Here is a 60,948-nt window from a genome sequence, read left to right as displayed (position 1 = left end):
TACATATTCTTATAAGAGATTATTGACAGGGAGAGAGGAGGATCAGTTCTATTAAGATCAATCCATTAAACTCATTTTTTTTTATTTTTACTATATCTGGATTTTATTGATATGCTATGTGACAACAGGTTGGTTTTGACAATCAGTATTTTCTACAATGTGCTCATTGGTGCTAAAGCTGAGTCCATCCACTTTGCTGCTGGTTACCCTCTTTTTCTTCCTGCATTATAGATTCCTGAAGAGAGCCGAGTCTTTGCATAATGTGTTCAAGGTAATTTGCCCATAGTCACTTGTGGCTTGAAAACTCTGGAATGGTCCATGGGTTTGTTTTCTGGTATTCTCAGGAGCCTTCTCCAGTACCAAAGTCCATGGTGCAAGTCAGCCGGTTTTATCTGATTCAGACAAACTAGTAGCGGCAGCGGTGGGAGGCTCCGCCCATCCATCCGGACATCATCATAACCCATTTTTGATGCTCTGCGCATGCACAGAAGGTCCTGCACATGCACAGAGGTGACGCATGCACTCACACTTGCAAAACAGTAGCGAAGGTAAGTGAATACAACCCTTGAGCAACGTTCAAAAGCTTCAATACTCTTTCTCTTCTGCTTCTTCAAAATCTAGCTTTTACTTCTATAGAGTATGGCAGGGAAAATTATTGCCTCCATTAATTCTGACTTTTGTTAAGTATAGACACATCTTGGCATCTTTAATATTTTTACAAGGTCTTCATTTGTACTCTACTGAGTAATAGTCTATGACAGCCCTTTGGGCACCAGGGACCGGTTCCGTGGAGAGAGGTTTTAATGTGGACCGGAGAGGGCGTGGTTTTATATGCTGCCTGCATCCCATGGATGGGACTTCACTTATTTGTATGGCCCAGTTTCTGACATGTCACTGCCCAGTGCTGGTCCATGGATCAGTGATTGGACCCCAGGTCCATGGCAATTTTTTTGTCATCTGGCTCCTTTACTGTTAATAGTTGATCTAACAGGAAGAAGTTATCCATCACTTTAGTTTCTTCGCTGTTAAGTCTAAGTCTGGCTGCTGTACATATTGTCATTAGTATGGCCTTTATATTTAATTGTAATCCCATTTTCATTGTGTTGCTTGACTCTCATTTTTAAAGCTTGCAGATCATCTGCATTTTAAGCTATCAGGATAATCTCATCAGCACAGCACACCAATTTAAAACCTCACTCGGCTTCTTTCAATCTAGCTTTTGTGTCTGTTTCGGGGGGCGGGGGGTTGTCTCACTCTGTGGCTGACCTGGAGCCAATCTGTTTTACCTTGCTCTTGCTCTCTGGTTTCCTTGCCTGGCTTTCTCAGTTTTCCAGCATCTATCAGTAATAATGTCTTGTGTTCCTTTGCCTTTTTAAAAGCCAGGCTGAACATCTGGCATCTCCCTTTTCATGTAGGGCCTTTATCAGTGTTGGTCCTAAGCATCATTTTGCTAGCATGTGAAATTAAGGTCATTGTCTAAGGGTTTGCATGGTTTGTTAAGTCTTTCTTTGGTATTCATGTATAGATTTGGTATTCATATATAGAACCCTTTCCAATCTTTTAGCCACTGTATAGTTTTTCAGATTTTCGTGAAATGGCAAATGAAATATGGCAAGCAATAGCCATATTCCATTCTATTGCTTGCCATATTTCTGAAGATATTCCATCAATTTCTGTAGCTTTCCAATTTGGTAGGATATTTGACCTAACTTCATCATCTACTACTAGAAGTTCTTAAAAGTAAATGTTTGGGATGTTTACATCTTTGTTGTATAGAATTTCAAGATACTGCTTCCATCTTTGTTTTTTATTTCTTTGGAATCAGCAACTATCTGTTCATTGATATCTTTTAGCTTACCAATTGAAGGTTAGAACTTCTTTCTGAGTTTGGAGATCTTTTGGAAGACTTCCTTATTTTTCTATGTTTGTTTCCCTCTTTAATGTATTAACGGGTATCGGTGCAATAATGCTTTTTAGTAGTAGCTCTCTAAAATTCTGTGTTAAGGTCCTTTCTGAGATTATTGTTTTTTTAGTTTCAGATTACCTTCTTTTGCGGGGGCAATTTCTGTCATTTGTGACATTTAATTTGTTTTCTTTTTTATATTCTTTGGTTTTCAACAATCTCTTTTCATATTCATCCTTAATAACATCTATGATTTCATTCCAAAGTTCCTGTATGGTTCCTGACCAGTGGCGGGTTTCAAATTTTTTAAGAACCTCTTCTGTAGGTGTGGCCTGCTTTGTGGGAGTGGCTTGCTAACCATGTGACTGGGTGGGAGTGGCTTTCAGGCCATGTGACCAGGTGGGAGTGGCTTGCCAGCCATGTGACTGGGTGGGCATGGCCAACTTGTAAAATGTGGTGAAACTCACTTAACAACGCTCTTGCTTAGCAACCAAAATGTTGGCTCAGAAACTCTGGCATTTGAAGTGCGCAAGTCTTAAAGCTGTCAAGTTACAAGACCCTTGCACCCCTAACCCTTTAGAAAAAAACCCCAGGGGTGATCAAACTTGACAGCTTTAAGACTTGTGGACTTCAACTTCCAGAATTCCTCCTCCAATCATATTGGCTCAGGAACTCTGGCATTGAAGTGTGTAAGTCTTAAAGCTGTCAAGTTACAAGACCCTTGCACCCCTAACCCTTTAGAAAAAACCCCAGGGGTGTACAAACATGACAGCTTTAAGACTTGTGGACTTCAACTCCCAAAATTCCTTTTCTCGCTCTTCATCTTGATGATGTGCAGATGGGCAGGGGGGAGGGAGCTGGAACTGGTTCTAAACGGCACTGTAGATTTGTAGAACCTCTTCTATAGAAGAGGTTAGAACCCATCCCTATTCCTGATTAATGTGGTCCAATACTTCAAAGCAATTTCTGATGCTCTCCTTGAAAATACTGGATATATGGTCACATCATGAAAAGTGGTTGGCTTTCTTCTTCCACTTAACTTATATGAAACCTGCATCTGGACAGTTTGTGATCTGTTCCACAGTCAGTCAAAGCCACATCTTTGCAGTTATAACTGTACCTCTAAAATAATTAATTTGATCTCTTGTACTTCACCTGGCGATCTCTCTCCAGTCCCGTTTGCCAATATAACCCCAGAATGGGAGGTTAAGTGGGAGGAATTGGGAGTTTCATGTAAGGAGCACAGAGAGGTTCATAGCTGCCATGTGGTTTGGGAGGATGCTTTGGGCAAGCAGTAAGCAGTATGGACAGATGGTGGCAAAGGCCAGCAAAGGCTTTGAGCAGGTGGGCAGAAACTACAAGAGGGCCACCAATGCTGTGGGAGGACTGGGTGCAGGTGAATAAGATGGAGTGCAGATGGATGGGGATTTGCAAGAAAACAACCAACCTCAGAGAGCATCAAGGACCCCTCATTTCAACTCTGACCTACAAATATGTTCCTTTATTGGTTCTTGTATAATTGCTAGGTAAAAGAGTTGTCCACAAAGTGTAATCAACCTGTCACACACCCCTTTTTAAAAAAAATCTTGAAGGAAATACTGATTAAAAATAGTACTGGCCTACTACTTCCTCATAGTTGAGCAAATATATAGGGAATATTCCATAGTAAAATTGTCCCACAGAGAGATGGACCACATTTCTGATATATTGACAAGGTTTCTCTCCAGGCCCACTCTCTGTCTTTCACAAAATCTGGTCCTGACAATTATTAACAAGAGTACATGTCCTTGTACACAGCCCTCCACCTTTAATAGAGCAATTTGGGAGACATTGATGTTTGTAATAATAAACAGCTCCTTTCTAGAAGCTGCTAGGAGCCAAGTCAATTATGCAAGTGTGCCATCTGCTGGTCAGAGCCATATATAGCCATAAATGCTTTTGGTAAGGGAGGAACAGCTAAATAAATTGATCTTTTCAAGACTACCGTATCTTTCAAGTTTTATTTTTTCAATGAAACTATATAAATATTATATATAGTAAAAGATAAAATTTATTATATATGTTATAAAAATCAAGATGATGTAATGAGTCTGTTCAGAAACAACTTTTCTTTGTATCTCCTTATCATGGAATCTATTAAAACATTATACCCAGATATTTAAAGGCCTTCATTTACTATCTATCTTCCAACAGTCATTATAATTAGCAAATCTTTTGGAGAAGATCCTTGGCCATTTATTTAGACCCCTGGAACACTAAAAGTAACTTTCTTTTTAAATGTGCCATTCTGAGCTGGCAGATTTTTTTTAAACTTGTGCAAGTGCATTCAAAAAGTTTGCTGAAGTGAGAGAGCCTTAAACAGAGTGTGTGAATTTATGGAGCAATTTCTGCTATACTTTTCCAACATTTCTATAGGAGATGCAGTCTAGAAACAGTTTCAAGATCAATAACATTTAAAAAGATCTTTTTTTTAAAAATCACTAAATATAGGAAAAGTTAATACATATTCTGAGGAGTGAACTATTCCTGGATATATTTTGCTCCATTTATGCTGTCAAGGAAGCTATGATTATATTTCAATGTTATTGCTCCACATTTAAAAGCTGAATTAACACCATTATGTATATTTCAGTTGTAAATTAATATAATATAGTGAAGCCAAGGCAATAAAAGGCTGGTTTGAAAGAGGGGTTAAAGAGGCCATTTATGTCAAAACTGAACAGCCCTCTCACAACAGAGGGGGGTGGGATACAACATCATCTATCTCCAATTTACAACACAGTCCTTTCAACTGTTCCAAGGTGGCTCCACACCAATTTGTACCACCCAGGTGACCCCGATGACACAGATAAACCTCTAAAAGAATGCAAATGACCAGCTGTCTGCAAGGAGTATAAATCCTTCTGTTCCTCACCATCCAGTCAGAGCTGAAGAAACTTCTTGGATGAGAAGTTGCTTCTTGAAAAAATCACCTTTGGGACAACCATATAAATCATTTCCTCTAACTAAGAAGACTTTCAATTATTCTTTCTGACATGTTGCATCTCCCAAGGGGTCTTGTTTGTGGTTTGAGAATGACCTGGGGCGACAGTGTGTGCTTGCCAGCAGAGAGGGCGCTGCGTGTCACTTCTGGCACATATGCCATATGTCCGCCATCACGGGCTTAAGGTAAAGAATTTAGGAATTTGAATATTTACATGCCAACAACTCTCTGCCTAATCACCTATTGGCCTATTCGGATTAGGTGAGAAATGAAATCTCCCTGGAGGACATATATGAGCCCACCCCCCTTAACTAACTTGCTCAGACTGAAGAAGCTACACATTCACAAATCCAGGAGGCAAACTGTTCCATCCATAACTGGCTTAATCTCTCTCTCAGTCAGGAAATTCAAATTTGAATCTCTCACTTTAGAGGTTCCAGCTACTGATTCTTGTCCTACCCTTGGGTACTAAAAAAAATAAATTTACACATATTTTCCTGTAAAAATAGTTATTTTTTTTCTTATTTCAGGATTTATAGATTCATTACAAGCCTCTAGAATCTTCTTTTCTTTCTGCCACATTATTTTTGCGTTTTTATCTAATTCTTCATAGAATAACAGAATAACAGAGTTGGAAGGGGCCTTGCAGGTCTTTTAGTCCAACCCCTTCCCCTGCTCAAGACAAGAAACCCTATACCATTTCAGACAAATGGTTGTCTAATCTCTTCTTTAAAACCCCCAGTGTTGAAGAACCCACAACTGATTAATTATTCTAACTGCCAGGAAATATCTCCTTAGTTCTGGGTTGCTTCTTTCGTTGATTAGTTGCTTTTTGTCCTTCCCTCAGATGCTTTGGAGAAAAGATTGATTGCCCCTCTTCTTGTGGCAGCCATATTATATCATATCACCCCCAGTCCTTCTTTTCATTAAACTAGACGTACCCAGTTCCTGCAACCATTCTTCTTATATTTTAGCCTCCAATCCCCTAATCATCTTTGTGGCTCTTCTCTGCACTCTTTCTAGAGTCTCAAGAACTTTTTTTTATATTGTGGTTGTGAAGCTGGATATAATAGTCTCTTGATAGTCTTTGCAGGCTTTTCAGGAAGTGTAATTTGTTCCAATATGAAATAGGGAAAAAAAGAAAGTCTTTCTGATTATTACCTCTCAGTCATATTCTGAAAGTTTTCCCCTAGAGATAAAACTTATTTTCACAACTGGTCAACCAATTTATGACTGACTTCTGTCACTAGAGAATCACCCATCAACATCGCAGATCTTTTCCTTTGCAGAACACTCTTTCCTGTCCCTGGAATTCCAGGCAAAAACCTTTCCCCAGAAATCTGCAAAAGGCAAAAGAATAAATTGAGAAATAAAGCAAATAGTGAAGGATATCATGTAAAATACATATCAATATAAAATTTAAATCAAAACTCTTTTCACTGTAATTTAACAGTAATAACAATTCTATAGTAAACTAATAAAATAATAAACTTAATAACTTTGCAATTAATATTGAAAACAGTAAGCATGTCAAAATGTAAAAACTAACCAAGTTTTAAAATATTAATTAAAATGTTTTAGTGTTTCTTAAAACATTTTCCATAGTGTGTGGTGTGTGGGGGTGTATGTGTGTGTGTGTGTGTGTGTGTGTGTGTGTGTGTGTGTGTGTATGTATGTATGTATGTATGTATGTATGTATGTATGTATATATACTTGTTTGTTTTCTGAGGTTTTAGCGGGTGTTTGTATGTAGGTCTTTGGTTATTCGGGTTTTCTTCTGCGTAAATTTGGAAGTGTCTTGGTGATGTTTCGACGAAGTCTCATTCGTCATCTTCAGGCTGGTTTGCTCAGCTTTGTGCTTCTAGGAGCAATGTGAGATCGCAGCTCTTTCTTCCTTTTAACTGCCAGTGGGGGTGTGAGCTGAAGACACTTCCAAATTTACGTGGGAGAAAACCCGAATAACCAAAGACCTACACACAAACACCCGCGAAAACTTCAGAAAACAAATATCGTACCTCTACGGGGAGGAAATCCACCATCTGATCAGGACCTATGAAAAACTTGAAGTCAAAAGAGCTTCCATTTTATGTGACCTCGCATTTCTATGCAACTGCCGAGATCAAAATTTAATCCCCACACGCTTCCAATTGAAATTCCACTCCAACTCTGCAGCCACCAAATGCATCCTGAAAAGAACAGAATTGGCCCTAATGAGAAATGAACTTCACAGAAAAAGATTCCTCCTAGACCGAATCAACAAAGATCTCCTTACACTTCACCTCAAACGCAGCAACAAGATCCACCCCGCACTTTGGGACATCAGCGAAGAGATCCAGCAAAGAATCATTCCCAGAGAGAAATCATCCAGATGCCCTAAGCTCTATGGTCTCCCCAAGATACAGAAAGAAGGAACTCCACTTAGACCCATAGTCAGCTCCATAGGCTCACCTCTACAAAATCTAGCCAAATTTCTCACCAAACAACTACAGCCCTATGCAGAATCCATCACCTCACAAGTAAAAAAACTCATTCCAGTTCATAGAGATCATAAAGAAACAAAACTTACAGCCCAGCGACCTACTTGTGAGCTTCGATGTCATATCCCTCTTCACCCAAGTGCCAATCAAAGAAGCTTTGACAGCTATCCAAAACAAATATAACCCCCCAAACACATCCTAGATCTGACCAACCACTGCCTATCCAACACATACTTCATTTATAATGGACAAAAATGCAAACAGATAGAAGGAGCACCCATGGGATCACCCCTCTCACCTGTCATTGCCAACCTCTACATGGAAAACTTTGAAATCCAAGCTCTAGAAAAATCTGATCACAAACCCAAACTCTGGCTCAGATATGTAGGCAACATTTTCATAATCTGGCCACATGGGAAAGAAAAACTGGACAACTTCCTTACACACCTCAACAGCCTACACCCCAAAATACAGTTCACCATGGAAACAGAAGTGAACAACCAACTTCCCTTCCTGGATGTCTTAGTCTACAGGAAATCCAATGGCTAGGACAATGGCTAGGACACACCATCTACCAGAAAAAAAAACACCTACCGCTATCTGCACGGACTCTCACACCACCACCCAGCCCAGATCAACTCCGTAGCCAAGACACTCATCTCCAGAACTAAACACTTAGCTGATGAACAACACCTAAAAACCGAACTATACATTCTCACTAATGTACTGACATCCAATGGAGTCCAAAGAAATAAGATTACCAACCTAATCCAAAAAGAAACCCCCACTAAAATCCAAGACAGAGAACAAGAAAACGGAAAAGCCCTCCTCCCATACATAAAAGGCTCCACAGACAGAATCAGCAAAACCCTCCACAAACACAACATCAAGACAGCATTCTGCACAAACCGAAAAATATCCACCATCCTAAGAAACCCCAAAGACAAAATTGAGTTAGAAAATCAAGGAGTATATGAAATCCCATGCACCACCTGCCGCTCCACATACATTGGACAAACCAACAGAAGAATAAGTGCACGCATTGAAGAACACAAGAACGCAATCAGAAAAGAGGAACCAACTTCTTCCCTGGTCCAACACCTTAAAACCACAGGACATGAAATTGACTTTAAAAAGACCAGAACTATCACCAAAGCTGAACACTTTAACAACAAAATAATCAGAGAAGCCATCGAGATAGAAAAACGCCCACACAGCATGAACAAAGGAGATGATACCTCCCGCCTACCAGGCATTTGGAAACCCGCCCTTACTGACAAATGAGCCCCAAGCACGAGGAATGACACCAGACCCACACTCACGAGAGCCACACAGGATGTCACCACCACACATCCACACAGAAAGCAGACTCAAACCCACACTGATGATGAGGCATGACCGAGTCCCAAAGCCAAACCCCAGCTGCATCATTAGCCACTTTAAACCCCTCCATTCCATACATGAAGCAGACTGACACCCACCATGAAGACCTTACATGGCCACAAACACAAAGCCAAACCACAGCAACGCAGCTCACCAGCTCAAATCCCCCAGCAACCCAGACTAAGCCGAGCACAAACCCCCCCACCCAATCAGAATACAGCCAAGCTCCCACCCAATCAGCTCACACCCCCATTGGCAGTTAAAAGGAAGAAACAGCTGCGATCTCACATTGCTCCTAGAAGCACAAAGCTGAGCAAACCAGCCTGAAGATGACGAATGAGACTTCGTCGAAACGTCGCCAAGATACTTCCAAATTTATGTGGGAGAAAACCCGAATAACCAAAGACATATATATATATATATATGTGTATATATATGTGTGTGTGTTTGTATATACACTATATGTACTGTATATATACAGTATGTATGTATGTATGTATGTATGTATGTATGTGTGTATGTGTATGTGTATGTATGTCTATCTGTCTGTCTGTTCCAGCATAACTCTGGAACAAGCTATTTCAACCAAACATCATATACTGATGACTTACTCTCTGGAAGACATACTGTGGGGGTAAGAGATCCCTAACATCCCTCGGGGTGTGTTCTGTTAAGATACAGCCTGTTGTGCCTTAAAATGGCTTCTACTGTACAACACAGTAGAGCTGCCATGGTAACGACTTCACAGAACTCCACAAGGGGGTCCCCTCTGGTAAGAGGGAAAATCCGACATTAGAAATTACGCTTCTGGGGGCACAGGGGAAACATTTTTAACTAATTTAACTAATGTAATTGCCGACGAAATCAGGGAGAAGTTGCTCTTGCCACCATCTCTTCAGGAATTGCTGTGATGTTAATGGAAGGAGGGAAGTCCGCACTTGCCACTTGACATCACCATTCCTGTCTAATACAGGATTGGGATAAATAAATACCTGGGCAACACCAGGTTACTAGCTAGTGTTTTATATTTTAAATCAAAAACAGTAACTGTGAGAGGGACCTTGGAATCCTAGTGGATGATCACTTGAATATGAGCAGCAGCAATCAAAAAAGCTAATACAATCCTGGATTGTATAAACAGAGGCATAGAATCAAAATCCCAGGAAGTATTAGTACTGCTTTATAAAACCCTAGTAATACCACACCTTTAATACTGCAACCAATTTTCGACGCCATACTACAAAAATGAGGTTGAGACTTTGGAAAAAGTTCAGAGAAGAGCAACTAAGATGTGCAATATGGGTACCAGACACACCCGTTGATAAAGGAGCTATACAAGTTAGAGTTACAACCAATCAGAGTCCTAGCTTTTGTTGTGCGAACTTGGTTGGGTTTCTTATGGTGTTTGAATAAAAATAGATTTGAAGAGAAGCAATACTAGAGTTATTCCTTTCCCCCACACATACCTCCTTGCCACCTCCCCTTGCTGGCTTTTATTGAGTCAGTAAAGCTCAACAAACTTCTTTTCGAAATCTTATGCTTATTTTGAAGAAGTACAGCTTCTGAACCATTCTTAAAGACATCTGCAGCTTGAGTCTGTATGTCTTCCTCCATAAATGTCCTCAATGCCAATTCCACAATAATTTGCATTGTTGAAGAAAACAACCCAAGATGGGTCTGTTTTTAATTGTGCTTATTGTTTGTTTTGTTTAGCTTTGCTTTGTTTCCTTAAAGAATAGTGTTTTAAAGGTATAGAGTTGTAAGTTCATCATATTGTAAAACATGCATTCCATATTTATTTTTGTTAGATTTTGCATCTGGGAATCATATTCTAAAATTCAGAGAAATTATTTAACTGATGTATGACCAAAGCTCCTTGTTCTTAGTAAAAACACCTCTCAAAATGAAGAAATATGTAAGAACAATAATGGGAAATTAAATATCTAATCTAATCTCTAATCTAAAATCATTGGTTATCAATAACATTATCAAAGCAAACTCTCAACTTTAGCAGAATGTAATTAATTTTTTTATAAATATTTATAGATGATATAGGCTGTTTTTTCTGTGAATGTATATTGTTGCTGTATTTAATTCATTTTAATTAACATCATATATGTAGAGGTTTTCTTTTTTTTTCTTCTTCACAGTATAAGCACTATTTGATGTGGATTGTTTGCACGTGTTTCACAATTCTTAGCAAATACCTAAGTTTCTTCATTAGGCTTACTAATGTCTGGAATTTTCTATGTTACAGAGTGTGGATGATAGGCATTGAGCAATTGGTTTCTTCCATAGCAATGATCCTTGTGAAATGACTATGAAGATTCTCAATCATCCAGGTCATAGTTGTTTTTTCAAAAGGCAACTGGACTTTCTTTATTTTTGCTTGAAGACGTTTCGCTTCTCATCCAAGAAGCATCTTCAGTTCTGAATAAATGGTGGAGAATGGAAGGATTTATTGTATACTCCTTGCAGTCATCTGGTTGTTAGCATTTTTCCATCCCATTCTCCGCCATTCAGAATTGTTGAGACGCGAAATGTTTTGAAGCAAAAACAAAGACAGTCCAGTTGTCCTTTTTAAAAAGCACTTTTGCGGTCCTTGTGATAGTGCTATTCTTTTCTTTCCCCTTTATAATATTTATTTTTTTGTCAGAACTTCACAGACTAAACCACTCTTTTCTGGAGTGTGACATTAGACACATAACCCCCTTCCCTATGGTGTAAGTATTTTTTTTAAAGATTTATTAAGATAAATCTTGAACCTTTCCAAACTTGTTTTCATGTGTTTGTGTCCGTAACTGTGTGTGTTTCACTCCATGATTTGTGATGATGAAGTATGTACAACCCTTCCTCTCCACTTTACACCTTCCTTGGTTTTCAGCTCTTTAATATTCTTAATGTTGCATTTGATAAAAACCCAGCTATTGCATAGGAACAGTGTGGAAACTGTCTTGAAAGGTTACAGGAGTAACCCTTTTAAGGGAATATATTTGTGGTGCACTTTGGTTATAAAGTACAAGTCTTTTAAAGGTTCCTATTAAGTACTAGGGTGGATCTATTTAAAGGCAGCACAAAGCCTCTGAGCCAGCACTTGCGTACTTTATGAGACAGGGTTGCTGTTGTAAGCACTTGTTTCTCCTTGAATGCTCTTGTGGTTTCATGAAATCCCATGTAAGTGGTCAAGGATAAGTAGGAGAGATCGGTAGGTAGCCTTACCCTATTCATGTGTTCCGTTCCTACGTTTAAAAACACTGTTTTTGGCTAACACTTGATACTTGAAATACAAAATCCATGGCTCACCCACTGGGATGTCCTCAGTCGGTGGCTTATTGAGTTTAGCTAAATTGTAAGTCCTCCATCAGTCCGTCTTCCTAGTGCATAAACTTGTACTAACTTCACGTTTTGCAAACAAAAGCAGGTATGATTTTTCAAGATTTTTGAAGCCTTTTCATCCCCCAGGGACTTTAATTGTATGTGTGTTTTAACTAATATTTAACTAATATTCTTAATTTATTTCCAAGAAGTCAATCAATCCAGAAATCGGAATAAGACACTGGGAGAAAATTGATTATCACCTCAGAACATACGTGATCACAATACATTGGTTATTCCTTCTGTTGTAGAATGAGCATTCTTCAAATTTAATTAATCTGTAATCCTAAAGAGGCTACAAAGGTAGAATGTAACCCAGGGTTTCTCAGTCTTGGCCATTTTAAAATAGTTAAAAAGTCCACATATTTTAAATGTGCCAAGGTGGAGAAATATAGGTCTAATCCAGTGATGGAGAACTTTTTCAGCACCGAGTGCCCAAACCGGAACACACATGCACGTTTTTGGCAGTTTTTCAGGCAGTTTTTCAGGCAGTTTTTCTGCTGTTTCCAGGCCAAAAACAGCCCCCCGCCAAAGGCCCAAAACCAGCATGAAAACGACCTGAGAACTGCCCCCCAAATGGCCTGGGGTTTTTTTGGCCATTTTCTGGCGCTCCAGTGCCTGCGAAGACCATCTGGCCATTTTGCCGGGAACAGAAGAGCAGCTGGTGATGGCACACATGCCCCCAGAGAGTGTGTGCCCCCATTGGCATGTGGGCCGTAGGTTCACCATCACAGGTCTAATCTAATGAAATTTACTTCTGAGTAAGTCTGAGTTTTTTATTTATGAAATGCTATGTAATCACAGATAATATAAATCCTGCTTAATTAAGGGGTACAGTAAGACCTGGGGACAGTATGAATGGCTTAGTTCTACTTTGTTTATAGGTAAGTTGTTCCGCTCATGTTGGACACTTGTAAATACATAAAGTGCATTTCATCCTCTTCTGTAACCCATTTGATTTTGGGGGAAAAACAGAAATTCAGTTAAAGCAGTCCAACCTACAGATACTATTGTTATGATTGCTAATGCAATTTAAAAACAAATATAAATGCAGCCTATATATACAACAGGTTGCCCTAATATCTCTATGGTTTCAATTACCTGTTCATCATGGTGGAAATTATGTTTATCATCCCTCCTAAGCAATTGTTAAGTGTGTTTGATATAATACTATCCAGCACAATAGCATTTCAAAGTGTCCATTAATTTGACTGAATGTCGTATCTGTATAAGAAAGCCATGCATTAGCATTAGTCCTTTGTCCATGAAGGATGGAAATAAAATGTATTAATATTTCATTTGTCCATGAATATCAGTTGAAATTCTGCTTGCAGATATTGCTCAAAACAACCATTTCCTGGCTAGGGATGATGGGATTTATACTCCAACCCATCAGGAGAGCACTTCATCAGAAAAGACTGATGAATGCTACTTCCTACAACAGAGTTGGATGTAACAGGAAAACAAATCGATTAGTTAGATCATTTAACGTAGTAAAACAATTATGACATAATTATAAAGAATATAATTATATGCTCTCAGTGCCTTTAATTGTATCATCCTCGCCAATCAGCATTAAAAATTCAATCAAAACAAATTAAGCTTTAAAAGTTTAAAAGCAGAAGTTAATGATAAAGATTACTCTTCAAAAAGAAAGATTATAATTATAATTACGAATTTTACCTGTTAACAGACAAACTGTTAGCTTGTTCTCCTTTTCAATTGCTTTATGAGAGTCTCATATTGATATTTCAGCAAAAAGCTATCACTTCATAATTGTCAGCAATATCACTGACTGTGTTCTAGTGGATGCCTATATTTTGATGAAAGACAATTTTCCTTTGTGAAAATTGGAAAACCCTGACAAGTTGTATGAATATACAAAAACTCAGATACCCATCTAAAGGCAGTTACCGACCTTGACAGTTAATGACTTTGATAGTTATAATATATCCTAAAGCCACCAGATTTTAGCTGCAGAAATCAAGAAGATCACTAGGTAGCAGCAAAATATGATTTCTGTGCCCACCATCCAGGTTTCTGTACCCTGGATCGTTTAGCCTTAATATTCTATTATTTCCCAAAATGGGAAATGATCATTCTTTTCCAGTCATTTACATTATCCATTTGGAACTTCCAACATTCATACATGAGCTTCAATATTCATCAAAATGTGGTCATTTGAATGGGAGACAGAAGTCAAATCCGCAGTATTCATAGTTACATTTGGATAGCAACTCTATCCATCTATATTCTTTTTATACATACTTTAATTAATTTGGGCATCCACAAAGTGTTCCGTTCAGAGGCATTTGTGTATATAAGCACTGTTCACAGTTATTGAGTGCCTGAAATATAAACTGATTCTGACATATGACCCTATATCATGAATCCTTATAAATTAATGAAATAAATAAATAGCAAAATATCTTCAAAGGCCATCTCCAGTTCAACTATTGTAGAGTTAACTTCCTCAATTACAAGCTTACTTGATTGTTTTAGTTGCCTACCATAAACCATTCATCTCAGTGCCCATTATGCAATGATGTAACAATATGTAAGAAAAGCTTTTTAAAATTCATTGAATCAATAAATCTTGAATTTTCACATAAATGTATTTCTATAATTGTAGTCTTGCCTATCAAAATTTGCCCATACTAATTGAAATAGGATCTTCTACAATTCAACCTTTGGTTGATCAGTCTACCAAGAAAAATTATTGACAACACAATTGTATATTTGTAGCTTATATTATAGTTTGGGTGGCATTTGGGGGTGATGCAATACTAGCTTTTTTAGAGCAAATTCTCGGGGAAGACATTGTACCAAATATGTAAGCTTGTTAATAATTTGGATCTCAACATGCATGACTGACTTCAGATATTGTGCTAAAATATGTATTTGGGGGGACAAAATATGTTATTGCTTTGGGACTTAGATTTAGAGGTAAAATGATGAATGGATGTATTAAAATTGCTTCATTAATATATTCACAAACAACAAGAGTGAATATCTGAATTGGCCCTTGGAAAATAATATCTATTTTTTTTCTTTGCTTACTAAAAAAAAGCAATCTCATTCCAATTGTACAAACAGAAATCCTATCTTGTTGCTGAAGTCAATAATCAGTCAAAGCGTGGGATGAATTAGAGGGGGCAGGTGGTTAAATATATAAATATATACACAAATTCTCTTTTAGTGTGAAAGGCATGATTACCATGGGGGCTGAACAAATGATGGCACAAAGCTTGCAGTGGCAATTGTGAGGAATTGTGGTGTTTGGGAAGCACTTTTCAGAACAGGAACAACTTACAGAATAACTTATTATGATTATGTGCTGTCAAGTTGATGTCAGCTCTTGATGTAACCACATAGGTGGATTTTATCCATCTGTCCCTAAACTGATCCTTCAGGTTCTTCAACAGTGCATCTTTTGCTTCTATAACTGAGTGTATGCACCTTACTGCTAATTCTAAAAGGCAGAAGTTATTTTGATATCTTTACTGCCAGTTCTGAGGCTGGTGGTTGTACTTGTTCTCATTAGTTTGGTCTTCTTTATATTTCTACTGCTCAGAAAAATCTGGTCATCAGAGAAACACTTTGATTTCCTCTCCTTCCCTCCCTCTCTCCCTCCCTCCCAAAAACTACAAACTTCAGAGGCATTACATGCAGTCATAACTTTTACTTGCCTGGGAAATAGGCAAAACAAGCCAGCATATTCTTAGGAAATGGTGAAAGGAATCAGAAAGTAATATTCTCATTGGGAGAATAGACGTCTGCTGCCACTTAAAGATAAGGCAATGGAAAATTGCTGCTGCCAGCTTCTTTTACAGTAGTAGTATTGAAAAATGGATTAGGATGGATATGTTACCCTGATAACTACTCACTTTGCTTTCCTTTTTAAAAGCTTTTAAAAATATTAAATTAGATGGTTTGTTGTTGTTAGTTGTGAAGTTGTGTCCAACCCATTGTGATCCCATGGACAACGTTCCTCCAGGCCTTCCTGTCTCCTACCATCCTCTGGAGTCCATTTAAGCTCACGCCTACTGCTTCAGTGACTCCATCCAGCCACCTCATTCTCTGCCATCCCCTTCTTATTTGCCCTCAATCGTTCCCAGCATTAGGCTCTTCTCCAGGGAGTGCTTCCTTCTCATTAGGTGGCCAAAGTATTTGAGTTTCATCTTCAAGATCTGGCCATCTAAAAGATAATCAGGGTTGATCTCCTCTAGGATAGACTGGTTTGATCACCTTGCAGTTTAAGGGATTCGCAGGAGTCTTCTCCAGCACCATAGTTCAAAGAATTAGATGGTTAAATTCAGACAAAAAGTATTTAGAATTCTTCTCAGAATGCTATTTCCCAGCATTCATGGGTAATTTTTTTTTTGTTTAGAAGCTAAAGCAAAGCAAATGATGTTTTTTTAATTCTTGCCCAGTGCTTGGAGACTATAAAAAAACTAAACGAAGAGAAACAGTCTCTGACTCAACCCTAGTAAAACTGAGCACCTTCAGTTTAGGCATCTCTTAAATCTTGAAAACTTCCATTGTCAGTTCTGGAGTACCAATCATAAGAGCCAAGGTGGCGCAGTGGTTAAATGCAGCACTGCAGGCTCCTGCTAGATCAGCAGGTCAGCGGTTCAAATCTCACCGGCTCAGGGTTGACTCAGCCTTCCATTCTTCCGAGGTGGGTAAAATGAGGACCCAGATTGTTGGGGGCAATATGCTGACTCTCTGTAAACCGCTTAGAGAGACCTGAAAGGCCTATGAAGCGGTATATAAGTCTACTGCTATTGCTATTGCTATCCAAAATGAGTTGGTGTACTATCTGGGTTCCTTCTGGACTCCTAGCTCTTGCTTGAAGAACAGGTAGCAGCCATAGCAAAGACAGACTTTGCATAAATCTGTCTTATGAGTCAGTTGCAACTCTTCCTGGATCAAAAAGCTGCCTTCATGGTCATTCGTGCCGTAGCAACTTCCTAGTTGGACTATTGCAATGTGCTTTATGTAGGACTGCACTGAAAAAGCATTCCAATGCTAAAGCTGGTCCATAATGTGGCAGCACAGGCAGTTTTGCATGTACAGTATGGCCATTGCATGACACCATTTCTACACAAGGCACACAGGCTTCCAGTAGGTTGCCAGGTTCAACTCAAGATTTTGACAGCAGGATATTATGTCTTTAATGGGCAGTAGGAATAACCTTAAGGGACAAGAGGAAGATATGCAAACAATGTAAAAGTCAAATAAAGTAATCTGAGTCAGGGGCAAAATGTATTTTGAATAAACATCTCAGACATGACCCTTCCTATTTCTCAGGAAGATAAAGGGAAGCAGAGCAGAGAAGCACATTCAAGCTTGAAAAAAACTGCTACTATAACTTTTTAATAAAGTAGCATTAACATTGATAACTCTGATGTTAAGGTTTACTTTGAAGGGCTGACAGTCTCTAAGTGTTTTCCGCACATCCCACTAGATCTGGCAGGATGGGCATAGTCCAGGTCTTTTGGCAATACAATGATTCAAGTTGGTAAGTAGTTCTCTGTTTCTTACCTATTCCAATAAATAATGTGAATAAATTTCTGGAAGCAAGATAGAGTAGCAAATAAAAAGTAGATAGTAACAGCTTAGTTTGACCAGACCCCAATCTATTTACACACACACACACACACACCAATCTTGTACTTTCCAGATATATTGCAGAAACATTTCTGTAAAAATTGAAGACCGAATTAAGCTCACCCAAGCCCAAACTTGGCTTCAGTACAATGTAAATACACTGTTGGCCTGCATTTTTAAATGAGCAAACATAAATAAAGGTACCTTTGCCCAGTGTTGGGATTCTAATCAATCAGTTCTCTGCCCCAATGATTTCTTCCAACAACCAGTTCACCAAACTGCTCAGAAAGTTAACAACTGGTTCTCCCGAAGTCATGCAAACTGGTTGAATCCCACTACTGCCTATGACCCAGATCTCAGAAAAGACAGTAGCTTGCATTGCTGTATGAATTGCTTGCTTTGATATTGCATTGGAAGCAGGAGATGCTTTCGGAATAATTGGGCCATTCCATCAATTTTGAAGCAGAGATGCAACAAGCATACTTATCTTAATGGTAATTTGCCTATTGGATCTTCGTGTATGAGGTGACTGCTCAATGGAAGAGAAAACAATTTGCATTCTTGAATATCTCAGACTTGCCAAATCAAGAGGCTCCCACATCACTATGCTGGAAAGTGTGTTGGCCTGAGACTTGTCAAATGAATTTGTCTAGCACTAGGCTGATAGGACAAATAGACAGCCAGTTTCCTAAATTTATGTCAGAAGGCCCATCAGACCAATGATCAAAAGCCAAAGCAGGTGAATTATTGAATGCGTAATACCATACTTTTCAGAATATAAGACGCACCGGAGTATAAGACATACCAAGATTTTGAAGAGGCAATTTTTTTAAAAAAGTAGGTAGGTAGATAAAGGGAGAGGGAGGGAGGGAGGGAGGGAGGGGGAGAGAGAGAGAGAGAGAAAGAGAGAGAAATAGAGAGCGATAGAGAGAGTGTAGGTAGGTAGGTATGTGGGTAGAGGGATAGAGTGAGAGCAATAGAGAGAGAAATATAGTAGATAGGTAGGGGGGAGAGAAAGTAGTCAGGTAGGTAGATAGGTCGGTAGATAGGTAGATAAAGGGATAGAGAGAGAGGGAAATAGAGAGAGATAGAGAAATACAGTAGGTAGGTAGGGAGAGTGTGTCTGTAGCAGAGGTGGGTTCCTACCAGTTCGCACCAGTTCGGTAGAACCGGTTCGTCAAATCTACCAAACCGGTTAGAAGAGGTTCCACCAGTGGACCCAGAAAGCAGGCCACACCTAAAGAAGAGGTTCCAAAATTTTTTGAAACCCACCACTGGTCTGTAGGTAGGTACGTAGAGGGATAGAGAGAGAGAAATAGAGAGAAATATAGTAGATAGGTAGGTGTTTCTGCTGGCACAGTACTTGATTAATGTAATTCTTATCAATCAGTTAAAAAGCTTTCCAAAAGGCAAAAAAAGTTTTTGCACTCTGCAAACCTCCCAAAAATGGCCCTTTTTTCACACAAAAAGGACCCGTTTTCCCACCCATAAAAACGGGCCTGTTTTTCCCCCAAAAAAGGCATGAATAGCCTTGGGGCAGTGGTGGGTTTCAAATTTTTTGGGAACCTCTTCTGTAGGTGTGGCCAGCTTTTGGGAGTGGCTTGCCGGCCATGTGGCCAGGTGGGAGTGGCTTGCTGGCCATGTGACTGGGTGGGAGTGGCTTGCCATCCATGTGACTGGGTGGGAGTGGCCAACTTGTAAAATGTGGTGAAACTCACTTAACAACGCTCTTGCTTAGCAACCAAAATGTTGGCTCAGAAACTCTGGCATTTGAAGCACGCAAGTCTTAAAGCTGTCAAGTTATAAGACCCCTGCACCCCTACCCTTAAGAAAAAAAACCCAGGGGTGATCAAACTTGACAGCTTTAAGACTTGTGGATTTCAACTCCCAGAAATCCTCCTCTCGCTCTTCATCTTGATGATGCACGGATGGGCTGGGGGAGGGAACTGGAACTGGTTCTAAATGGCACTGTAGAGTTTGTGAAAATGGGCCTGATTTTTTGTCAAAAAATTGCATGCATAGCCTTATGGAGGCTTATAGAGTGCTACTGGGAGCTGGGGGGGCAAAAAACAGTCTATTTTTTGCTCATTTCTGCCCTCCCCAGCTCCCAGGAGCTCTCTGAAAGCCTCCATAAGGGTATGCACAACCATTTTGGTGAAGGGGATGGGGCTTCAGGAGACAAAAAAATGCTGTAGTCAGTGTATAAGACGCACCCAGATTTTCAGCCTCCTTTTTGAGGAAAAAAGGTGCGTCTTATAAAGTTCATTAAGTGGGCAATAGTGGTTATGGGGTTGAGAACTTATGTATAAGTTTATCAAAAAAATACATTAGGCTAAAATCCTTTGGAATAATTCTTCCAATAGCTTGGAGTGTAAACCCAATTTGCTAGATCCAAATTGTGAAATCAAGATATGTTTTATTTGACTATATAGTACTAACATTTGTCAATCAAACAAATCCCAGTAATTTTGAAGTTCAGACACAGTTTGCTAGACCTAAATTGTGAAGTCAAGATATGTTTTATTTGAATATGCTGTCATTTGGCAATCTAAATTCCTCTTTGCATAATTCAGATTTGTCAGGACTTGATTGGCAATAAAATGACCTAAAATATTAATATTCTGTCCATGGTATTTTTAAAATAATGATTTAATTGCCGTTTTCAAACTGGAGTTGTGTGAAATGAAAGTATATCATAAAGTCAAAATATTACTTCTATTCCAAGATCTTCCAAATATGCTCTGCCACTTTTAATGGAGAAAACAGTAAAACTGTGGTTTGAAGTAGAGCTCTGTATTATATCAGAGGAATCCTACACTAATTTTCCAAATTTGCAATACTTTCTATGTACATGAACTAGATTTAGGTGGAGTAGAATTCCAATCAAATAAAGATTCTAAAACGTAATTGAAATTTTCAGGCACAATTATCTGATCCACAGAGAAAGTAAAGAAATGTGCAAAACATCTATTTAATATATCTTTAGAAGGACCATAATAATTGATAAATGCAGTATTTTGATTAAAACTGTCACCAGTATTATAAAAATATCCTTCTGGGTTACTTATTTCTTATTCAACCGTAATTGTTGAGTGCTTTTTAAATATAATCACTACACCTTTAGTAGATTTTGAATTTCAACTAATATATACATAACCAACCCAGACCCTAGATAAAAGTTTTTCCTTTGTGGAAAAATATGTATTTCTTGTACAAAATCAACTTTATGTTCTAATTATGCTAATTTGGTATGCAAATACCTCAAAAATGTCTATGACGAAGTATAGACATGGACTGGGATTTCCATTGGAATATATAAATTTTGAAAAACCAAAAACCCATCAGGAAGTAAAGGTTCCCCTCGCACATATGTGCTAGTCATTCCTGAATCTAGGGGGTGGTGCTCATCTCCGTTTCAAAACCAAAGAGCCAGCGCTGTCCGAAGACATCTCCATGGTCATGTGGCTGGCATGACTAAACGCCGATAGCGCACGGAATGCTGTTACCTTCCCACCAAAGGTGGTTCCTATTTTTCTACTTCCATTTTTCTGTGTTTTTGAACTGCTAGGTTAGCAGAAGCTGGGACAAGTAACGGGAGCTCACTCTGTTACAGGGATTCAAACTGCCAAAATGCTGACCTTTCTGATCAACAAGCTCAGTATCTTAGCCACAGCCACCGCACCCCATAAAGTAACACATAGGAACAAAATAAATCAAAACTCCCAAAAAACAAACAAAATCTAAAAATAAGATTATAACAAAAACAAAAGAATTATTTTTTTTAAATCTCATGCTGGTTTGGCCATGAACCTTCATCAAAGCTGAATCAACTTCACCTTTCCTTTAAAAGTGAACCATTTGCAAAGACATATAAAATACCACTCTTACTTTAGCTTAGGTGAGTCCCTAACAATAAATTTCTCAGCAAATGCAGAATCAAAACCCTTTTTCATACCAGTACTAAGAAAAAAACCAGATTTGATCTATTTTTATTTGACTGCCAAACTTTATTGAATTGCTCAAACCTCTGAACTGTATGTGGAGGAAGGGATGGAAAAAACATTTTCGTATTTGTTTTTATTCAGGCTTCCCATTTTCCAAGAGAATGCCAGAATATGATCCTCTGAGGACAAAACTTAAAATAATGGAATTTGGGGTTTTTTGCTGGATAAAAATAGACATTCTCACAATAAGCAGTTTCAATTTTCAGCTTATTCTAAAATAGCAGTGATAATATTTGTTGTATCCAGGGGTGGCCTACTACGGGTTCGCCCAGTTTTGGGAGAACCTGTAGCTAACATTTTGGCCAGTTCAGATAACCTCCAAATCCCACCTCTGGCTGCCCAGGTGGAAACAGGCCCATTTCTGGCCTCTGGAGGGCCTCCAGAGCCCAGGGAAGGCAGTTTTTGCCCTCCCAGTAGCTCAGGGAAAGCCTCTGAAGCATGGGGAAGGTGAAAACACCCTCCCACATCATGGTGCAGAAGGCTGACTAGGCCACGCCCACCATGGCCACGCTCACCCAGCAACCAGGCAGAGAACCCATTGCTGAAATTTTTGAAGCCCATCCCTGGTTGTATCATATTTTTTCATGAACACTGTTATATGTTAGTCATGCCCAGCATTATAGTGAATTTTAGAAAATGTTGATTATTTCTGAAATACAGGCGCTGTAATTAAGTGTCTTCAGACTGAGTATCTCTGTTTCTTTCAAAGCCTTTACCACATTCATTGCAAATTGTTTATTAGCATCTTTAAGCTGAATTGTTCCCACCAAGACTCTTAAGCTTGGTGATTCTAAGGCATCAAATTTCTGAATCAAATATTGTTCTTTCTCATTCAAATTCTTCCCTATATGTATCATGGTAGATCAATTTCAAGGCAATGAGGAACTTAGTGTTGTTTCCAGGCCAAATTCAGCTGAAGCCCTCATTTGGGTTTCTGCCAGCTGAATAAGCTGTTCTTGTTCAAATGCAGGTAGTCCTGAAGTTATGCCATCATTCAGCAACCATTCAAAGTTGTAAGTTCTGAACAAGAGGGACTTATAAGCAATCCACAAACTTGGGGCAGTCTCAGCATTCCTGTATTATGTGACCATGATCCAGACATTAGATACCTGGGCTGCCCTTACAATGTTGCAGTGAGTGATTACCATTTCTGACTTTCCCTGCCAACTTCCACCAGGCAAATCAAGTCAGTGTGGAAGCTGACAGGATATCTGAAGTCACTTCTGCTGGCCCTGCTTTTCCACCTGCATACTCTCTAGTGCCTACCCGTGACACTCCCATCTCATCCCCAAGGTACCTGTGCCCCTGTTTGCACTCTCTAGTGTCTACTTGTGATGCATACCCATCTCACAATGGCACCCATGCACCTACCTGCGCTCCTTAGTACTTATCATCAACCACCCCCTAGTCTCCAAGCTCCTGCTCACATTATGGTGCACCTGTCAATGGAACCTTGTCCCCCCCTGAACCCACACATCCACCTGCATTCCAGACAGAGGGGAAATTCAGCTGATTCAGACCGGTTGCTAAAATTTTTGAATCCCACTCCTGACTCCAGAACACCTGTTTACCTGTTTTAAGACCTTTCTACAACATCTGTGCACCCATTGGTCTGTTTGTCTGGGTCTCCCACCTCTTCTCATTTAACAACCTACACAGTCCAGGGTTTATGAGGCCAACTAGAAAGGAAGAGGAGAAATGCCATTGCTAAACAATGTGGTCACCTGACATAACGCTTTATGATCCCATCTCTTAGCAATGGATATGGCTGCAGCCAAGCAAACAACCCCAGTCTCTCTGCTGCCCCAGTTGTTCATTCAGTTGGAAAATACTTCCCAGGATTTTCATTGCACTCATGATACGATATGCTCACCTACTTAAATAGTTTAGAAAATAATTCTTTGGATCAGTCTTATATGGATTGGTACAATTTTTAGCCGCAGAAGCATATAAATCCTTTGCTTCGTCCCATTTTTTTCTGTCTTGCTCAGGATTGTATAATTTGTTTTAGATTTGATCTTTGAGTAGCATGTTGGAGACCTACTCCAAAATATGCGCCATTAGGGGGAAAATGAGCAGGGCCAGGGGGAAAGAGTAAATTTGATTTCTTACCTTTTAAATTAAATTAAGTTTAATTTAAAATAAAGGAATGTTAGTAATACAATTATTTCCTACATTTACGGCAAATTTACTGACAATATTTTATAGAGGTCTGGAGCCCACAGCCAAGATTACAGGGATCCACCAGTGGTGTATTAACCATTAAGCAGATTAAGCACGTGCTTAGGGCACCAGGCCCAAAGGGGGGCACCACAAAGTTGAGAAAGAAAAAAAAAACCTCAATGAAGATTTGTACAGTATGTAGAAAGGAAAAGCACCAAGATTTGTCAGTGCTTAGGGCACCAGTGAGCCTTAATCCGCCGCTGGGACCCACAGTCCTTTGGTTCTCCCCTTAACCCACCCTAGGCTAGTTTTTCTGGGGAAGTTACCTTTTTCTCCCAGATGGTTTTACTTCCAGTACTGAAGACCAGTTAAGCAGAAGGAGAAACCAGGAAGAGAGCTTCAGTGCAATAAGCCTTGGTGAAGTACAGTTGTTTGCATCATGAACAAGTATACACTGGCCTATCCTTTTGATGTGAAAAAAAGATGTGATGGAGTAAAAACACTTATTATCGTATCCCGTTTGTCATACAGTTGGTTATGTTTTCCTTATTTCCACATTCAGATTCTATACTAGGAAAGTACAATACTCTGAAAATTATTCCTCACTTTAAAATGATTTTCAGCAATATTGGCAGCAAATTTTGTTTGGCAGCTTGATTGTACCATATTTGTAAAGACACCGTGGCAGAAGCAATTGAGTCTGAAATTTACAAGCGTACTCAAAATCAAATGCCGTTCCCATAACTACTTCCCTTGTCCTTTCATAACAAAATGTGGGTGAGGTTTTTCTGTTATATTGATGAGCAATGAAGCAGCAAGCATTTAGTACAAAATGTAACGGGGACACTTTATATAGTGGCAGAAAATAAGGAAGAAAAAAGACATTCCTTATTAGCAACTGAAGTCCGTCCCAATTCTCTTTGGTCAGAGTATCAAGACCCTGCTCAGTGCCATTGTCAAATACAATAGGACTAATTTTTAATACAGTAGGATTAATTTTTAATACAGTAGGATTAATTTTTAATTCAGTAGGATTAATTTTGGTTGTATAAACAGAGGCATAGAATCAAAATCACCTGAAGTAATAGTACTGCTTTATAAATCCTTAGTAAGACCATACGTGGAATACTGCATTCAGTTTTGGTCACCACATTACAAAAAAGATGTTGAGACTTTGGAAACAGTGCAAAGAAGAACAATGAAGATGATCAAAGGCCTGGAGACAAAACATATGAAGAAAAATTGCAGGGATTGGGTATGGCCAATCTAGAGAAAAGAAGGACTAGGAATGGCATGATAGCAGTATTCCAGTATTTGAGGGGCTGCCACAAAGAAGAGGCGGTCAACTTATTTTCCAAAGCACCAGAAGGCAAGAGAAAAACAAAACAATGGATGGAAACTAACCAAGGAGAGAAGCAACCTGGAATTTAGGAGAAACTAACCAGTGGAACAGCTTGCTTTCAGAAGTTGTGGGTGCTTCATCACTGGAGATTTTTAAGAAAAGACTGGACAGCCACCTATCTGAATTGGTGTAGGGTCGCCTGCTTGAGCTGGAAGACCTCCAAGATCCCTCCAGATCTATTCTGATTGGTTGATTGATTGAATTGATGGCAGCATATTAGACTAGATCCATGGATATCAGCAAGATGGAAGTTTAATCAAACATTCCTGCTTAAATGTAGCCTATTAAAATTATACGGATAGTCCTCAATTTATAACCATAATTCAGCCCAAACTTTCCTTTGCTAAGTGAGATATTTGTTAAGTGAATTTTGCCTCATTTTATGATCTTTCTTGCCACAATAGTTGAAGTGAAATCACTGCAGTTTAGTGAGTCTGGCTTCCCTATTGGCTTTGCTTATCAGAAGGTCACAAAAGGGGATCACATGACCCCAGGACATTGCAACCGTCATAAATATGAGTCAGTTGCCAAGCGGCTGAATTTTGATCACATGACCATGGGGATGATGCAATGGTTGTAAGTGTGAAAAATGGTCATATAGGTCACTATTTTCAGTGCCATTGTAATTTCAAATTGTCACTAAATGAACTGTTATAAGTCGAGGACTACCTGTATTGTTTTAGCTGTTGATTCACCACTAGTGTGCTATCCAGCTTTCTAATTAATGGTACAGGATATTGTTTCATCAGTAGGAACTAATTGTTCAAAGATATTTTCCTGAACAGGAAATCTCTCTTTGGGTGATTTACTATATGACCAAAAAGACATTAAGAGGAAAACAAACGATCCAGAATATTAAAAAGGAATTAAGTATCACCCTCCACTTCCAGCTCAAGCAATGCATTTTTTTTAAAAAAAACTTTAATAATTATGATGTCTGTTCTGATTCTAATTTTGCCCATGCTGCCCTGTCAGTGAAACGCCTACACAGCAGAATTCTAGAAGAATTCAAAACAGAGGCACTAAGATATGCATGTGTACGATAAAAGTCAAGATGGCACCTGTTAGATCAGGTGAACGGATGAGACAGGACTCAGGCTTCAGTGACAACGAACAGCTCTTTAATAGACAGCTATTTACAAATCCAGCTTGGCCTGCCTGAAAAGCTAGCCCTTTTATAGGGAGCTGTCAGACGGCTCAGCCAATCGGCTTTCAGTATTTTCCCTCCGGAATGGAGGACCTTGGTGGAGCCTATTGCTCCAGTCTCAATATATAACAGCGGCTGCAACTGCATAATCCAGGCCCCACTGCGTTTTTATTATTTGTGCTGCATGTGAGACTTTGTAGTCACCATCTTGATTTTTTTTTTATTAAAAAAAAACTCCTCCCTCTTAAGGACACCCTTGGCTTGATTCCTGAAGTGAAAAATGATAAGAGTTCATTCTGCTCTATAAAGTCTTTTTCCAAGTCTGAGAGATTTCATTCACTAGTGTTAACCAATGGTAGGAAATGCAATTCTTGTGCTCTTGCATAAGAAAAAGTTCAGCCAAGCTAACACAGGAAAGGAAAATACTCCCCGTAGGTAATCCTTTTACATTGCTTTTCTGACATTTGTTGTTGTATTTCATTGCACAGTTAAAAACTATAAGTGGCTTCAAGAGATTTGCTGGTTTCTCCTCACATCATATAAATCTTTCACGTTTTACTAAAGAGATTTGCTGAGGGATGAAGCAGTATCTTTAGAAATCTGTAACATGGGCCAAGCTTCAGGTAACTGGGCAGGTATCTCTATGTTCAAATAGAACATGAAATACAAGTTGTCTTTGAAATTTGGGGGGGTTCTAGAAGGACATAATAGCAATAGTTATAGCAATAGCACTTAGACTTATATACCGCTTCACAGTGCTTTACAGCCCTCTCTAAGCGGTTTACAGAGTCAGCATATCGCCCCCAACAACAATCTGGGTCCTCATTTTACCCACCTCGGAAGGATGAAAGGCTGAGTCAACCTTGAGCCTGATGAGAATCAAACTACTGAACTGCAGGCAGCCGGCAATCAGGAGAAGTGGCCTGCAGTACTGGATTCTAACCACTGCCCCACCGCAGCTCTAATACTCTATTGCTCATTATTAATAGTCATGCCAGTTAGTACTGACTGCTCGATTTATCAAAAATAAGACTCATCGAACATTTTTTCTAATTAGTTACTTCTTAAATAACATGGATGGAATATATCTGACTTCAACAAAGCATTGATAAAATGCCTGTACTTTAGTAATTAGCAAGCTAGTTAAATATGGGCTGGATGTCATGTCTATTAAATTAATCCAGAGCTGGCTTGAAAACCATATTTTAAAAATGTGATTAGGTGTACAGTTGACAAGGCAGGTGCTATACCAGAATATTCTCTTCAACATGAACACTCTTCCCAGTTGCCACAACATTGGCTGGGATATTCCCATTATTCCTTCCTTCCTTCCTTCCTTCCTCCCTCCCTCCCTCCCTCCCTCCACCTCATTTTTGCTGTACTGTAACTGAATGGGTTAGATGTAAGTTTACTCTCTTTCCACCAATCTTTTTCCCTCCTTGGTCATGGGGGTGGGAGAGGAGAGAGAGACAGTAAGAGAGAGACAGGTAGAGAATCTACACTTAGCTCCTGAGAACTGAGAAATGGATAAGGAGCCTCAAGCCTCAATAATGTTTATTAAAACACGGGGGGGGGGGGTGTTTAACCTGTTTTATGCTGTAAAAGAACAAGAGCGCTTCTTGTAATGCAGGTTCAGATATTCTCAGGATTCAGTAAAGGTTAGTGACATTTTGGTCTGTGTTTGCTTTCCTTCAGCTAATCACATATCCTGCAACTGCAAGAATTCCAACTGGGCTTAATTCATAACCTTTTGCAAGTGTAATATTATCTTGCAGCAGGTCTTTTTAGACTAACTTTAGCAAAAACCTGCAAAAACAAAATTACAATATATTGCAGATTCTATAATACCTTTGACCATCAATCCTTAAAAAATATACCTGTAAGGCTAAATACAACTACAGATTTATATTACAAAAGGTTGGCTAAACAGAGCTCCACTTCACATACCAAAGGGGCTGAATGAAAATTAATACCTCTATCAACAGCATTTGGATGACTTAAATTAGGATATTTAAAATAAATAAAGAGGAAAGTGATCCTTGAAATAAGCTCTTTTGTTACTTATATTTAATTCTCTACATAATCACCATAGTTTGCTGCACACTTCTGCCAATGATGGATACATTTCTTAAAGACATTATGAAAGAATTTCTCCTTTTCTTTCTTCAACAAGTCCTATTAAGTCATTTCCAACTCTTCAGTTCAATCAAATGGAAGCCCATGAAGTTATTCTTCCAGTTTTGGGAAAAGGCAGACATAGCAGTCTAGAACAACTCACCATGGCCAACTTGCCACACTCATCACAGTCAACTCGCCATGGCCAAGTTGCCATGGGACAGCTCATGCAAGGCAAGAGTTACACTAATATCAAGGATAGAATCATTAAAGAAAAGATGCCAAAGAAAGGACAAAATGAAATGTGAATGGCAAAAATTAAATATTTTTAATTATTTTAAATAATTAAACTGAATTGTTAAATTGTCCCATGATGAGTTGGCTGTGGCAAGTTGGCTGAGGCATTCTATTCTGGACATGGTATCGCACCAGGTCTGCATGATATGGCAGCATGGATAAGACATTGAGATCCAACTTTTCAATTGCCTCTTGGGTGAGCATTCTCATGTTGTAGTAAATTTTTCTTGTGTTTCTAAACTCTGTTTAAATATTGTTTCAAAATTCTGAGTGTGTTCAAAAGCTTGGTTTTGAATTATTTTTTTCACAGGTGAAGCTTTGTAATAGTCCAAGGATTGACACTTTATTTTTAGAGTTATAATAAAATGCCCAGTTTCATTGATTGTCACAATGCTGTGAAGAAATTCTTCATTCTCATTGGGTGAAAACAATTGCTGGCAAATTTCAATTCCTGAAATTTTCATCTCTGCCACAGTATTTTGCACAAACCTTCTGATATTAAATAACATTAATAATGCAATAATATGATCACACATTGTCTATAAAAGCCCAGCTCGACAGCAATTTTCTAAGTGACTCCCAATTGTCCTTAATCAATTTATCAATCTTTTTCATGTGGAACTTATCAGCTGCTGTTATAAACCATTTATTTTGTTTTTGCAAATCATCTCTTTCCTTTTCACCATCTTTACATATTTTTGAAGGATCCAACATGCACAGGCATCATGGCATGTAATCATCATAAAAGGTGTCATAGATTCTCATGATACACACATCTTATATACTTCTCAGGATAACCAACATTACAAAAAGCAAATTATAAATTTAGCACCAATATTTGTCTGTAAAATAATAATAAATCATGAGTTTAAAAAGAAATATAATTGAACCCATATATCATAATCATACCTCTCCATGGTTTTCTAATTTGGAACAGCTTACATTCTTCTTTAACATTACAGACAACATCTGCCTTTCTCAGGTCCTTGGGAAGCATTTGATAGGTGGATGAAAATGCCAAATCGAATCTAAACATTTGACTTACTGTGTGTGGCAAACCATGATTTTGTCAATGGTGTTCAAGTGGTTCTCTAGATGTTTTGGTGTTTCAGCCAAGCTATCTATTACTGTTGACACTATTTTTGCTTTCTTTTGATACAGTCATTCTACTTCTGATGTTGAGACTCTAGAAAAAGTGCAGAGAAGAGCCACCAAGATAATTAGGGGACTGGAGACTAAAACTTATGAAGAACGGTTACAGGAACTGGGCATGACTAGTCTAGTGAAGAAAAGGACCAGGAGAAACATGATAGCAGTGTTCCAATATTTGAGGGGGTGCCACAAAGAGGAGGGGGTCAAGCTACTTTCCAAGGCACCTGAAGGCCAGACAAGGAATGGAATGGATGGAAACTGATCAAGGAGAGATTGAAATAAGGAGAAATATTCTGACAGTGAGAACAATCAACCAATGGGACAGCTTGCCTTCAGAAGTTGTGGGAGCTTCATCACTTGAGACTTTCAAGAAGCGATTGGACTGTCATTTGTCAGAATGGTATAGGGTCTCCTGCTTTGACGGGGGGGGATTACTTACAAGGTTTCTTCCAACTCTGTTAATCTGTTCTATTAGCAGGTCTTTATATTATGTGATTTTCTCAAATTCTTTCTCTTCTCTTCTGCTGTCTCCAGGTACTGTCATGTCCACTTTCCAGACTTTTTGTTTTTCTTATCATTGCTTGTTAAGTCTGAGATGTTAGCTGGCTAGTGCTTGTCTGTCTATTCTAAAGTCCCAGAACTCTTTAACTTCTTCATTTTCTATTACTTTGTCTATTTTGTGGTCCCAGCAGTTCTTGCTTACAGGCAAATGGTATTTCTTGTGAATATTCCAATGCGTCATTGTTGCTACTTTCTCATGCCATTGTTTGTATTCAGTCTGTGTGATCTTCTTGCAGCAGCTATCTAGGTGGTCCACTGTTTCTTCAGCTTCTTTGCAGAGGCAGCAAAGAAGTCTGCTGTTGACTTCTCTATTCTGGCTTTGTGTGCATTTGTTCTTAAGGCTTGGTTTTGTGCAATCAGAATTAACCCCTCTGTCTCTTTCTTCAGTTATCGTATTCTTAGCCATTACTGTACCAGGTCTTGTTATCCGCTTTGCCTGCCTTAAAAAAAAATGCACTGGCCATTGCCTTGCCATGTTTTTTTCCCTTATTCTTTATTTGATCTTTCTCGTAAGCCAGTTTAGTCTTTTCAGTACTTAATAAACCTTCGTGGTACATTAGCTTTAGTGCATCTTTTTCTCTGTGCTTCAGATATTCTCCCAATACATTTTTTTTCTTCTTTAATTGTCTGGTATACTTGCAATATTCCACACCCACCTATTTTCCTTATTATGATGTGTGAGTAATCTACAGTTAGATTCACAATCTAAAACTGGAGGAAACAATAATTCAAGCCCTAATCAAGGACTAAACAATAGTTAAAGTAGTGTTTAAGAACACAGGCAGTTCCAAGTAGCATGGGTTGGTTTGGTTTTGTCTTTTTTGTAAAATTAGGTGTCAGGCTTGATAAATTCAATGTTTCCAGATATCAAGGACATCCTTTAGGTATATTATTACTATTCCGAGACTCATACAAGGGATGACCTACAGTACTTTCCCCAGTCATAAGGAACAACTGGTTTAAAATATTATAATGTTAGGCCTAAAACCAAGAATGATGCATAGTGATGCTTCCAAGCTGCGTTCTTTATCCTTTTCACACTTATAAACAAAATCCTGCCAGACTGAGGAATCTACTATCTGCATCTACAATATGTTCTGTAAACTATTAGAGAGGGGCTGTCTTCCTCGTCTTTCTCTCACATGTAGTAACATTCATATTGTGTTGCCTCATATTCTTCTGAAATATATTCGCTCCCTCCTGGGACTCCACCTCCTTACTACATTCCATCATATATGACAAGATAAAGGTTGCAGCTTTTCGTAGACTTTAAAATCCAGTCAAAGGTGTTCTGTTAGACACTCTGTCATCTTGGTGCTGGCACATCATTCATTTCATTATGGGTTCTAATTTGGTTGGTATCACAACACTATTACATTTATCTCTATTTCAGCTTAGACTAATTTAATTGATAGAATTCTGTGTCCTTGCTATTACAAGAGACAATTAGCTCTCATTAGTTTACATTTCACTCATTTTCTACTGACTGATTGCACTACATACTGATACTTGCTAATATCAATATGTAATGCAATCAGCCTGAGGAAAATGTCGGTACAGAGTCTCTACAAACTATCACACTTATTCTGATTGTCTTCAAAGTACCAATATTTGCCTACAATTTAATAGTTTCATAATGCAATATTTGGTATTAAGAGTTATCATTTGAAGGTCACATCCTTCATCATAATTGCTCAAAGCAAGAACTAATGAAGATTGCAACATATTCACATGTTATATTTCCAGGATGACCTTCAAAGAAGAGGAAGTGTTTGACAGAAGACTTTTTGTTTCTCTCTTCCTCTTTCTTCCACTTTTCCTCCTGGATTCATCTTTCCTCCCCTTTCCTTTGTTCAGGTCCTACAGCCACCCAAATGGAGAGCTTTAGCTGAGCTGGAATAAGCAGCTGATGCTTTGTAGTCGAGGTGAAGAGGTCATGCAAGTTGTGCTACTGTTAATTTGCCCTCTAAGCCCTTCCAGCAGGGAGCCTATCGTGGCAAGAAATGGAGCAAGGAGATTTGCCTACCAGATTATTATATGAGAAATACTAAAGATTCAAAAGAAAAAAAGGGCAAGTAGGTTTTTTGTAACTCGTTTAGCATAATCCACTGAGCAGTCAAGGACGCCCCTTAATAAATGCCCTGTAACTTTAGTCCAATCAAATGTACTTCTGTGTCCATGTTTCTTAATGTCTTGTTTTTGAGACAAATATGTTGTTGCGTGACACCTTGGGCGCATTGTATTCTTTTCTCTCTGTCTATCTTTCTCCCCAGGTGTGTATGTGGTGTTGTGTTTGCATGTCGTTGAAAGCTTCTCACACCGTATTAGAGATTATGTGGCGAATAATGACTGGAAAAATATACCTTTCTTTAATAAGCCATTTCATGATGGCAAATATCTTTCCCTCAATCTTCACAGTTGGTTTTGTGCAGGTATATAAAAGTAAAATACTTAGTCCCGAAGAAACCAGAAAGCATAAAATAAAGAGCTTTAGGCTGGAGAACTAAATACATGGTTTCAAACTAACATTTTTCCCCCTTAAGAGCAAGCAAAAATCAGGATGTTTGAATGCCACAGTTGCTAAAATAAATCTATGAATCAGGGCTTCCCTCAACTGGGCTAAGCCTTTAGGCAGAAACTAATTGCTGCAAACACTAATTTTCAGCTCCCTTTTGTCTCCTATAGCAGGCACCTCTGGATGCAGAAGGTACCCAATTAGCAGAATTCATGGGCCTGATTGTGTATTGTGGGGCAAGTGTGTGAATAGTATAAACACTGCTGATTACTATTCCACTGTAACACTGTAATGGCTGATTTTTTTTTTGTTGATTGCTTAATAAGGCCATCTATTCTACATCAGTCTCTGGCAAAGCTGCTGGGAAATCAGCTAGGTCACTTTTCCTGGTCATACTAGCAGAAGAAGCCTTGTGATGCTAACAGATGACTAAAGGCATAATTACAGGCTATTTAATCACATCTGTTTCCCCACTTAACATTGTTTGCTCAAGTTAGATGTAGTTTTAAAAAAATCAAAAGGACAATAATGGCATACAGACTAAAAAAATTACCATTGCATGGTTAAAACTCTAGGGCTTGTTATAATTACAGAAAACAGAGTTTACTGTGATTTTAAAAGGCATTAATTTATATTAGTGTGTTTCTATACACATATTGAGGATGACTGGTTGTTTGGAGAGGAGGGAGAGGAGGAGTGTATTTCACTTGTACATGCACTCTTGTGGGTGAAATGAAGTTTTTAATAGTATTATTTAAATGGAAGTGCTGCTGAATATGTTTCATTTGGAAACTAAAATTAAATTCAAGTTCAAGATGACAGGTATTTTCATTAAGCATTCTGAGAAAAAGTATTCCTTTTTATATCACATCTAAAAAAAAGAGGGTAGCCATATATTATTACATTATAAGGTGGGTCACCACTGGAAAAGCCATGCCTTTCTGTGGGGAGAGCGTCTGGAATAGAGCAACATTCAAGCCCCAGTCAGTAGGTAAGTAAAGAAATATATTAAATTCTATCTTCATTCTATCTCTATCTCTCTTTGGCTCCCTTCCTCCCCCCCCCTCTCTCCCTCCCTAACTCAGTAACTTTAAGAACCCCCAATCAGCATGCTGGGACTTAAAGTCTACTCATTAAGTTGCTGAAGTTGAGAAGCAGTGAACTAAATGATATATAGGAGAGAAATCAAAATAAGCCATTCAATGAAATATTAGTTGCTGGTGTATTCTGCCTGCTGCCACAAATATTGTTTTTAAAATATTGTTTTTAAAAACATAGAAAAGATGGTATGTTTAATTTTATACAAACATCCAGGAAAATAAAGAAATATTTGTTTATAACAGACATTACTAGGTCTCTGTAGAAAATGCACTATAATGAAATGTGGACCAATGAGTCATATACTTCATAAGGATATAATCTTATGGCACCAGAATTATTTTCAAAAGTGTCCTTGATAACTGCTGAGGGACATGATAACTGCTGAGATATATAGACAGAGAGCCTTCAAGTCAATTCCAAGTTAAACTAACTGTTTGCTTACTTGCTATTGGCTGCCATAGAAACGGGGAGGGTGGGGGCATGTTATTTGAGATGAGAATAAATGATACAGGAGGTGATATGGAAAAAGGGAGTATTCTTCTCACCATCTTCTGCACATGCTGGTGGCTGGTATTTAGACCTGATTAAGGCCAACCGTCCTGCATATCAACATGATGATGCCTTTCGGAGATACAATCCACATGACACCTAAGGGAGTTGCAGATTAGACACTGGGGTGGGGTTATTGGAGGGAGGGGGCTGGGTTATCATTTGATATGTACTTGTTCACGTCTTTCTGGCTCAGATCTTGCTTTACTTTCGTTGTTATCTTTTCATAACCAGTAAAAGTATTTTAATTCCATGAACAATGGAGTTGGGATTTTTCTTTCTTGGTTATTGATGGAGATACGCCTGACAAGTACATTCTCTGCTCTACTTCCTAGTATACTTTCCCCTGTAATGTCACCTCAAGCACTCTTAGGGCAAGATATCTTACCAATAAGGAGCATATTTGTAGCTCAGGGTTGAAATGATTCTTGGTCCTCTCTGAGCTTGCTTTTTTTCTTGCAGACATTTCATTACCCTAACTAAATAACAGCATCAATGCTAGTAAGGAGTGCTAGGACTGATGATGATACCTAGTTAGGGTAATGAAACATCTGCAAGAAAACAAGCAAGCTCAGAGAGCACCAAGGATCTCTCAAGATATCTTAGTTGTAGTTTAACTCCAGTAGTTGATTCGCTAGTTTGCAGAGGAAGCCTCACTCTTTCAATTGAGTCAGTGCTTACCATGCTCTGTAATAGGTTCTACACCTCCCTTCACCAGCATTGTTCAAATAGCTCAGGGATTAAGACCTTTGCTCAGCATAGAAAAGGTGGTCAATTCAAAATCCAGCAAAAACACTTTGAGGATTTTAGTTACATTTTGGGTTTTTAAATTATAATTAAACATTGGGGTCTTTGGGGACTTGGGTCTTTTTGTTTCTTCATAGCTTTTTGATGTCTCTCTTGAATGGTATGTAGATGTTGTTGGTCAGCCTAATCATGTTACCACCAATATTGACAAGGCAAGGTACTATATATAAACAGAGAGCAAACCCCACTTCAGTGGTGTGATTCAACGGGTCTAACAACCGGTTTGCTGAGCACGCACTTTGTGTGCACTGAGCACACACACACAGTGGGTTAAAACAAAGCTAAAAAACTTGCCTTCTATTGTGGCTGAGGCTGCCAAAACAGCTGAGACACACCAATCAGCTCTGCCTTGCCTATCAGCTGGGCTAAAAAACAAGGAAATATAGGTGAGTATAGCCCAGGGGCAGGTGGGCAGGCTCACCTGAAGGTCAGAGCGAACCGTTTTTTTTATAAGCATAATCTTTATTGTCATTGTACTTAAATACAATGAAATTGGTTTGCTCTCACCTGACTTCAGAGCTACAGGTATGCCCCAAACCGGGCCGAACCGGTAGAATCCCACCCTTGCCCCACTTCCTTCTAACCCTGATGATGTTGCCTAGTTTAATAATGAAATTTCTGCAAGAAAACAACCAAGCTCAGAGAGCACCAAGGACTCCATAATGCAGCCCTGAGCTACAAGTATTCTTTTCTATTGGAACTAATAGCTTTAAATTCTGTTTCCAAAATGCACTGTATAAGGAGTATAAACAATAGCATTTTTTCTTGGTATCTAAATGGAGAAATATGTGCAGGTTTTGGACAATAATATGGAAGTGGTTTGCTGTTATTTTTAGGAATACATTTTCAATTTAACAATCCAGTTAACAGTCCTAGCTTTCCCTATTAGCTTCCTATCTCTGTCTAATCAGACTTAACTTCCACGTCCACACTACTACTGTCATCTGCTTTATACATGTTCAATTTAGATGTGAAGAAAAATGCGTAGAGTCAAGGCTATGGTGTTCCCAGTTGCAATGCATGACTGTGAAAGTTGGACCATAAGAAAGGCTGAGCACCAAAGAATTGAGGCCTTTAAACTATGGTGCTGGAAAAGATTCCTGCGAGTCCCTTGGACTGCAAGGTGATCAAACTGGTCAAACCTAGACGAGATCAACCCTGACTGCTCTTTAGAAGGCCAGATCCTGAAGATGAAACTCAAATACTTTGGCCACCTAATGAGAAGGAAGGACTCACTGGAGAAGAGCCTAATGCTGGGAATGATTGAGGGCAAAAGAAGAAGGGGATAACAGAGAATGAGGTGGCTGGATGGAGTCACCGAAGCAGTAGGCGTGAGCCTAATTGGACTCTGGGGGGATGATAGAGGACAGGAAGACCTGGAGAATTGGGGTCGTGATGGGTCGGACACAACAACAACAACAACAACAACAACAACAACAACAAAAACAGAATGTGCTAAACTTCATTCATTCGGTTTATTTTTCTTACAAACTTACCATACAAATTATAGAAATAATTGATTTTTTTTATAATTATATGTATTATGGCATAATTGTACCATAGTCACCCATGACTATTTACACCATTGCATTCAGGATTATAGCTTGCAGACTGTCTTCAAGGAATAGCTCATGTAAAGGTAATGCAATAATCTGAATGAGAGATAACCAAGGCATGGGTAATTGTGACCATGGTCTCCCTATCCAAGAACAGACATCATTTGCACCCAGTAGAGATTTGTGCAAAGCCTCTTCATGCTACAGTGTTCATCTGCTCATCAAGAAGGGATTGAGAGTCCAAGAGACCCTAAATTGCATGCCAGTTTTGTTTGGGGAAGTGAACATTGGAAACGTCCTCAAGTCCATAGGAACATTGCTAGAGTGGAGTCTGAACCTGCTTTCTCCCCATCCAAATTCCTACAATCTCCAGATATTAGGTAAGAACCTTGATAGAATTGCTTACTTGGCCCAGGATAGAGAGGTGTAGCTGAGTATTATCGGTTATAATCCTTTACCAATAGATGACTTCACCCAGCAGCTTTATGGATATTAAATAGAAATGGAGAAAGTGTAGCGCAACTAGCCATCCTCATACAGAAGGAATTTAGGACTGGGGATAGAGTTCTTTCCTCCACGCACAGCAATTGGAATCAGGCCTGAAGGAAGGAAGAGAACTACTGTAAAAGTGAGCCTCTCTTTCCCCCAATTCCATAAGCTTTTAGAAAATTATGGTGACAGATGGCATTGAAGACTGCTGATATATCAAGGAGAGTCAAGATGGATGCATCACCCCCTCATCCTGCATCTACTAGAGAGCATCACCAAGTGCATTCATCATACTTTCTTAGTAAATTTCCAGATGCTTTGCTCAGCTTTGCAAAAATGACAAAAAGAATTTTAAAAAGTAATTATGCAACTGTAGTTTATATGTGGGGAAATGTTGACTCAATTATTCATGGAGATCCATTTTAAATTTCCTTTTACCAGGGTGTGACTTCAATTCTCAGCTCATTCTAAGTGGCAGAATTGGCCATTATGGCATACTTATTTAGCAATAAGAATGCCTCCTTTCATCCTGTGGACTACAACAATGATCTATAAAACAAATTAGTTCCCATTTAAATTTTACTTTATTCTTTTTGTGGTTTCTTCTTTTCTTTTATCTATTTATCTTTTATCTATTATCCACTGGTTTTGTTATTTTATGATTTAGTTATTCAAATGCGTTTTTAAATGTATTGTGAATGTTTTAATAACTTTTCCTGTACCCTGTAATCTGCTAAGAATCATTTAAAACAGGCAGCATAAAAATGTAATATGTAAGGATTAATTGCCTTGAATTTATTATACTTTTATTTTTAAATAGGACAATCTCAGGGCACCTGCACAAAGCATTACAATTGTGATTTCTTCCTGTCCTTGAGATAGAACACAAAAACTGCTGCCTACACAGCCTACCTTTATCAATCTTTGAGGTCAGCCTGATCAAGGTCAGTCCCCGTTGCAATCCACACAAAGCAGCAATTCCCTCTACATTCCAGCATATACAGTCTCACTTCTCTACTCCCTCTTTGTGCAGGTAGGTCTTTGGGTAATGATCACAACCGGGGTCAGAATTTCCATTGCTAAGAAAGACATTTGTAAAGATAGTTCTGCCTGATTTTACAAGCATTTATGTCACTGTTTAAGTCAGGGGTGTCAAACTCACGTTGTAATGCCAGCATCACGGGGTGTATCTGGACTTTTTTCTCCTTTGTTAGATCAGGCGTGGGTGTGGCCAGCGGTTTCACCACAAAACCACGTTTGACTAAAGCGCGCTCGACGAAACCGCGTAGCTGACGTCATCACAGGGCGACAACAGCGCGGAGACAGAAGCATGCTGTAAACGCTAAACCTAAAATTAACCCCTAAACCTAAACCTAACCCCCCTAAACCTAATCCTAAACCTAACCCTAAACCTAACCCTTAACCTAACCCTAAACCTAACCCTAAATCTAACCCTTAACCTAACCCTAAACCTAATCCTAACCCTTAACCTAACCCTAAACCTAACCCTAACCTTTAACCTAACCCTAAACCTAAACCTAACCCTTAACCTAACCCTAAAGCTAACCCTAAAGCTAACCCTAACCTAACCCTTACCTTAAGTTGAATCGGCTTGCTTTCAAAGCGCTATTTAAAGCGCCCTTCTTTCTCCGTGCTCACTGTTGTTGCCCTGTTGATGACGTCAGTGATGCGGTTTAATCGGGCTCGCTTTAGTCGAGCGCGGTTTTGTCGTGCCACGGTGGCCAGCACGTGACACATCTGGCCTGTGGGCTAGGAGTTTTACAGCTCTGGTTTAAGTGAATCACAAGGTCATTAGATGAATCTCACCCCACTGACTTTGCTTGTTGGAATGTTGCAAATGGTGATCATATCTCTCAAATATCACATCCTACCGGCGAAGGGAGTGTGAGGGGCGGCGCAGCGATGTCCTCCCCGAGGCCGGCCAGGTGTGGCGCTCGCCCCCTCCCCCTCCTTCCCCCTCCCCGACTGGCGCAGGTGAGGTGGGGCGCGCGGCCTGGGCGCGCGGCCTGGGCGCGCGGCCGTTTGGCGCAGCCTGTTCCGGGGTGGCGCTGGCACTTTTCTCCCCCGGTGGTGGTGGAGGAGGAGGACATACAAAAAGGGAGGCGGAGCCCGAGTTGGCTTGGTTGGGCTCCGCGCTTTCCTCCTGTGACGGGAATCCCACGGGAAAAGCCTGCTCAAAAACCTCGCCTTTTGCGCCCTTCCTTGGAGCAGCTCTTCGCTCTCCTCCATTGCTCCAGAGCCCCGCGTTGGCGGGGGGGAAGTGGGCGGGAGCGGGGCACACGTGGCAAGAGCGCCGAGGGGCCAACGGGGCCCGACAGCCGCCAGAGCAGCCCCGAGCGCAGCGCAGAGGGGCCACCCTCCAACGGAGCCCAAGACCCTCCCTGCTTCCACCCGCCACTATTTTTAGCAATCCTGGAGGCGGCCGGCGACGAGATGCGACGCTCCTCCCAACTGGCAGCTCCTGCGGCCCCGGGGATGCGGCTGGGGCGCGGGGTGGCCTGGAGCGCGCCGCCTCCCCGCCCCCCACCAGGCGCGGCTGAGGTAGCCGGGGAGAGGCCGGCCGGCCGACTCAGCCTCTGCCCGCCAGCTGGGATGCAATGCCGGCGGGTGTTTTTCCCACGGCACACCTTACACTATGTCATGGCACACTAGTGTGCCGCGGCACCGTGGTTGAAAAACGCTGTTCTAGAGAACTGATTATTTTCTTGACTGTATTTCCTTCTGAATGGAAACAGATCTGAAAGCACACCTTATAGTAAATTGAAACATTTCAATTTTTATTAATTTCCTTCATTCATTTCTTTCATGCTTTCCACAGACTTCTTGTCCTGACTTTTTCTCCCTTACTGTTTGTTGATGATATCTCCCCCATCACCTGAATCTCCACCCGCTTCCCTTTCCCCGGGCCACTCCAAAGGCGCATCCTTTCCTCCTACCCCCCCCCCGTGGATCCTCCGCGCGCGTGGCTGGTGAGATGAGCTTGCTGGTGTGGAGGGATCCAAAAAGTAACATATATTTTTTTACCCTTTGCTTTAAAAGAAATGAAAACTTTTATCCAGCAAAGGAGAAGTTCAGAAAGGTGAGGAGGACTTAAATTCGAAGCTTTTATTCCGTGCGAGGGTTGTTTTGCTTTACTTAATATGTGAGCTTGCGTGGAAGGGGATGCTGGGCAGGGGTCTGAGCTGGGCCTGCATACAGAGGCCAAGAGACCCTCCCAGCCAGCCCCTGCCCTCCCAGCCAGCCCCTGCCCTCTGAGACCATGGGAGTGAGGATCCCACCTCCACAGCCAGCCACAGGAAAGGCTCTTCAGGGGGTCCACTGAGAACCCAAGCCCAGGGCTGCTTTCTTTTACGCACACCACATACACACACACACACACACACACACACAAGCAGACAGTTCACCAGACCAAGAATCAGCCTCTGCTGCTGGGCAAGAGCAGAGGTCAGCTGGGGCCGCATTAGCAAACGATGTCTGGACAGAGTCTTGCTTCCCAACCTTGGTTGACTGAAATAACACACACACACACAAACACACACACACACACACACACACCACTGAGCTGGCCTTCCACTGTGGCCTGGCAGGGAGGCTCCTTACTCAGTGTTGACCAGGGTGCACCATTTTCTAATGGTGGTGTGCCTCGTGATTTTTTTCATGAAAAAAGTGTGCCTTTGCACAAAAAAGGTTGAAAAACACTGCTCTAGAATATAGAAGGCTTAACCAGAACTAATTTAAACTTGCTTATAGAACATCTAATCTATCACTGCAGAATTGTAGTTGATATTATTTAGACATGTGGCCTGGCTGCAAAAAAAAAGGGGGGGGGGAGACACATATAAGTTTAGACTAGATCAATAGAACCATAACTTCCAACTCACAGGTCATAATAATTCCACTTCCGTCTGTAGTGCTATCTTGTTAAAGAAAGAGTCAGATAAATGATGTAATCAATTATCCAGACAGGCGGTAAATTCCTGTTCATCAGAATTGTTCAAGCAAAGACTGGACAGTTATCTAGTGAGATGTTTTAATTTGTATTCCTGCACTGAATGGAGACTTGGACTCAAAACTCTATGTTTCTTATGCTATACAAAAAGAAGAGGTGATCATAAAAGCCTGAGACCTATTAAGTATAGAAAAATTGAAATGTATTTGACAGCCATGCAATTTGCAGAATGAAAGTGCCACAGATGAGGAAGGCAATATAAAGATAATTAATCTCTCATACTTCAGAAGCAAGAAGACCAGTTCCTGTCCTCCAACAACTCTATCTGCTAGGTTCACAAAATATAACATAAGCAGAATTGCGCTTAGGAAAAAACGTTTTAAAAAAAGAAGGCCTGATATAGGGGACAGAAAAGATGGATCATAAATAAACAAAGGGGAAAAAAGACAGGGATCTATAAATCAGATTTGGAAAAGGAGAGAGAATCAAAGTTTAAATCACAAAAGCACCCACACCCAATGTTGCAATAATACATTCATGTCTATAAATATCATTTTAGATGAATGGAAGATGACTAGAACAGAGTTACCACACAGTGCCATTAATACATTGGATTTGCCCTAATAGCTTCAGCAAACATTCTCATCATTGACTGAACACAAAGCTATACCTTACTCAAAGCATTCTGCAGCAGTGAAAAAAAGCAGAAAATAACATGCATGTAAAAAGCTGTACCACACATGATGGTTGCCTAGATTTCTGAACTATGAAGCTTTCTGGAATTACAGAGCAGAGGGATAAACTATTCTGTGGGACCACTGGTTTTTCAAACCAATATCAGTTCCTTCTAAGGGGTTTCTTTTCAAACACTATAATTTCCAAAGCCCTTTGAACTCCTAAAATACAACACAATGCAAACACAACATGCAAACAGGACGATAAATCACTTTTTTAATACTTAAAAAAATATAGAGAGAAATATAGAGCACCTGCAGAAATAAACCATAATTACAGTACCTAAATGTATAACATGAGAATAGGGCTGTGGAAGAGAAGACTGGTCTGAAGCATAGAGTTTAAGAGTTGTACCTAAATCAGTTTTACATAATTATTGTTGAACAGAATAACTATATAGGTGGCAGATGACGCCTACACAATTCTAAGCAAAGAATGAATAGTTTCTTTTATTCTTAAAAAGAAGAAGAAAGAAAGAGGAAAAACACCACTAAGAAAATACAAAATCCATTAAAAGCATTCAAGTAGAAATTCACAACATGCTTCTATTTAGCTGGAACCGCTAAATAGCTTTCAAATAATATAGGACTCAAATTATAGGTGAGAAAACTTAAAATATTGACCCTGTTGAAGTTTATTTTATTTCCCAAGTATGTCTTGAAGGATCTGTATCAGGAAAATCCAAAATGTAGGCCATTCCTTTGACTAGGTTGGAATGGAATTTTGGTCCTCTATCACGATCAAGTAATTTACCTGCAAGGCATTGCCAGTAGAGACTCATGTCAGAGATGATTAAGAGGTAGAGATTATTAAAAACATACCAAGCCAGCATAAAATTGAAAAAACATAAGAGCATCCAAGAGAGGAACATAAGCCACTAATAAAGACAAAACCTAAAAGAAAAGATTGAACTACGATATATAATTTAGGAATGATTATGTAATAAACTAGACAAGAAATGAAAAAAGACTCAGACAAATCCAATATCACACATAGTGGGTTCTATCTTTAATCCTTCTACAGTATGTCGTTTCCATCTTTAACAAAATAAAACAATAAAAGAATAACAGAGTTGGAAGGGACCTTTGAGTTGTTCTAGTCCAATCCCCCGCTCAGGCAGGAAACCCTATACCATTTCAGACAAATGGTTGCTCAATCTCTTCTTTAAAACTTCCAGCATTAGAGCATTCACAACTTCTGGAGGCAAGTCATTCCATTGATTAATTGTACTAACTGTCATGAAATTTCTCCTTATTTTAGATTGGATCTCTCCTTGATTAGTTTCCATCCATTGCTTCTTGTCCTGCCTTCAGGTGCTTTGGAGAATAGATTGACTGCCTCTTCTTAGTGGCAGCCCCTGAGATATCGGAACACTGTTATCATGTCATTTCTAGTCCTTCTTATCTGTTTTAGCATCCAGTACCCTAATTATCTTCATTGCTCTTCTCTGTCTGGAGTCTCAACATATTTTTTACTTTGTGGCAACATTACATTGCATGTATACTCTATTTGTTAATGTTTGTCACCCACTCAGATTCACATTTGTGAAATGGGCAGTCGTATGGATTGATATTTACATGGAGCAGTCACTAGAGGCAAGGGAGGCGGGGCCTCACCAGTCTCCTCAGAGAAAGGAAAGAATTTTAAATAATTTTTTAAAAATAATTAAAGCCAGGATAGTTGCTACCAGATTTCAAGTCACAGTGGCTTGGTGTCTGCTCTCAGTATTAACTAGGAGGAGGCCAGAGAACTAGGGGCCTCTTTTGCATAAGGAATTTTTCGCCTTTTAAGAGTTAAGCAAGGGTTAACAAACAAAGAATTCCTTATGCAAATGAGGCATGTATTCTCTCGTCTCCTGTAGAGGGCATTTTTAGAGGCTTTTTAGAGTTCTCTGGGAGCAACTAGCTCAGTCTGATAGAGCTCTGGCTTTTCAAGAGGGGAGGGCAGGGCAGGGCAGGGCAGGGAGAAGCAGAGTTGAAATCATCTCTGAAACAGCTGGAAAAGGTGCCTGTGGGGAGGGGAGAGGAATTCAAAAAGTTTGATGAGAAGGCAGCAGGGGAAGTGGGGGTATGGCAGAGGAGCTGCTTTCAAGCCTTTGGAAAATATATCCAATCCAACTTCTGTGTTTGTGTTTGAGAGTGAGTGAATGAGAGAGGGATCGAAGTTCTCTGTGTGCATGTGTCTGTTTGAGAGGGGGGGAGGGAGGGATAGAGGGAGGAAGGAGGGGGAGGGAGAAGAAAAAGAATGGGAAAACTTATTTTGCAAGGGTGAAAATGCTGTTGCTTTAAATCGGAACTGAGCATGCCTGGCTGTGGAATTCTGGGAGTTGAAGTCCACAAGTCTAAAAAGTGCCTCAACAGGTCTAAAGCTGACCGCACATCACTGACATGGAGTAAATATACTCCATGTCCCATGAACCTACCGAGTAGATTTTGAGGACATAAAGTGAGAATTAAGCAGGAAAAGCTCTCCCCATCTGGCTGGAATGGCTAATTAGCTACATAAACAATGAATCAATGAATGAATGAATGAATGAATGAATGAATGAATGAATGAATGAATGAATGAACTTACATACATACTTACATACATACATACATAAATGTAGTGCAAGAGCTATAGAAGCACGCATTTCATTTTTGACTGGTGTGCTACCAAATTTCAAGTTGTACATCTTTGCTCTGCGTGCTGCACTATTAGGCTGGTTTTTAAGCAAAAGCAATTGCCAAGATTCCCTCAGTGACACCCATTTGGTTCAGCCCAATTGTGCCCATTGATATTATTACAACATTATTATTCTCTTTTCTCCCTCTACTGCATCATTAATGGCAAAGGATCACTCTCCTGTTCCCATCATGCAAATTGTTAAAACTAGTGATAGGAAACAAGCCATAGTCAGTGCTTGTTAGGGGGTCAAGCTATAGTCCTGTGGAGGGGAGTGGGGAAAAGGTGAATTGCAGTGGGGCTAAAAACAGTGGTGAGCAATGCGGATGACTGAGTGAGACACTCAGGACCCAAACGAGGGAGGATCAGAATTTGACTAAGAAGTTGTGGAGTTCCCCCCACTTATGGAATACATTAGCCTAAGAGTCTTCACTGGGATCCTTGTGGATGATTTTCTAGTTGACATTTAATAAGCCGCCACATTTCAGCCCAGCTTCTTTAACAAAAATAGTGTTTATAAATTGTTATCAAAGAAACTATTATCCAATTTCCACTGAATTGGTCCGTCTGGTTCCTCTTATATTCCCAGTAGTCGCTCTGTAGTTTTATTTCATGTGCCTCCTCTCTCCTTTCAGTCTTCTTCATATTCCTACAACTAAAAGACAAAACGGAGCATGTTATTGAGACTTATCATGCTTGTTTTATAAGCAGATAACAGCAGAGGCAGAAGATAATAGATGCCTGGCTTATTCAGGCTTTCAATAAACATATTTAAATCCGAGTGACAGCTGTCTTCATCACATTAGCATTGCAAATCATGCCTATTTTTTAATGGCCTTCTATTGAACATGATTCAATTATGTGTGATCCGTAGCAAGGCAGGATATGGTCTTAATATCTACGGCTGTGTTTCCGCGAGCTGCTGCTCTTTACACTGCTTGCATTTAAGCTGTCTGTTTACAGCATTGCTTTCCTTGAACTAACTGAACTCGCTGCACTTTCCAGCTAAATAAAGGAAAATTAATATAATTTGTGAAGCAATTATATGTGTAGACATTGCATGCCTGACATTCTTTGCATAGCCATTCAGACAGAAAACACTTGTTAAACCAATTGACTGTTTCTAGACTAAAAACATTCACCATGTGAAACTGCTGAAGGGCTTTCCAGATGATTGAAAGGCCTGTATTTCATTCTTCTCCTTGTCCTGATCCAGAGCCCCTCACTGATATCACACCCAGATGTACAGTCAGTTCCCCTGCCTCTCAGTGGGTGCATGAGTGTGTATGTGTGTGAGAGAGGGAATAATACTGCAAGATAACTGGAGAGATAGAAGATGGGAACAAAGGGGAAAACAGATTTGCTGAAATTAGATCTACTTTGCTTGCTGTTTAAAAGGGGGGGGGGGAATCCTAGTGCTGAATCAAACTTTTTGGCTGGTTTTGCTTTGCTGTTAAAAAAAAAGGTCAGGGGGGGATTGTTGGGAAACAGATATGGGGACAAGCCAATGTTTTCATAGGCCAAACAAAATTCTTTGTTTTTTTTATCTTAATAAGAGTTCTAACCTCTTAATATTTCAGGACACTATGCCTCCTCCCAGTGTCATAGAAATGATATTTAATTCATCAGCATTACAGATTTAAAATAAATTGTTCATATTAAAAACGTTCATATTAAAAAAAAACATTATAGTAGCCATCTTTTTTACACCATATTCCCTCACAATCACCATATTCCCTCACAATACCTCTGAAGTATCATTATGCCCACAAGTATTATTTCTAAGGCATTAGGAGTGGAAATGGTTATGTACATTAATTTGTACCTCCTTTGCTTGAAATGAAAATTGGTTAATTTGTTACAGAAGAACTGTTCTACTTCCTTTTGAAATATTGTAAGTCTCTCTTGAGGGAGGGTGCCAAAAATTTTCAATATTTATTTTGATCACAGAGAACTGGGGGGAGGGAAAATAGCCTTCACAGTTAAGAGTGGACCTGAGGAACAGATTTGAACTTCAGAAATACAATTTATGAAATATAATTTGTTATGATTGCATGATCTATAATATACCAGCAGGAGAAAAAAAAAGCTTGATATACAAATGTGCCCTTAACTCATACCATCACCAATTAAAATTGTCTTTGTTTATTACAATTAATTTAAAATTAACTAAATGTTGGGCTGAGTAATTAAATCTATTCAAATTTTGATTTCAGTTGACAGGCACATCCATTCAATACATCTCAGAGTTTGCAACAGTGTTGCATACAAAATATTGAATTTTCAAAATACTATAATATTAACAGCATTTTCTTCTGTTTTTGTTTTTTTTTAATTTTCTACTCACTGGTTAACATTAGCCTCAGATTTGGTAGCTGAATTCCACAACGTCTACTCTCATTCACAAGGCACAATTCAGAGGTGGGTTGCTGCTGGTTTGATCCAGATCAGTGGAACCGGTAGTAATGGCGGCAGGAGGCTCCACCCACCCGGACACTTCTGCACATGTGCAGAAGTGTTGTGCATGCACACAAACGCACCCAGGAGCACATCCAAAATGGCAGTAAAAAAATTGGTAACCCACCTCTGGCACAATTGTGACCTTCATGCCAGAAGCTACATCAGTAATCTGAATGTGGGTTTTCATGCAGTGGAGTTAACCAAGTCATGACATTTCATATCCAAATTAAAATTAAATTCATCAGATTTCAAACTAGACAAGAAGTGCTAGTGCTAACATGTGTGCTTGATGAATATTAAAATACTGAATAATAAAAGGAAATACTTTGATTCCAAGCATATGACCACAATTGATGCAATAGCTTAAAGCAATTTTTAAATCGGATGAAGGGTGGGGTTAAGCATCCCACAACGACAGAAACGAGTGGACTTTTTAAAATATACTCCTACCTCAAATCCATTAAGCCAAACATAATTAATTCACTAAAAAAACATTAACTATTCGAATCTGATTGAGCTTTTCTATTTCTTTCTATCTTTCTTTTTTTTCAAACAGCTTGGTATTTCAAGCTGGGAAGGCTGTTAATTCCAACCTCATTGGCAGGTTCCCTTTTTCCAAGGTTTCTCAGTAAAAGGTAATTATAATAGCCTCAACCTCCTGACATACGCTAGGCAGCCTAGCTGGGAAACATATTTCCAGTTGAAAGAAACACAGAGGGAGGGACACAGATCTTGTGCCAGACCTGAAATAGCAATAGCGAATAGATTTATATACCGTTTCACAGTGCTTTCCAGCTCTCTCTATGCAGTTTACAGAGTCAGCATATTGCCCCTAACAATCTGGGTCCTCATTTTACCAACCTCGGAAGGATGGAAGGCTGAGTCAACCTTGAGGTGGTGAGAATCAAACTGCTGGCAGTGGCCAGAGTTAGCCTGCAGTACTGCATTCTAACCACTGCAAAGTGCAACAATTGGATATGTAGTTGCAACACAGAAGGATGATTTTAAAGAAATAAAAACTTTCTTTTTAAGCCAATGACACAAATCTGTAGGTATATTTAAAAAAACAAACAATTCATTGGGAAAGGGGAAATACAGGAAATATAAGAGACACTTAAAGAATTCCAGATAAAAATCAGTACTATCAATCTTGGGGAAAAATAATCATGTATTACTTGCTTTGGGATTTCAACACAGGATAGAAACATTCATTGCAGAGAATGGCTCAAGAAAAGTCATCTAGGGCAGTGTTTTTCAACCTTTTTTGTGCAAAGGCACACTTTTTTCATGAAAAAAATCACGAGGCACACCACCATTAGAAAATGTTAAAAAAATTTAACTCTGTGCCTATATTGACTATATATAAAGTAATTCTCCCACGGCACACCTTACACTATGTCACGGCACACTAGTGTGCCACGGCACAGTGGTTGAAAAACACTGATCTAGGGCTCCTACTTGAAAATGGGAGGCAGACTTTTTTTTCTTTTCTTCCTCTTTCTCTTCCCCTTCTCTTTCTCCTGCTTCCTTCCTTGCAAATCAGAAAATGTTCTGGTGGCCAGACCATCTTCCTAACAATCCTATGGTTGTATGATAAAAGGGTTGAATTGGGCAAAAGATGAAAGCAAAAGAAGAAAAATAAAACAGCTTAAAAGTATAGTTAGCTTATCAGATGCATGGCAATTTAATAAGGTACCAGTCTAGAAACCAGGAGACCATGAGTTCTAATCCTGCCATAGGCACAGAGCCAGCTGGGTAACCTTGAGCCAGTGATTCTCGCTCAGCCCTACAAAGGAAGAAATGGCAAACCACTTTTGAAACCTTGGCCAAAAAAATCTGTGGGGACTGATCCAGGTAGTGATCAGGAGTCAACCCTGACTCAAAGAAAAAACATTGTTTATTAACTTTGGCTTCTGTGTTAAGGCAAACAAGGTCACAAAATAGCAATGAGGAATATTTTCCTTTATACACATTTGCCATCAATTCATACATGAAAACAATAATAATTTGCAAGTACTATTGACATATTAGAATCTGAAAACACTACATTTTAGAAGAATTCATTTTGCAAATGTTTGGAATACATTCACATGCTATATGAAGAATAGTAGAAAATAGAAAATACGTACAAGATAGATTAGCTGCATTTCCATAAGTATTTTAATAAAAACATGTCTCCGTATTAAAACATATCTATTTTGTTTTGTCTTGAAATACAAAGCCTCATAGCTGTGTTATGTGTTCATATTTAGGTAGGTAACTGATAGACAAATGACAATATATTGCCAATTTACTTGGTTTGCAAGGTTTCATTACCCTACTAGATAACATCATCAAAACAAGTGAGTTTGGGGAAATAAGGTTTGTTGTTTGATTCAGAGTTACATTTTCATCTATCTGCCTGCTTTGCTTGTGCTTGGAGGGATGGTCCAATGGGTAGATCTTGTTTGACATTCAATTAATGTCTTGTGGTTTATAGATTATTTATCTGGCCAAAGAGGGGAATATATTTTTTCCTGTGTGTTGACTGCCTCCTGTGTAATTGGTAGTGTCAATAGCTATTCTATATGCTAGGAAGGCTTCTTGAGAGGATAGTGTTCTTTTCCAGTAATCATTGTAGTTAAGTTTAATTATTACGCTGCTAAGAAAATGGCTCTAGTTGACCTATCTGAGGTTGATTGCTTTGTGATGAGAAAGAATGTTGTGTCTTTGGTTATGTCTTTGACAAGTTCACAATACGTCTTACATGTCTGTTGATCTTTGGGCAAAGAGACAGACTTCAAAAATTCTCTTCCATTTTTTGATCCAGCTCATTTTAAATTTTCCCAGCTGAAGTTACGCCAGGATTTATCTGTGTGAAGGAATATCAATGAAGTTTTTGACCAGTAGCTGGTGTTCATGGATATGTTCTACTACTGTAAAATTTTGCTGCTTATCCTATGTAATTGATTTTTATAGTCTTTGCATGTTCTTTTGTAACTGATTTCTGTCTTGTCTTCCTTTGGTTTTGGGTCTTTGAATTTGCTTGGAACATTTCATAGGGGTTTCGAAAGTTTGTGTGCCACAAAGTAAACACAAACGATTCTTGAAAACTCTTGCAAGGATCTGAAATAATCTCCGTATCTCTATATTACTGTGCCAAATTATTGCAATTGTTTTTGCATACCTAACAAGCAGGTAGAGCAGAAGTAAAATAAATAAGACTCTATCTGTATCTTCCTTCTCTTCAGAATATTAGTTGGGTGTTTTCACAGGGACTGCCTTGTGAAAGGGAACAGGGTCCTGCTCCTGGTGCCTTTTAATAGGCATTTTTTTAGAATGCATCTTTCTCTCTCCTCTCCAACAGCTGCCACAGCAACATGCAACCATGGTTACAGTTACTGGGAAAAATGCTTTGTTGCAAAATTGCCAGCATGCTCTCTGTTCACAATCACAACTAGCAAAAAGTATTTTAAATGCAACAGATGAATCAGGTGGCTTTACAACTATTCTTCAAAACCAACTGCTCAGAGATGATGATGATGATAATGATGATGATGATGATGATGATGTAGTACCCAATCAGTTAAGTGTACACAGTATGTTCTGGAAACATAAATGTGGAAACAGGAATTAATTAATTATTTTATTTGCTATGGATGGATTGGATAGGGAATGTGACTACAGTAATTTGGCATGGGGGGAGCATTAATTGAATAACTTAGAGTGGAATAGTACTGATTTTTTTCTGGCATATTGCCTGCATTTCAGAATTCACAGAAGTTTAGACAATCAATCACCAGCTTCAAACTGGCCAGTGAAACGTAAAGGAATGAAAACTGTGTGATGCCAGAGTTCCCTAATTGACAGTGTAAAACTTTGCACATCTCTCAAAAGCAAGCTACACCAAGTTACAAATGATTTCCAAGTAAGTTTATATATGCTTGTTTTCTAAATCACTACAAACTGAGCTACTTCTGCACTGTGATGTCTTGGCCTTTCTGTGCTCCTTATCCTGTTCAGAATAAGAGGTGTGTGTGTGTGTGTGTGTGTGTGTGTGTGTGTGTGTGTGTGTGTGTGGCATTATTTTACTGATGGGTATCAGTAATTTTCAGTCCTCTCATTCCCTGTTATAGGAAATGATCTCATGAAATTTAGACACTAACTTAGATACAATCTAGTCCAATTTCCTTGTTCAATGCAGGGTTTTGCTGTGTAAGAAAGCTCCCATTCCAAGTCCACATGGCAACTTTTGGCTATTGTCTCTCGCTGTCTTTTCTTCAACCTAAGCTAGAATTTTTCAATCTTGGCAACTTGAAGAGGTGTGGACTTCAACTCCCAGAATTCTATAGCTAGCAAAGCAAAACTGACTATGGAATTCTGAGACTTATGTCCATACCTCTTCAAGTTTCCAAGGATGAGAAATACTGACGTAGACTAAGCATATCTAGCTCTTTTAATAATTTCTCCTGACCCTTCCTTATCATTATTGTCTCCTTACTACCAGTTGGGGCTCTGAAAGCTTCTGGGTCCTCTTGCCATTTCAAGATAAACCATCAAAGCACTGGCCAAGATGAGGAAATCCAAGAGATTTTCCTTTTAGGTTTCCTGGATAACCAAATTGAAAGACAACACAAGACTTTGTTTCTTTATATGACAAAAGAGAGAGAGAGACTTTTGTACGCACAGAAATGGAAGGACTTACAAATTCCCACAATGGAAGAGCAGATGGTGAAGTTAATGGAATTGGCTGAAATGGTGAAATTGACTATTTGATGTAAGAAAAGGCTTTGCTAAGCTTTGTTTCTACCTGGAGACTGCTTTTGGATTTTTTGCTTGAAATTGAAAGAAATGAAACTTTAATTTTGAGATGTGACAGAAGTGTTTATAATTATAGAAATAATGTGTGCTATTCTTAATCATAGAGTAAAAAGTAAACGTACTTTATATTTATCTCTGTACTGAAGAAAGCCAGAAGTTACTCTTTTCTTACTTTTTTCTTTCTTTCTTTCTTTCTTTCTTTCTTTTTTTTGCATTCTTAACTTCGTCCTTTTTATGAGCTTTTCATTCTCTATTTTTTGTTTGCTTGTTTGTTTATGTTTTACTTCTTGTTGTAACTTCTTGTTGTAACTTCTAACTGTTTGTTAGAACCAGGTAGTACCAGGAAACTTTAGATATGTGAAGCTTCTACTCTGGCTGGGATGGACTTAGATATTGACCAGTAAAATGCTACCAATAAGATGCTTTTGCTACCCCTGCTTTTGCTTTGCTTTTAAAAACTGTATAAAAGCCAAATAAACTCTGCATAAGGCAGACAGACATTTTGGATACAACCTGCTGTGATGGAGTTCTGAGACCTACAACGTATTAAGGTTTTTTTAAAAAAATGAAGAAGAACAGATGTTCACATAGGATAGCATCCCAAGAATGCAGCATCCCAAGATTACAGCATCCCAAGAATGAGTTGAAAAAGATCTTTGCCAAATTGAACAAAAGGTATATTCTAATTGAAATGTTCCCTTGCCAGAAACAAAGAAATGTTGTTTCAGAAATGGTATCGCTCTGAATACATGTAAGAAATAACTTTCAACTATTTCAATAAAATCTGAATAGTTCTAAATATTACTTTCATGATTGCAATTTTGCAATTCATTTAATTATAACACTAAATGTGAAGCATGGAAATATTTCTATGCACAACGTAAGTATTGTGCTCATGAAAAAGGTAATCCAGAATGCACATCTTTTTTCCCCCCGTTAATAGAAAAATGTTCATTCACACATTTCATGCTATCATGGCATTCCAGGCTGTCTTCAACAGATCTGACAATTTCAAATCACTGCTACAACATCAATGCCATTTAGGAACACACTGTTGATGAATTGGGCTTCCTCCCCCCCCCCCCCCGGATAGTACCAGGTAACTAAAACATTGCTGCAGAGCATTACATGAAATTAAAATGATAGTTAGATCTAGCCACTGTTAGTCATTGCTGTCCACTTATGAGGGGTAAGTCATCTAGGAGGCCTCCCAGGGCTGCCATTATTCAAGAGTCTTTTAAACTTGGTTTTGATTCTAGACTTCTCTATGATGAGTGATATTACATCTTAATACCCATTAAGCTGGAGTACAATCCATCAGCATTGATCAGGCTTCCCTCCAACATTATAATTTAGTCATATTCAACCATGTGCCCTCCAGAAGTAGTGTACCCGTGTTTCCTCGAAAATAAGACCCAGTCTTTTTTTGTCACCAAAATAAGCACCAGGGGAGGTCTTATTTATTTTCGGGGAGATCTTATTATTTTCATGGCCGCAACAGAGCAGGAGGCAAGGGTGGGGTGGGGGTTGCAGGCTGTAGAGCGATGGTGGGGTGGTGGAGGAAGAAGCGATATACTGGTGCCATGGAGGACAAAGCGAGGCAGGAGGTGCGGATCTGCTCCACATGCCCTGCACTGGCTAACCAGAGGGCCCGGCAGCCAGGCCATCAATGTGCCAACAACTGCCTAGCCTCGGAGAAGTGGCTTCTGCTTCATTGAGATGGCAAGCAATGAGAAGAAGCTTCTCCACCACCACCTGCTCTGTTGTGGTGACGAGTAAGGAGAAGAAGCTTCTTCCTACTCCCCCACCTCATTTTGTCCACCTCCCCACTGGTTTGCTTAATGGCCACGGTGCATGCACGCACACGCACACGCACACACACACACCTCATGTCTGCAGCAACCAGACAGAATGGGCAGGCAGCCAACTACACAGGCTCTTAAGTCAGGCTTATTTTAGAGGTAGGGCTTATACACAGGCACAGGCATGAAAATCGGGCTAGCGCTTGTTTTCAGGGTAGGTTGTATTTTGGGGGAATCATGTTATTAGTCCTTAGCCTTCTGCCAGTATAGAATCCAGAATATATTGAGGGGCCAAAGTTAAAATAGACTTGCATATATATATTGAACTTTCTGAAGTTTGATATCTCAACTGCTCAATTGATAGTCCTAGGAGAGCAAAGAGTACCAAGATCGAAGTGTGTACTGAAGATCTGTGCTTGGCTTTTCTTGATCGCTTCTTTGTAAACACCGAAGAAGGAGAAACCATTTTTTCCAGCTGAATTTTTCTGAATAATCTATCCCTGCCTCAGAAACCTATTTATAAAACATAAGTTTCCATACAATTCCTACTAAGCAAAGCTGATGGCAGATACTAAAATATCCAATTAGAATAACCTTATGTATAGAGCAAGCTGCATTGTGCTCTTTAATGCAAGTCTCTTTGCATTATTTGTGTGTTGGGGAAGTAGTCCTAATTATAAGGTTCTGTACCTTGCTACCCTGCATGTGTTGATCACATTTCAAGAGCTGGCATAGATCAATTTTTTTCCCCACTGCAGAAAAAATGGCTGTGGAGAAGAGACAGGAAAACATGACAATTCTTCTTCTTTGCCAGAATGAGTTCAGGAAGGTTTTAGATATGGTAATCATCTTCTCTTGGGCCTAGTTAACTGGACAAGTAGACTTACTCCTGAAAAGCATCACAGATCAACTCTTTCAATTTAATATAAACTCCTTTGTATGGAATAAAGGATCACATTTGCCTGAATTGCTGTTCTATGGTTAATTTTTCTGTGAACAACCAGACCATAGCAGATATAATGGTATTTGTAAATTCAGTATGCCAAAAATATATAATGACTTATTTTCAAAATTAACAAACAAAACAAAGCATCCCAACAAAATTCAACATCATTCAAAGATTAGCCACCTAGCCAGGTATAGCCAGCTGGTTTTAAAACATCCATAGAATTTAATCGACAGGCCAGTTGACACTCCATTCAGTAGTTACATCTACAAAGATGCCTGTTGATATACATCATTAGTTATGAAGGAGAATTATTGGAGTTCAATTATTATCATCACTGATAATATTTCAATGATTATGGTTGCAGGAATTGGGTATGTCTAGTTTAATGAAAAGAAGAACTAGGGGGTGACATGATAGCATGTTCCAATATCTCAGGGGCTGTCACAAAGAAGAAGACATCAACCTATTCGCCAAAGCACTTGAAGCCAGGACAAAAAGAATAGATGGGAACTAATCAAGGAGAGAACCAATCTTAGAACTAAAGAGAAATATACTGACAGAAAAATTAATCAGTGGAGCAACTTACCTCCAGAAGTTGTGGGTGCTCCAACACTGGAGGTTTTAAAAAAGAGATTAAACAACCAATTGTTGGAAATGGTATAAAGTTTCCTAATCAAGATGGAGGTTGAACTAAAAGACTTCCAACATATCTTCCAACTCTGTTATTCTATTATTTCTGTTATTTTTGTTATCTAAATTCATAGAAATGCAAAATGATGGAGGGAAGAAAAATGATCATTGTAGAAAGAAAAGCAAAGAAAGCAGTTTAAAGTTTGTCTGTTCCAGAAAAATATCACCCCTAAAGGCCTCTTCTGATATATATGGCAAAAAAGATTAAATTTGTAAAGAAAATTCAGGATGGATTCCTTTTTGTACAAAATGATCCATGCCAAGACTGGCAGGATTTGCTAGTGTCCATATGTCTCTGCTCAAAAATATACAAAATAACCTTTGTTCATTTGTAAAAGATGTGGCCAAAAACAGCATATGTTGGACAGTTGCATAAAAGACCTAAAAACAAAGAGCTTACAGCAGGCACATTTGCATACCAAAGAGTTATTGCCATCTCAATTAGTGTAAACAAAAGCTGCTTTTGTGGAAATTACCCTAAAAGCTATATAAATAAGGGGAAGTTTTGTAAAAAGGCATTGTACAGTCAAGAAGACTTAAAAATATAAATGGTTGCAGATTTTCCCAAGATTTGCTTTAGGCAATAAAATACATAGTTGGACAAAAACACTTTCTTCTGAATACAGATAGTAAAACAGAGCAGGTTTCTTTTTCACTGGTTTACATATTCCTGATACAGTCTTGTGTATCTAAAGAGTAAGCCTTGGGGACCAAATAAAAGTAGATCAAACTTTTGGGCGCTAGGTTTTGGACAGAAATATCATCAAATGAGTTCCTGAAAAAATGCATTTCAGCAGTACAGATTTGGAAAGGTCACACAATGTCTAGGATATTATTATGAATCCCAAAGACAGGAGATTTTGATTTAAAGAGTTTGATTTAAAAAGGATGGGGGGAGGCAAATAATTGTTGTTTCAAGTGTTTAACTAGAGATATCTCAAAATTCCTATTTATTGACAGGCTTTCTGACAGATATCAAAAAGCAGTAGCAAAACAAGCTGGCAATGACAGTCATTCCATGAGGTAAGCTTTGGGCCTGGCAGGTGTTTTATCCAGGAGAAAGTATTTTGAGGCAAAAGGATCCCTTTTGATTAAAACATGACTTAAAGAATGGGACAATCCAGTGCCTGGATTCAAAAGCAGTTTAATAGTTTCATGCAACCTTACAATGGACTTAACTGTTCTAGGGTTGTGCTTAGGATGGATCAGAAGAAAGGAAACAATTGATGCCTCCAAACAGGGAAAATAATCCTGAAATTCTATACTACTTGCTTATTGTCACATGCTTAGCAAGCATCCTGGCACCTCTTGTGATACTGCCAATATTTGATTTATTGTTTATAGGGGGATGAGAACACATTAAGCTGTCATCTTTTTTTCCCTCCCCATCCTCCCAGCCTTTAACATTTTTCATCTACTTCCAGAAATTATGATATTAACATCTACATAATAGTTGTAGATGTTAACATCATAGTAGTTTAAAGAGGAATCATAAAATTTTCATATGGTTGGAGCCTCATGGATATTACTTTTTCTTCTAGATCCCAGCTCCTTCTCAGGCTACTAAAAATGAAAATTTAAAGCCCCAGTGAAAGTACCTGAAAAAGGTCAGCCTGTTTGAACTATCAAGCATTCATTAAGAAGTAATTCTGACCTATTCCATATCCCATTCAAATGTTATACCTTGGGAAAGTTTTGTGTTGGGAACAAGTAAACCTATGGGAATAACTGATTATTATCAAAATCATTCTAAAAGAGGAAAGGATAGAAATGGGAGGGAGAAGGAAGACAGCTTTGGTATTCATATATGCAGAAATGTCTTGAAAAAATATTCTAGTTCCAAACACAGTAATTTGGAAAGTTAGTAGTAATCTCACGGGAATTATTTCAATCTATCAGCAATTTGTATTTGTGTATTCTGTGGGAAAACCCTAATCCATTTTTGTCAGGAAAAAATGTTTATTTTGTATATCTTCCTTTCTCAAGGTTGTTCAGAAAACAAAATAACCTAAAAGAAATTACTATACTAATTTATCCCCCAAACATTCCAGTAATTGTCATATTGTACCGACCACAATTAGACTGAATGACAGTCTTTTCTCTGTTGATCATAGGAATTTCTTATATACACAAACTGCAGCACACCATCAATCTTGTTCAGATGGTTTTTCAACCAACAACTGTGGCTGATTGCAAGTCATTTGAAAACACTGAGCCATGCATGAGCATGACAAAAGTCAATTTAGATGGATTTGCGGGAGTACAAAGACCTACAGATGTAACACAATTCAAAACACTGCATTTTGGCAGCGTATGTTTCAATCCATAATCCCTGCTATTTCATTAAACCCTGTAAGAAGGTCAAAAGTTTAATAAACTTCAATTTTATCTGCATAGTGAGTAATATTTGCTATCTCTTTCAAAATTAGTGAAGATTACAGTGACAACAATCAAGATCAACAGCCTGCAGTTCTGCAAGAAACAAAATTAATCACTTGAGTTTGGATCATATCTTAGAACTATTAGATCACTCTGGAGATATAAATACACTGTTTTTAATTTAAAAAAATTAGCTACTCCCATCCATCTCACTAAGAACTGAGACTTTACTTCTCAGATAGCCATTAATACTTGCATCTTGCTATACCTCTCATTTTATGTTTGAAGTGCCATTCTTTATAGACCTTTCCAAAACACTTCAGAAAGAGTGTCTGCCAAAGGCTAAAAGAAAAGGAAATGCTTTCAGGTCATATTTAAATAGACTAGTACTAAGAGGGGAAGAGGAAAAGCAGTTCTTAATGGAGGAGACCATTCAGGGAAGATATTAAACCAACAGTAATGGAAAGCGATATTGAATGAGGGTAAAGATAAACAGGTAAGAATTGCTTTGATTAGAGCAAAAATCCACAGGTTCTTCTAAACTGTTCTTTTCCATGAAAATCTGATATGTTGAAGATGGGAGACTATAGTTGGTTGCATGTAGAAGCTCTCAGGTTCTGGCAGAAGATTTGAAAGGATCAAGTACTGAATTAGTTTCAGCTTAATGCTAAGAATTTGGAGAAATGCTGCTCGTCAGAGTAAACACTACTCAGCTAGGCACATAACATGGCATAAAGCAATGTTATGGATTCTTATTATTTCTGACCTGACACTGGACAATTTGTGGTGTTCCACGTCTAATAATCTTAATTGTTATGGTTTATTTCATTTTATCATAGCTTAAAGATAGCACTGGATCTATTCCCCAGTAACAATTGACTCTTTTTGGGTAAATAGACAACAATATTGAGGGACTGGAGTGGGAATGCAAAGACCCAAATTCCTTTCACTGTTGCACTCTGTAAAGCAAAGCTCTAGCCCATATGATTATAAGATATTATAGGGTGGGTGTCTGTCCATCCTTACCTTACTTGAGCTCTTGGTGGCTTTCAATATTATCAACCACAACATCTTTCTGAATCATCTCAAAGGACTGGAGGGATGGGGTGTGTAGAACAGTGTTATGCTGGTTCACCTCCTTTCTCTGGGAGTCAATTCCAGTCAATGGTAATCATGGAAGCAAATCCTATCTTTTTGGCCCTACTAAGTACTGTGCTACAGAGATCAGTGCTCTTACCTCTCCTATTTAACATCTACATGAGCCTATTGGGTGAGCTTATCCATCATCATGGGATGAGGTATCTTCCGTATTATCTCTGCTTATGGCAATGTATCCCAGTGTAAGGAATAACAGGCTTCAGCTGCCCTCTGATTCTGGGACTATGCAATCTTTGGCACTGGATGGGGTTGTACTGCCCCAAACAGACCCTGTGTGTAATTTGGGGGTCCTCCTAGACTCATGATTCCTGCTTGATGAGCAGGTGTCAGTCATTGCTAGGAGGGCCTTTGCACAATTTCATAGTGTGCACCAGTTGCGTCCGCTCCTAGATTGAAAGGGGCCCTACTCTGAGTCACTCCTGCCCTGATTACCTCCCAGCTGGACTAGTGCAATATGCTGTGAATATATACCTTGAAGAGACTGATATAAAATGTGGAAGTGTGAGCAGTTATATGGATTTCTGGTAGAACACACATTACAGCTGTGCTTTTTGAGCTGCATTGATAATCAACCTTTTTCCGGGTCCAGTTCAAGGGTTGACCTTCCATTGGATGAGACCAGATTATGTGAGGCACCACCTCTCCCTATTTTCATCCCCCCACCCCACCAGAACCAGCAAAGAGCACATGTTATGAGTCCTATTCAGAGGTGGGTTTCTACTGGTTCGCAACAGTTTGAGTGAACCAGTAATGGTAATTTGGCCTTGGCTGCAGGACCGGCAGCGATCAAGGCTGGCCACACCCATCAACCGGTTCTTGGGTCGCCGCTGTCATTGCTGGCATGTTTTAGTAGTTTTTCACGTTCTTCACGCATGCGCAGAACAATATGTTAGTTTTGTAGGGCTGCACAAAGCATTCGCAAAGCCTCCTTTGTGTAACCTTTGAAATATTGAGACAGCAGCATTCCCCAGAAGGCTCAGTGTGATTGTTGCAAAGGCTGGCAAGCCCTATGCACATGGCTTGAAAAAGGCTTCAAAGCAGCCATCCTGAGCCTTCAGGAGGACATGGCTGCACAAAGCATTTGTGAATGCTTTGTGCAGCCCTACAAAACTAACATATTGAGGAGGAGGGAGCAGGATGCTGGTTAGATGCTTTCTTTGTTTGATCTCAAACTAGGCTGCTGGCTTATGTGTGGTTCCTAATTTTAAGATGCATGGGACCAACTTTGCATTGTACCTAGAGGTTTGTGGAATAAAGAGGTGGAAGAGGCCTGAGATACAGGTAGCCAATTAAAATTTGTAGTGATTGAGCAAAGGAACTTCTGTTTTGTACTATGGCTCATATTTAGCAGAATATAGCAGATCCTTGGGCCTGCTGTTGGTGTCCAGCTTACCACCTCAAATGGTACATTTTGGACCTGCAGCTTCAAAGGAATCAGTCAGTCTTATTCCAAACTGTCTTTAGGAGTTTAGGAGGGCTTTCTCTTTGGTTAGATTTAATACCTCCCAACAGAGAACACTGAGATGGGATACCAAGATATTCCATCTAAGGCATAAGAACCACTGAAGAACAGGGCCATGTTGTGCAATACTGTTCCTATTATGTTGTTTCAGATCAAAAGTTGCTACAGCTATTTTGAAATCAATGATCTGGTCATTCAAATTCATTTTCTTCTTACCTGTTACTATCTGTTCATTGAACATAGCAGAATACAGTTCTGCTATCTGTAGAATTCAGCTTCACTTATCA

At 39.1% G+C, this 60,948-nt stretch overlaps 1 long non-coding RNA gene across 1 annotated transcript; it reads left to right on the top strand.

Annotated features, from left to right (window-relative positions):
- The first annotated feature begins 410 nt into the window (after positions 1-410).
- Positions 411-51,141, top strand: LOC106542911 (uncharacterized). Its single transcript, XR_015697807.1, has 5 exons — positions 411-548; positions 30,024-34,081; positions 37,143-37,483; positions 38,413-38,536; positions 50,768-51,141. It is a non-coding gene; the product is annotated as an uncharacterized LOC106542911 (long non-coding RNA).
- Positions 51,142-60,948: the final 9,807 nt, after the last annotated feature.

This window comes from Thamnophis sirtalis, unplaced genomic scaffold, assembly GCF_051295495.1.
Source record: "Thamnophis sirtalis isolate CommonGarterSnake01/CBP01778 unplaced genomic scaffold, rThaSir2_p1.2 scaffold_1, whole genome shotgun sequence".
NCBI classification, from domain to species: Eukaryota; Metazoa; Chordata; class Lepidosauria; order Squamata; family Natricidae; genus Thamnophis; species Thamnophis sirtalis.
The sequence above is the reverse complement of the archived record's forward strand: the minus strand, read 5'-3'. Positions and strand labels throughout refer to the sequence as shown.